The 72089-nt window shown below is 41.9% G+C and overlaps 2 protein-coding genes across 2 annotated transcripts; both read left to right on the forward strand.

Moving 5' to 3' along the window:
• Window positions 1–955: 955 nt before the first annotated feature.
• Window positions 956–29723, forward strand: LOC128843371 (carboxypeptidase B-like). Its single transcript, XM_054040174.1, has 11 exons — window positions 956–1101; window positions 1212–1287; window positions 6759–6883; window positions 10787–10886; window positions 10980–11081; window positions 11925–12026; window positions 15574–15684; window positions 15777–15867; window positions 16576–16778; window positions 27483–27567; window positions 29347–29723. Exons 1-11 carry the CDS (start codon window positions 965–967, stop codon window positions 29532–29534), a joined length of 1320 nt encoding a protein of 439 aa, XP_053896149.1. The 5' UTR covers window positions 956–964; the 3' UTR covers window positions 29535–29723.
• An 18622-nt stretch (window positions 29724–48345) lies between these two features.
• Window positions 48346–70289, forward strand: LOC128843335 (mast cell carboxypeptidase A-like). Its single transcript, XM_054040113.1, has 11 exons — window positions 48346–48448; window positions 48537–48612; window positions 50871–50995; window positions 55582–55684; window positions 56334–56435; window positions 58296–58397; window positions 59778–59888; window positions 64406–64496; window positions 64676–64881; window positions 67144–67228; window positions 69757–70289. Exons 1-11 carry the CDS (start codon window positions 48378–48380, stop codon window positions 69942–69944), a joined length of 1260 nt encoding a protein of 419 aa, XP_053896088.1. The 5' UTR covers window positions 48346–48377; the 3' UTR covers window positions 69945–70289.
• The last annotated feature ends 1800 nt before the right edge of the window (window positions 70290–72089 follow it).

Consider the following 72089-nt stretch of genomic DNA (forward strand, 5'->3'; position numbering starts at 1 on the left):
TCTCTGCTGGCCCACCTAATGGGTCGGGGGACAAGCCAGAGACCTTCCCCTCTGGTGGGACCCACAGTGCAGATCAACTCCTCTTATATCAAATAGGGAGTTGAGGGGATGCAGGGAACCCAGGCCCACCTTCTACTCCAGGTTCCAGCCCAGGGCCCCATGGATTGCAGCTGTCTTTAGTGTCTCCTGTAACAACTGCATGACAGCTACAACTCCCTGGGCTAAAATACAAAGTTTAAATTAGTACCAGTGAACACAATTAAAATGAATCTATTGCTTGGTGAATTGAGTGGTATGACATCTAACTATCAAAGTTATGTGTTGTTATGAGCAAAATAGGGGCAAGTACTATTTTTCCTTTACAACCACTTGTGTGCATTTTTGCAGGTGAAATGGAGGGAACAGCTGAAAATGTGGCCCTTTATTTATATGACTACATGTCATTAGATTTTCTTTATCCATATGCAGAGTAGAGTAGAGTATTATGTGAGCATTCAGAATGCTATGAAGGGTTAGAGGCAAATTCCTCCTAGACATTTAGATTAGAGATGCAATCATCACCTAGACAATCACAAGCAATGATCCCCACCTCGCTGAATGATGTACAGGATGTGTACAGGCCCCTGTGGACTAGAGATATACTGTAGGCCCAATTGGCATACAGCTTGTGCACCGAATTTGTTCTCAGGTACATCCATTGAATTACTTTGAATAAAAATTCATGAAAATTGTTCACCAATAATTCACAAGAGAAAAAAAAGAGCAAGATTCATCATATAAATTCTCCACTCTGAATAGGTCATCCAGTTTTAGCGGTGAGCACCCTGAGCCAGCTGTGAGACTCTCAGCTCTGTTTCCACAGGTGTGCAACAAAATACACAGATCATAAACAGTGTACAGATAAAACAAGGACAGGAGAATAATCAATCAGCTAATGAAGGGCTGCTTTGCTGTGTGATGAGTAATGAGCATGATAAACTGGATTATAAAAGCAGATGAGAATAATCACACGCCCTTTACTTCTAAAAAAATGTGGGCTTTATTGGTTCTTGTAGGTGCCGCAGCTGCTTCAGCTCCACTTCACAGTCACCATTTTGATGGGTAAGAATTCAAATTAAGGTTAAACCGGTACTTTTTTGCTAAACAAAACTCTCTTAGCTGATCTGCCTGTTTTAATCATGCCTTTTTCTCCCACCTCCCCCACTGCCAAGAGAGAAGGTGTTTCGTGTAACACCACACAATGAAGAGCAGGTAGAATTCCTCAACAACTTGGCCAGCAACATGCAGGTAAATAAGATGGAATTGGGTGGGGGAATAGACTGTAATTGAAAGCTCTTTTGTTTTACCAATACTGATCTAAGAAATACTGTATATCGTACCGCTGAATTAGAAGCCTGATCCTGAGTCCATTCAAGTCAATGTGAATTTTCCTGTTGAGGGAGCAGGACTAGGTCACAAGACAGAAGCTAAATAAACACATTTCTAGAAAATCTAGCTGAATAATCCAAGCTGCATGTTAAAGCACATAATGCAACATACTCTAAAAAACAAGAGGAAAAAATGTATGGTACGATACTTTTGAATACGTGTTATGCTAAACACCACATGAAAATTCCAGTTTCCAGTGGTTTTAACTTAATAGTTACAACAGAATTTGTTCACTTAGAAATAACCTAAAAAACTAGGCTCGCATCCAACTTCAACTTTCCTTTAGCCTCTCATGCAGTATATTTTCTTCCTTGGATTTTCTTTAAAGCTTCCTACCATGCCCAATCAAGCTGCCTGTTTTTTTACTGACCTTGATGTAGATATATGATGACATGACGATGACGTGAGAAAAAATAATAAAGACAGCAAATGTGTTTTCATTACTTCCCTTCAACTTTGATGTAGTAAAATAGCTGTGGAAAGAAAAAATGCCATTGTCGGTGAGATGAAAACATGACATTTTTAATGATATGCAGAAGTGGAGGCGCTATCACCAGCAATAGGGTGATACCATATGAGAAGGCAAGGCCATTGGTGTGCCACTGCCTCCTCATCCTCATTATATAAATGAACGTGCCGTACTTTCTTTCAAGTGTGCCTTATAAAGGAATTAAATTAGAGGGCTGGTTTTTCTTTTCCTAAAAAATGAAAATCAAAAATCTATGCAAAATTATGGCCAAAATAGTTGACAGTCAGGACTAGTAACCAATTTTGGGATGCTAGCTCACACACAAATACAGCATTCATTGATGGACACACCAGCCACAAACCTCCCTTATACTTAGGGAGGTGATGGCCAGAGAGGGGGCATAGCCAGGAAAGATGGTGGATTGGCTCCTTGCACAGCAACCTTTACTAATAGGACTTTAATGAAGCCACCAGTGAGATTGAAAACTGACTTCTCCAAACAGTAAACCCAAGGGAAGTTTGTGGACATACCACCACCAGTCCTCTCGGGGCTTAACTCCTCCGTCTGGGGAAAGAAAACAGGTACAATTTGCACCGTGTACCAGATTTAGTGAATCAGGCCCCAAATTATTTATACACACAGTGATCCCCATCTCACCAATTTATGTACAGTATGTGTACAGTGCTCCTGTGGACTAGAGATACTCTGTAGGCTCAGTTCTGCAGATACTTTGAACCCAAATTCACATTGATCTGCATAGGTGCGTAAGGAATGCAGAAGCTGGTCTTATCTGTTGTAAAAGGTAGTTATTAAATGTATTAATTATTTGCATGAATTATATTTATTCTGTATACAGTAATAATGGGGAAAACATGCTGGTGCCCATATAACAGCAGACTTGGTTATCAGGAAATGACAATATTGACTACACAAGGACCAAGAAAACTATAGTAATCTTTGCATCAAAAAATACTATTCCAAATGAAATATACTTGAAAATATTTGTTGTTATTGGAATCAGAGTTGCCTGTGCTTTAAAACATTTATGCTAGCCGAAACTTCCCCCCTGAAATCCTTCAAAAAGAGAAAAAAAACTTTGAACTATGCTTGAAATTACAAACTGTGAGGAAACTGCATAGTAAGCAACATTCACTTAAGGAATGGGTTGACACAAGTGCAAGTAAAATAAAAATAAATAAATAAATAAATAAATAAATAAATAGAGCAGCAACAGAAACAACAAAAGATGTGATTTTTTTTTTATTACTGTTAGGAAGAGAAAGTTATAAATCTTAAATAGTGAACACACATTTATCATTGTATATTTAGATGACAGCACTCCATTTACATTATTGTAATCCCCAAGGTAATAATATTTTGTTCATTGCTTAGATTCTAAGGAAAAAGATGCTTTAGAAATGTCTTTATTCACATCAGTAGCCTTTACTCATGCAAGTAGGCTTATTTAGTCCCAGGCAAAATGTATACACCTTAAGGTGTATAAATAAATAAATACAAATAAATAAATACAAATATAGCCCCTACGGCAGTGGTGCTCAAACTTTTTCACCACAAAGAACGAGGAGTCCTTGTGGCACCTTAGAGACTAACAAATTTATTTGGGCATAAGCTTTCATGTACATTGGCCAAACCAGTCAGTCTCTATGCAAAAGAATAAATGGACACAAATCTGATATCAGGAATCATAACATTCAAAACCCAGTAGGAGAACACTTCAATCTCTCTGGTCACTCAATAACAGATCTAAAAGTGGCAATTCTTCAACAAAAAAACTTCAAAAACAGACTCCAACGTGAAACTGCAGAACTGGAATAAATTTGCAAATTAGGCCTGAATAAAGACTGGGAGTGGTTGGGTCATTACAAAACCTAAATCTAATTTCCCCAATACTAATTTCCCCCTACTGTGGCTCACACCTTCTTGTCAACTGTCTGAAATGAGCCACTCTCATTACCACTTCAAAAGTTATTTTTCCTCCCTTGGTATCTTGCTGTTAATTGATTTGTCTTGTTAGACTGACCTCACACTTGGTAAGGCAACTCCCATTCTTTCATATATTTATACCTGCTCCTGTATTTTCCACTCCATGCATCTGATGAAGTAGGTTCTAGCCCATGAAAGCTTATGCCCAAATAAATTTGTTAGTCTCTAAGGTGCCACAAGGACTCCTCGTTGTTTTTGCTGATACAGACTAACACAGCTAGCCCTCTGAAACTTTTTCAGTCCCCTCCTCCCCCAGTAGTGAAACCTGTTCCTGCCCCCCCCTCCATTTCTGCACAGTCAAGGCTTCCTCAGCAGAGGAACTTGGGATAAAGGCAGAGCTGGGGGCAGAACTGGGGATGGGGGAGGAGCTGGGGCTACGCACAGACAGAGCCGGGCTGGGGGTTGAACAGGGGGCAGAGTGGAGCTGGGGGCAGAGAGGGAATGAGGGCAGAGGACAGTTGGGAGTGGACCAGGGGGCGAAGCGGAGCTGCGGCTGGGGCCAGAGCTGGTCTGGGGCCAGAGAGGGAGTGAAAGCAGAGCTGGGCCTGGAGGCAGAGCAGGACTGGGGGCTGAACAGGGTTGTGGGAGGAGCGAGGCTGGTAGCAAAGCTGGGCTCGGAGCAGAGTGGGGCTGGAAGCATGGCACTCCGTCCCCGCCCCCTGTGGGTGCTGGTTCCAGCTCCACCACATGCCCCCCGAACGTTCCTCCATGACCCCCTAGGGGGGCACAGCCCACAGTTTGGGGACCACTGGCCTATGGACCTAAGCCTAAAAGCAGCTATCCAAAGTCAGACCACTGAGCCCATGCAGAGCCCCACTGACATTCAGGGCCGGCTCCAGGCACCAGCATAGCAAGCAGGTGCCTGGGGCGGCCAATGAAGAGGGGGGCAGCACATCCGGCAGTTCAGTCCCGCCGAATTGCTGCCATAGAATGAAGCAGCGCTAGAGTTGCTGCTGAATTGCTGCCGATCGTGGCTTTTTTTTTTTTTTTCCTCCTTGCTTGGGGCGGCAAAAACGCTAGAGCCAGCCCTGCTGACATTAATAGGGTTCTATCCACATTGAGTTTATTGCAGGATCAGGGCCTAAGTGCCCAATCCTACAGGCCTCATATAGACAAAATTCTCACTGAAATCAAGAGTTTTGGCTGCAAGAGGATCACAGTTGGCATTAGTGAGACCATTACTGTAATACTGTGGATCGTTCCAGTGTTCACTCTTCAAAAAGAATGATGAAAAATTGTAAAGGGGTTGGAAAAGAGCTAAAAGAATGATCCAAGGTCTATAAAACTTGCCTTTATAGTGAGAGACATAAGCCCAATCTATTTAGTTTATCTAAGATAAGGTTAAGGAGTAACTTGATCATGGGAAAGAGATTTCAGTTAGTAGAGTGCTCTTTAAACTTGTAGAGGAAGGCTTAATAAGCTATAATGCTCAGAAGTTGAAAATAGATACATTCAGAGTATTAAAAAGGCAGAAAGTTTTAACAGTTAACATAGAATCATAGAATTGTAGGACTAGAAGGGACCTCGGGATGTCTTCTAGTCCAGACCTCTGTACTCAAGGCAAGACTAAGTATTATCTAGACCATCCCTGACAGGTGTTTGTCTAACCTGCTCTTTAAAATCTCCAATGACAGAGATTCAACAAGCTCCCTAGGCAATTTATTCTAGTGCTTAACTACCCCGACAGTAAGTTTTCCTAATGTCCAACCTAAACCATCCTTGCTGCAATTTAAGCGCATTGCTTCTTATCCTATCCTCAGAGGTTAAGGAGAACAAATTTTCTCCCTTCTCCTCCTTGTAACAACCTTTTATGTACTTGAAAACTGTTATCATGTCCACCGCTCAGTCTTCTCTTTGCCAGACAAAACAAACACAGTTTTTTTAATCTTCCCTCATAGGTCATGTTTTCTAGACCTTTGATCATTTTTGTTGCTCTTCTCTGGACTTTCTCCAATTTGTCCACATCTTTCCTGAAATGTGGCAACCAGAACTGAACACAAGACTCCAGTTGAGGCTTAATCAGCGCAGAGTAGAGTAGAAGAATTACTTCTTGTGTCTTGCTTACAACACTTCTGCTAATACATCCCAGAATGAAGTTTGCTTTTTTTGCAATAGTGTTACACTGTTGACACATATTTAGCTTGTGATCCACTATGACCACCAGGTCCCTTTCCACAGTACTCCTTCCTGGGCAGTCATTTTCCATTTTAATAATTATTAATTCATTATTGATTATAATTAATCATTGGAACAACTTACTTAGAGACATGGTGGATTTTCTACACTTGACGTCTTGAAATCAAGACTGGATATCTTTCTCAAAGATGTGCTATAGCTCAAACAGGACTTATGGTCTTGCTGGAGAACTTACTGGAAAAGAGTCTGTGGCCTGTGTTAGGCAGGAGGTCTCACTTGATGATCATAATCATCTCTTTTGTTTTTAAAAATATATGAAAGATGATATTTCTAATTTACTCACTCCTCAGACGGACATACACGTTTGTCCAGAAGTTGTCTTTGAACCTGCATGCTCATCTCCTGCCTTAGGCCCCAGTCCATTAAAAACTCTTAAACATATGCTTAAGTACTTTGCTGAACTGAAATCTTGGAAAGCTCACTGCCATCTGAGCAAAACTACATCTCACAATATGTGAACTACATGCCCGAATACAATCATTGTAGTTTATTTTCCAAGTGATTTTGTTTAATTTTGGAAAACTTAGGTAGATCAATGGAATATAGCCCTGGTGCTGTCTTGAGTTAATGAAGTTTACAATATTATCACTATCGAGCCATAGATACCAACCTAACAATCGTAATCACATATGTATATATTTTCATCTGTTCCACTTTTCAGATTGATTTCTGGAATCCAGACACCATCACACAAGTAAAACCAGAAATGAGAGTTGATTTCCGAGTTGAAGCGGACAAGTCCTCTGATGTTGAGAGTCTCCTGGAGCAGAGGGGAGTGGAATATGAGTATGTTTTTTTCTTATTTGATATTTTGAATGTGAGAAGGGTAAATACAGAGAAAATTTACCCAGCCAACCCTCCCATAACAGAAAGCCATTCCCATAACAGCCCTCCCACAACAGAAAGGCCATAATTGTTAGTTAAGATATTTATTAATTAATTATTAATTATTATTGTAGCCCCTAGAGGCTGCAGTTAGGATTAGGGACATGGGCATCGGGTATCAAAAGCTGGGGGAGGCTGAGCCTCCCCAAACACAGTCCTGCATGGCCCCGCTCACAATCTGCCCCCAGACTCCCTCCTGCTTCCCAGCGCTCTGCTATGGGCAGCTCTTCCCCTGTGGCCAGGGCTCTGGGCTTGGACTTATGGGGGTCAGCTTGCAGCCAGAGACTCTGCCTGGCGCTCCGGGGCCCACCCACCTGGCGCTCTGGGGATGGGGGGGCATGCTGCCCGTCTGGCACTTCGGATGGGGGGTCCTGCACCGCCTGCCCTCCCAGTGCTCTGCAGCTGGAGGCGCTTGGGTGGTCTGGGGCTGGAGCCGGGGGGTGGGCTGTCAGCCGCAGCGTGGGTGGAGGCTCTGGGCTCTGGTGGCAGTGGCAGAGCCCCGGGCAGAAGCGGCAGGCCGGCCTCCCCAAGCCAGGGGCTCACCCGCTGCCCACAATAGGTAGACTCTGTAAAACATATAGTAAGAGATTTGAAGAGTTTACAGTATAAAAAGTCAAAATAGACAAAAGGCAGGAAAAGACAGAGGCCCGGCAAATTGAAGTGAATTGCCCAAGGCCACACAGCGGTTCAGTGAGACTGGAAGAGGTTTCCTCACGCAAACAATGTTTTCATTTATTTTTAATTATCATCATAAAACTAGTATCCAGGAGTTAGAAAACCTAGATTTCACAGACCCATCTGTTTACAAAATAATCCCATGGCACTTTCTGAAACAATCTGTCCAATACAACACCTTGAGCAACGTGATTTACTTACAACAAAGAATATTGATTCAACTCATCTATTTATTATTGAATGGCTGCAGAGCTTTGTGTGGCTTGACAGCTTGTCTCTTTCACCAAAAGATGTTGTCCAATAAAAGATATTACCTCACCCACCTTGTCTCTGCATTACACAATGTCTTTGATGGTTAGAAATTCAGCAAATTAGGCATCCTATTCTTATTTAATCCAGGAAAAGATCTCTTGGGTGCAGTGCCTTCAGTTAATGCTTCCTCCTCCTGAAGTCACTTGGAATCTTTCAACTGACTTGAATACAAGTCAGATCAGGCCTTAGGTGGAACAGTTGCAATATTATATAAATTTTCAAGTCCCCTATTGATCTCAAGGAAGTTCCACACTTAAATAATGCTCTAAGGAGAAGAGTAAATAATCAGTCCCTCCAAATAGGTCCTGGATCCAGTTATCGTCATGAAGTTGTAAGGGGATCATACATATAACTTCTTACAAAGTCTTCCAATATATCTGATGCAGTACTATTCAGTCCCAGAAGCTCCTAAGAGATATCACAGCAGCACTCAAGCAGGATGGAAGAATTCTGATAGTCCTCATGCCCACACAGTGAAGGACTTGTGCTGCTAAGTCATTTAGGCGCCTTTGAAAATCCCACTTGTAATTTATATTTTCAAATCACTATGCAAATACTGTGCCAGGATCAGCAATATGTTCTGGCTCCTTTGTGCCACTCTGGGGCAGCTACCAATAAGATTTATGGAGTATAGTTGTAGCCATGTCGGTGCCAGGATATAAGAGACCCAAGGTGGGTGAAGTAATATCTTTTATTGGACCAACTTCTGTTGGTGAGAGACAAGTTTTCTGAAGGTTTCAGAGTAGCAGCCGTGTTAGTCTGTATCCGCAAAAAGAACAGGAGTACTTGTGGCACCTTAGAGACTAACAAATTTATTTGAGCATAAGCTTTCGTGAAGAAGAGCTCTGTGTAAGCTCGAAAGCTTGTTTCCCTTAACAACAAAAGTTGGTCCACTAAAAGATATTACCTCGCCCACCTTTTCTCCCTAATAAGGTTTATGGCTGACTTGTGTCACCATAGTAGTACAAAACAGCTGAAACATATGGATATATGTGGACCATTAATTGTATAGTGGGTAAGTGAGTATTATCTCATTTTACCAATATACAGAAACAAACACCAAGTCAAGTGGCAGAGCTGGATTAGGGTAGACAAGCTTTTGGCTCACAGCCCCATGCTCGGTTCACTAGATCAAACTCCTTCCTACTAGATCATGCAGCTCTCATTAAATTAGTCCGTTTAATCTGCTAAATCTGTGTTTTCAATCTGTTAAGAATCCATCCCTGGAGACATTTACTGGAGCCCCTTAACATATCATAGGACAAATGTATGCAAAATAACTAATGTTAATGGGACATTTACAAAAAAATTACCACTAATATTAAAGCAGAGACCTCAGTAGTTATCAGTGATAGTAACGTTATTTCATTAAAAGACATTAAAAGACCAAACAGTTTCTTTTTCAAGTCTTAAGGAAACCACAGCAAAGCTATTAATGCTGCACTTGCCGCTATAATTGTATTTCTGACATATTCAGGGTAGCCCTATGAAGGAAAGACCCATATATTTTGGCAATAAAAATATAATTATAGTTCTTAAGAAGATTATTTTCAGTGCTCTTACTGCCCCCTTATAGCATAAGAATCCATTGAAAGTAAGATTTTCTCTTTAGCAAGGGAGTTATACTGGTATGTGCTAGAATTTCCTACAATATACATGAATTTACACAAGTTCATGCACCTGTCTTCTGATTGTGAGGCCATCAGGGTCGCAGGGTGTCCCTGACAAACTTTAGCAGAATGTCCTTGTGACAGCCAAAGTAAATACAATTCTTTGATCTGCAGCTGCAGTGCCCTGAAATTATGTCAATGCAACTAGTTCAAGTGTTTGTTATGAAGGCTGGCGTTGCACAGCAAATTGACCTCTCGCTCTTCTATCCAGATCACTTTGATCAAGAACATATTGTTTTTGCAATTTTTGACCCTCTTGCTATTCAGGGTAAGACAAGCGCTGGGAAAACAAAAGTTAGAGTAGCTGGAATAAAAGCAAACTGTCCCAAGGTACTGTCTGATGATAAACCTTATTCATGAGTCTCAGTCCATGGGAAAGGTGAGTGGCAGAGATCCAGTCAGAGGCAGACAGGACTTCATTGCCTGTGTGATGTTTGTTTGTTGGATGACTGCATTCACCTTGCTGCAGCCAGCATACAACAAATATAGTAGAGCTAGGCTTATTGTTCAGTCCATTGGCACTATGAGGCTGCCAAACCACACCTGAACACTGGGAGTTTGGTTTGACAGAGCGAGGGTTACCATTTTACAGATGTTTGCTCGGTGGTACCTTTTCAATGCATTGGGATGTTACATCATCATGTTGTGACATTATGGGGCAAATGTCATTCTGTGTTATCAACTCAAGAAAGGCCCCGTTCTCTAGAAGCCCATGTCCACAAGCAAGAAAATGATGGCCGCATAAGCTCACACTGCGGTGAAGGGGAGTGGGCTGCTCACAGAGGAAGAGCACTTGCTCCATGAGCTTATCCTTAGCGCTTATCCCTGCAGCTGACCCAAAAGAGCTTGCACTGTGGAGGGTTGGGAGAAAAGAGCTGAACTGGTGGACAGCTGCTGGCCAAGAACAGCCCATCCTTGGAGCAGAACATAAGGCAAAATTAGGCTAGATGTGAATTCACCATACACTGTGGTCAGGAATGTAATCCCAACCCAAACACTTCATTTCAGAATCACTGTAGTTCCAAATGGTAGATCAATGACACCTGCCCAATGTTTTCTCCAGCAGGGAAAGTCAAATTTTCTGGACAATTTCACCCCACTGACAAGTCTTCTTTCTATATTTGATATCACTGTGGGTTTATTGCAGAATTCTGATCGACAACCTGAAGACGGTACTTGATGCTCAGTTTGACAGCAATGTTCGTGCTACTGGACACAATTATGAAAAATACAACAACTGGGAAACGGTAAAGTCTATAAATATGCTACACTCTTCATTCATTAATTGCTTTGGAACTGGGGTTAAAGATGCCGTTTAACTTAATGGTTGTATTAAACAGATAGCTGCTTGGACTGCTGACATTGCTGCTCAGAATGCAAACCTTGTCTCCCGCACTCAGATCGGGACTACATTTCAGGGACGGCCCATATACCTCCTGAAGGTGATTGTTTTTAATTTCTTTTTAACAGTCTGGTCGGTTCTCATAAAAATAATAAAATTACAATATTTATTAAGGCATCACTAACTCTGACATGTATTATAAATCCTCTAGGAAATCAAAACAGATTTTGAGAGCTACTTTTATTGTGAATTTTTATCCTTTTGATTTAAGGTAAAGGGTTTATAGAGTGAAACCCATAATAAATATTTTGGAAGTTCAGACCTATAAATTTAACCACATTCCTGTGAGCAATGTAAATGATAATTTACCTTTATGTAATTGTTCACTCCATCTGTTGTTTGTAAACCCACTTACTATAAAGAGATCTATAAATGTCAGTCTATCTGGCAACAGGAAACAAACCCAATTTCTCTATCTTCTTCAGATATCATTTTCTGTCACGTAACTCTTATGAATAAATAAGATACCAAGAAATAAATGGGGGGGGAATGGGGAAGATGGAGAAAGAGACAAAATTACTTACCCAAAACAGCACCAGCATTCACTAGAATGTATATAGCCAACTTGGTCTTTTCAGCTAATAATACTATCATAAGAAATCTACCAACACTGTGTAGGGGTAATGAAATATTCTGTGAAAATATGGTCATGTCTGTATTAATAAAAAATAAAGCAAATAGGATTGTACTGTTTTAACTTGAACAACTTAATTGTCCAGAAGGGCAAAAATATACTCTGTTAGTATTAGGTTTTCAATTTAATCAAGGAATATAGCTCATACTGCTGTCAAGTTTCACCTTTAGAGTCACTAGTCTGGAGACAGAATATTAATAATTTGTACACCAAATAGGTTGTTTTTTCATGACATTTTATTTACTATAGGTGGGGAAAAGTGGTTCAAACAAAAAGGCCATCTTTATGGATTGTGGTTTCCATGCAAGAGAGTGGATCTCCCCTGCATTCTGCCAGTGGTTTGTGAAAGAGGTTGGTAAGCTCAGTAACAAAAAAGAGTTTTCACAAAATAAATCAACTTTAGAGGAAACTGACACAGACTGTAACAAACATGAAACAAATACAATAATACGATCTCTTGCAGTTCAGTCCTTGGCAGTTTCTAATCCAGTGCTTTCTAATTTTATTCTCTGATTTTGGATTTGGGTTGGAAATATACAACTTGGGCTCCATTCTCCCCTTGATGTGAAGTGTATACACACTATAGGCCAGATCCTCAGGACTGGCCATTTCATACCTGAGCAGCTTGTGGAAACAAAGAGCATCAGGACGCTTCAGGGATGTGATGACCCCTGAGGGGGCCATTCCAACATCCAGGAATTGCTGCAATCTGGGCTGCCTCTTGTCACTGGCCACATCCACTACACCAGGGACAAGGCTGGGAGGCAGAGGCATAGTGCAGGCTATTCTGGCTGTCTGCCAGGGGAATCCCAAGGCAACCACTCAAGTTTGCTTTGCGGTTTTAAGTATTGCCCTTTAATTTCCATTAAAATTATTTAAAAGAAATGAGCTACTCATTCTCACTGTGGTAGGTATGACTAGAATCCCCTGTGCATAAATGTATATAGAGAGAGGTGATAGACGGACAAACCAGTGAATCTGCTTCATGTCTATATTATTATAACACTATTGTAACACTACAAATCCAGTCATGTTCCTGGCTCAGTTTGTGGTGTAGAAGTTTTGACACTGAATTCAATGGTTCAGAATTCAGCCCTGTGTGTGGTTTTAAAGAATGGGAGAAGTCAAGGTAAACTGTAGAAGGCATCTGAGTGTACATTATAGAAGTAGGATGGATGCCTGTCTTCCTAATAAAAGAACAGGAGTACTTGTGGCACCTTAGAGACTAACAAATTTATTAGAGCATAAGCTTTCGTGGACTACAGCCCACTTCTTCGGATGCATATAGCTATATGCATCCGAAGAAGTGGGCTGTAGTCCACGAAAGCTTATGCTCTAATAAATTTGTTAGTCTCTAAGGTGCCACAAGTACTCCTGTTCTTCTTTTTGCGGATACAGACTAACACGGCTGTTACTCTGAAACTTGTCTTCCTAATGCTTCATATTCCTGGGTTCCTTGGAATCATTCTATTTCTCCAAAAAAAGAAAGAGAAAGCGTGGAAGTTTTTCTTCACCTAAACAGAACAAGAAGATTATGGAAATGTAATCAAAGGCTGGGAAGACAGCTCCCTAATTGTTGTATTCAGGGGGAGGAAAATAATAATGTTGGTATTATTTGTCTTAAACAGTTACCACTTCTTACCGTTAAAGGTAATTTGTTACATATAATAAGAAATAACATTTTTATGTAACTAGAAAGCATTACCTACTAGTACATGAGACTCACACGTGAAGTGAGGTTCACTCCATGCTTGCTTTATGAATTCTTAAAAGAAATATAAGTTTCTATTCTCTCTCTCATCTCCTAACACTACATAGGTAGGGAATGCTGATGAACACTATACACACAGCCTCCTCTAAAGGGAAAAAGATACACTCCTCTTCAGTAGAATAATCTTTAAAAAGCAACTCCATGCTGCTTAATTCTCAAATTTTATAAAAATTCCTACATTTAAAGGTTTTAAAACAGAAGCAGCAGGAGATAGTTAAAATCCAAACAAAGGAAAACCAATGTATTTGATTGGCTTGTGCTAGCATAGACATAGTGGTGACGTGGCTAATCTTCCTGTCCTCCGAGAGACATCCATGTAGTTTTGCATAAGGAGCAATGGAAATTGAAAGTGACAAGCATATGGGAAAGTGATCTCTTTATCTCCCAGTAAAACTGAAGATAGTACCTGTTACCATTTTTCTTTTAGCAATTATTTTTACTACAATCATTGGGGGGCGGGGATTAGCTGAAATAGTCAATATATGAATGTACTTGACTGAAGGTGATGACTTTCTTCAGTGGTTTTGGGGAGGGAGGAAGTACTTTAACGTTATGATCCTCTTTTGTTTATTTAAAAGTGCTACTGGACACAAATGTCCAAAGGCAGAAAGAAAAGGCATGACAGAGCTGCCCAGAGGATTCAGGGGGCTTGGGGTCTTCAGCAGCAGGGGACCCCCGCTGCCGAAGACCTGGCACTTCGGCGGCGGGTCCTGGGGTGGAAGGACCCCCCACCACGGGTCTTCAGGGCACTTCAGCGGTGTGTCCCGGAGTGGAAGGACCCCCTGCCGCCAAAGACCCAAAGGGGAAGAAGCTCCCGGGGCCCGGGCCCCGCAAGAGTTTTCCGGGGCCCCTGGAGCAAGTGAAGGACCCCGCTCCAGGGGCCCCGAAAAACTCTCGTGGGGGCCCGGGGCAAATTGCCCCACTTGCCCCCACCCCCACCCCTCCGGGCGGCCCTGAGGCATTAGCTGAGTTAGAGAATATGCAAAAGGCAGGAAGAAGCAGCCGTTCTCCCAGTAACCGTAATCTGCTTTTGAACACTGTTTAGCAGTCAACAAACTACAGGCCTGATTCTCAACTGCTTTGCACCCTGTGTAGTCATGCACATTTGTGCAAAGTGAGGGAAACATGAGTGCAATACACTACCAGATCAGAATGGCAGCTTTTCTATGCCCCATTTACACTCACTTTATACAGGTGTAAATCTGTAAATGATCACACAAAGCACAAAGGAGTGGAGAATCAGGCTCTACAGCTTTAGTGAAGGAGTTTTGATGATGCCTCTGTGTGCTAAGGAAAGGAGTGGGGAAGATCATGTAATGTTCCATTATCTATGCTTTTGAGACTGTTTGTGATGAGAGCTTGCCAGAGTCAGAAGTGTATCTATTGTACTGAATGTCTCAGGAGGATCCTCTCTGTACAATTCTATGGGATATTTTCTTGCATATTTTCTTGCATACAAATAAAAAGTTTTAAGACAGTGGACTACAGGGATGCAAGAGCCCTTACAGAATATGTGGCCAGGACCACTGAATACCTCTAAATAGGAAGTCATTCTTTGGAGAGCTGAGTCTGCCCACTGGCATGCTGATTTAGTGCATTGCTCATGATCAGTGCTTGTTCATCTATGCAATGTTAAGTTAGATGAATAATGCTGCTTTAAAACAGTAGTGTGGTTCTAACTAATATAACTTGGGATTTATTCCTTGTTCTTTCCAGTACTTAAAAATATCTCAAAGCTTTAGCCTGTCTCACATGTCAGAATATGGAGAGTACAGAATCACTTTCCAGTGCTAAACTATTATCGTTAATTCTAGGGTGCTTGGGCCAGAGCCAAAACCCACTGAAGTCAGTGGAAAGACTCCCATTGATTTCAGTGGCTTTTGGATCAGGCCCTTAATGAAGCAGGCTACCTCAGAAGAACATACTTGCACTTTTGGATTTACATTGGTGGACTGGTTTGCACAAAGAGCCTTTTAAAAAAATTCCCATATTAAACATATCAGGTAAAAAGATTATGCATCAATTTCAAAAGACAACACACATTTGTGCTTTTAAAAATATATTTCAGAACCACCAGCAATTCCTGATTCCATGAAAACAACAGCTCTCTCTTTGATCTATATCTAGGCTGTTAGTACCTATGGAAGTGATACCCTTATGACACGTCTTCTCAACAACTTGGATTTCTACATCCTGCCTGTCCTTAATATTGATGGCTATGTCTACACCTGGACCAATGTATGTACACTCTTCTTTCTGAACAAGAATCTCACGGAATGGGTCAAATACTGTAACTGTCCATTAGTATTCACATGCACTTTCCATTTCAGTACCGCATGTGGAGGAAGACACGTTCCACAAACTCTGGCAGCAGCTGCATTGGTACCGACCCCAACAGGAATTTTAATGCTGGGTGGTGCAGTAAGTATTTCCTAATATTTGATGAAACTGAACATTGAAAGGTGCAGCATGTAACATATCAAAAGGATGCTTCCACAAAGATGCTTCCCTCACTCCTAAAATTGGTCCTTCAGGGCCTGGAGGAAGGATCATCATCAACATACTTTAGGGAAGCTTACACCGTTGTTGTGCATGCTACACCTGTTCCTTAGGATGAACAGAAGACTTCTGTCATCAGGGCTGTCAGTCTGGAAGTTTCTGTGGGCACTGAATTCATACTGGGGGAAAGCATTGTACTGAAGCAAGAAAAGTGACAGTCACTAGACTTCCACTCTAATTCCTGGGAGTGCCTGGTGTTATGCAGCAAACATTCAAGGAAAGGTCCCTAATAAAGCACTGCAGGTCAACAGAATTGTTCACTTCTCATACATTAATTCACTTACATAAAATGATCACTTACTTCAGTAACGTATGAAATGGTTTTATTCCTCCAAATATAGTAGCTGTGAAAGAAAAAAAAGTATTTGCAGAATGCTATGACACATTGCCTAAAAGTATGTGATCACATAATAAATATTCTGTCTCCATGTATAGTATATGCTCCAGGGGACTAACTTAAGGTTGCCTACAGAGTCTTAACTATAACTTTGGTGACACTAAATCACCACCTTTATGGTCCATTAACATAATTCTGTTTCATTAAATACAAACATTCGCCCTTTCCTGCAGGTGTTGGTGCCTCGAATAGACCATGTGATGACACTTATTGCGGCAGCGCCCCTGAGTCTGAAAAAGAGACCAAGGCTCTGGCTGACTTTATTCGTAAAAATCTCTCCACTATCAAGGCATACTTGACTATTCACTCCTATTCCCAGATGCTGCTGTTTCCTTATTCTTATACTTACTCCATTCCAGAGAACTATGCAGAGCTGGTAAGTAGAACACAAATGTTGTGTCTCTTTGTAATTTTGGTGTACTGGGGAGAATATGCAAATTTCATCACTTGCTATTTAGGTCTGGTTAATTTCAGAGGTTTTCTTACACATCTGGAGAAAATCTGGACAGTAAGCTTTTTAACGTACATTGGTCTTTTATAGCCAGAGTCCTTGAAGAGGGTTTAGGTATGAGATAAACTCAAGAATCCCTGATACATCTCCATCATACAAGGGTTGGATTTGTCTGCAAGGCAGTGTGTGTCTGCAAATAATGTCATATTTAGAGATGTAAATTATACAGCACTGCTTCCACTTTATTCAATGGGTTACAGTGTATCCGGCTGCAATACATTACACACAAACATCATGCTCTGTTGGCCAGATCCACAGCTTGTGTAAGTTGGCATAGCTCCATGGCTTCAATAGAGTTAGAGTGATTTAAACCAGCTGGGGATATGCCCTGAAACATCATTATTTAATGAAGTTTAGGGCCACACCCAAGCCCTACAGCTTTTTAAGTCTGATAAAGGCAATTTAGTAAGTGAATTATTTATCCTTTAAAAAAATATTAAAATAATTATAAATAATAAAATGACTTCAGTTCTCTGGAATATTAGCAATTACAAGTTGTTGGCATGAAAAGCAACATAACAAACAAAACAAAAAACCCATCTTGATCCTCTCTCTTCCCTTTAAGCTGCCAGAAGTCTAAGGCAATAGCATTAAGTTGGCCTTACTGCTGCAGAATTATGACAGATTTACGAGGGCTCCCACATGGATCTATCATAATTCTGAAGCAGAAAGGAAGAGTATGGCCAACTTAATAGTTTTGCCTTGGACTTCTGGCAGCTTAAATGGAAAGGAGAGTGTTAAGATGGGGGGTGGGGGTGGGGGGTGTTTTGTTTGTTATATTACTTTACATGCCAGGGAGTTTTAATTGTAAATATTCCAGTCATTTCTTACATCTTTTTTGTTTGTCTTTGATTTTTACAGAATATTTCAAATTTCACACGTTAGAGCTCAGTCTAAATAAATAATATAAACTCCTAAACTGCTTCTTTGTCAAGTTCACAATTTTTCCCATATGCTAGAAGTTTGCATGGTTTTCTTCCCAGTTTGCTGAGTCAAGCTCAAGTGTGATAAAACATATTGCTCCAAGTACAGCATGTTTCTAACATCATTACATTCAGATGGGAAAAGGTTCTATTGACACTCAGACACAAAAAATACAGTAAAACCTAACTTTAAAAAAAATAGACAAAACATTAACAAAAAAATCCTGGATGAACAATTTTCATATTAACTTGCCTGTTCTACAGCATTATAGACTAAAAGAATATATAAAATCTTGAAGATCGGTTACAATTATCCATGCCAAGATTTTGCAATTTTATGAATAATAAAAAGCCCAATCTTTTTTTTTCTTTTGGCTCAGAGATTGAGTCTTCCATTCTTCACTATAAAAAAAAGTAATTCAGGAATGCAAGATATATATGTCAATAGCCATCCATTTGATTTCACTTAATATAAGTTAGTCTTTCCATTGTAATTTTATCCCATATTTTAAATCAGCCACAATGATCCCAGGGGGAGTTCTATTATTTTCCGCTACAAAAGAGCACATCCTGTCACCACTAAAAGGCGGTGATCTGATCAACTGTCCTCATGTCCTAATTAAGGAATATATTTCCTCAATTGGAGCTCCCAACAAAAAAACAGCAGGGTCCCAGAGACACGCAACTTGTACTAATATTTGATTTTACAAAAGGAGGATACTTTTAGCCAAAAACCTTGGCTTTGGAGAATGAGATCATAGTATCAACCAATCAGCACTGTCTGTAGCTGGGATATCTAAACATAAAGGGCCTGATCCAAAGCCCATTAAAATCAATGGAAAGACTCCCACTGACTTCAATGGGCTTTGGGTCAGGTCCTAATGGTGTAGCTTTCCGGATTACTTCAAACAACTAAACATGTTCACATGAACTGTCACAAAGAAATTAGGTTTTCTCTTAGCAATTCCTCCTTGGTTAAAAAATGAGACAGGAAAAAAGGGAGGAAAAAATAAAAGGGCATTATATTATATACCATTTAATGTGTGTTATAGCAGCAAAGTTCTGCATAGATACAGACTTCAGAGAAAGGCTGAAGAACTGGCATCTAAAGCTTTATATAAATTGTTCTGGCAAATAAAGGGACCATAAATCATCCTCTAACTGAAGAAGTAAAATTTAGAACTATTATCTTATCTTAGATGTTTATTTTTCCGCTGACAGATCTAATAAATTAAAGGAAGTAGACTTGATATTTCTTATCTTTTTCAATGTGGGATTAGATATGTAGTTGAACAACAAAACTTCACATGCCTACTTATCATTATTAACATATTGCTCCACACTGTTTAATTCAGTTAGTTTAATACTGTGGAGCTAATGCTCCATTCCAAAGTGAGGCATGAAGGAAGGGAGCAAAATCAAGTAAAATTGGATTGAAATCACCCTAAGCCTGTGGATGAGGGGAATGGAGGAGCCAACATAGCCTTCCTTTGGGCACAGTCTGCAGTGGGACTCTGCAGGTATTCAGGAGGCACATCGGGGTAGGTAGGTGATGCTGGAAAGCAGCCACTCACCACAGCATTCTTCTCTTAGAACCAGATATATAGAAAATATCCACAAGGATGTTAATTAGCATTAATGCCACTCCACACCTTCACTGCCTCTGGAAGAGGCGTGTAGAGAATGGGTCCATGGAAGTTAGCAACTGACAGCAGCACTCTTCATTAAGTTGTGCTTCCAGATGGGATTGAGGCTACAGGAAGCAGAAACCAAGGTCAACAGTGGTGGAGATGGTTGCCACCACATCTTCTGGATGGGTTCCAGGCCATGCCTCCCGGCCCTAATGTAAAGCCTTTGAAAGGAAAATGTAGCTGTAACTCGATGGGCCAGATCCTTAGCCCTATTTTGTTCCCTTTGCACTGTCCTGGCAGCACGAGGAGGACAAACAGCTAACTTAAAGAGCAAGATAGAACCTCCTCTTGTGTAAGGCAGTCCCTAAGTATGTAAAATGGTGCCACAGTTCTTGATTTGCAAGGTATGACGGGGCATTCTAGAGACATTCTGGGAATTCCAGTGATCTCAGGCCTAGAGGGTCATTACAAGTTACAGCAGCCTTGATGCTACTCTAACTTAAATTGGGGATGAAAGTAGCCCTTCACTGCTTCCAGTATCAGGGTGGAGGAAAGTGGTTGAAGCCACGTATATCCTCCCTGGAGCACATGAGGTACACACAAAGGATTTTCCCGTTCATGGTTTTTTTTCCCATGGGAAGGGAAACATAGCCCTATATTAGACATAAGTCATTTCTAGGGTCAGCATTTTCAAGCAATGCTTGAACAACAGTGAAAATACTGACCCTAGAACTGACTTGTGTCTAATGCTTGAACCACCAAGATAATGCCACCCAAGGTAGGAAAAACTGGGTCAGCTCGGGAATTTCACACAAGTAACAATATTCCTGTGATGTTTTCTTGGGAAAAGTATAACTGTCCTCCAAAAAGAGTACATTCTGTGTATTGCACAACTCCCCTCAACTCACTCTCTACTATATCCCCAGGTGTTGCACAGCCCAAAAAGAATATGTGCTTGGATCAACCAGAAAAAAATGTATCTTCCATTTAAAGAACAAAAGCTTCCCCCAGCCATCCATAACTGAAAAAAATGGTTGGATACAGACCAATTGTCCATCCACTCTACAGCCAAGCTTCCCTTCACCATTCTTTTAATACACCTCTACCCCGATATAACGCTGTCCTCGGGAGCCAAAAGATCTTACCGCGTTATAGGTGAAACCGTGTTATATCGAACTTGCTTTGATCCGCCCCCCTGGAACGCTGCTTTACCGCGTTATATCCAAATTTGTGTCATATCGGGTCGCGTTATATTGGAGTAGAGGCAGGGGTGAAAGTAACTTACAGGACTTACTGGTACTGCCGGAGTCCTGAGGGGGGCGTGGCCTCATCTGGAAGAGGCGGGGCCTCAACTGGAAGAGGTGGGGCCTCTCAAGATTTGAAGGCCCTGGGGCACCGGCTGTGGCTGGGAGCCCCAGAGCCTTTAAATCAACCCGGGGCTCCCAGCTGCAGAGGTGGCTGGGAACCCCCGGGGCTCAGGGGCAAATTAAAGGGCCCAGGGCTCCGGCCGCTGCGGAGCTCCGGGCCCTTTAAATCCCCCCCGCAGCTCCGGCAGCCGCGGAGCCGCGGGAGCTCCAGGCCTTTTGAATCCCTGCCCGAGCCCGACTGCTGGGCTGGGTCCGGGATTTAAAGAGCCTGGAGCTCCCATCGCTGTGGGGAGCCCCGAGCCCTTTAAATCCCAGCCCCAGCCCAGTCGCCGGAGCTGCGGGCAGGATTCAAAGGGCTCTGGGCTCCCCGCAGTGACAGGGAGCTCTGAGCCCTTTAAATCCCAGCCCCAGCCCAGTCGCCGGAGCTGCGGGTGGGATTCAAAGGGCTCTGGGCTCCCCACAGTGGCGGGGAGCTCTGAGCCCTTTAAATCCCAGCCCCAGCCCGGCTGCCGGAGCTGCGGGTGGGATTTAAAGGGCTCTGAGCTCCCCGCAACTGTGGGAGCTCCGAGCCCTTTAAATCCCAGCCCCAGCCCGGGCGCCGAGTTGCGGGCGGGATTTAAAGGGCTCTGAGCTCCCGGGGAGCCCAGAGCCCTTTAAATCCCTGCCACGGAAGCCGGTGCGATCCGGCACAGCATACTGGCTCTTGCCGGTACGCCGGACCAGACCGTCTTACTTTCACCTCTGGATAGAGGTGTATTTACACTTAGCTTCTCTCTCAATAAAACTCTGTGTACATTTAATCACTTTTTTCAGAAACATTTCAGGCTGTAAATTGAATTTTCTCACATTTTGGCCCATGTTGGAGGGGATTAAAATACTTTTGCATTTGTACCTACATAAGGAACAAATATTTAATAATGGGCTCCTCAGTCTAGTGAAGAACGTATATCAGGATTCAATGGCTGGAAGTTGGAGCTAGACAAATCCAGACATATACAAGCAACAGAAATCCTATATCAACAGAGATCAGGCTTTGGTGGCATGTGTGGCAGGAGGCAGGTTACCTAAACATATATTGGCTACCTTACTATTCATATATTGGTTATATATTGTATAGGGGGAAATTCACCCTTCTGCACTAGCTTATGGACCACTTAAGCCCTACTTGAGGCCTTAAAATGTGCAAAGGAGTGAATTTCAGCTATATTACATCAGGTGGTGAATTTTGATGTGATGACTATTCACCTCTAGGTTGAAAACCAGGTCCAGCAAACTAGTTCTGGATTTTACTAGTGCTCGTTTTGAAGTTATTTGTGAACAAAGTCAGCATAAGGAACTCTTAATGATCCAGGACCCAAGATTAGTTGGACAGGTAAACCTCAGTGGGGCATAATCTATGTTTTGGCCACAGAGGCCTGAACCTACACTTTTTCTAGTGGCTTTCTGATTGTTTGCTTGACTTGTTTCAAGTAGAGGTAGGTGATCTTAATTGTGGAGAACAGTGAACAAAAGGAAATAATGAGAAAGGAAGATGGACAGGTGTAAATTATTTTTAGAAGTGGCTACTGATGTAAAGAAGAGGAAAGTGGGTTTACTGTATGTATTCCTGCCTCTGACATTACCTCATACAATGGTGTGTTCTGTTATCAAATTGAGCTATCTTTAGTAACAACTTCTTCATCTTGGCTCATGTAGCAATCTCGAATAGCCTCAAGGCAGATTTCCCTCAGCTTGATGCTACTAGATAAAAACACTAGCAGCATGCACGTATTTCTTGGAATGTCTGTGTAGCAGTCACAAAGAGGGTATAAGAAGGGCAGTGTTATATACTGTGATATTAAAGTTCTTGCATTGGATGGACTCACTTTGGACTTTTAGTGCTACCATTTCAAAGGGAAATCAAGGGATCCCTGGATAACGTGTCAGAGCATTACAATGAGGCCAGTGCAGTTTAGAGCTCCTTGCGGAAAGCTGACTTGAGAAGGGCAGAGCTTGGAGGCAATAAAGAACAGGATAGGGGTAGAATGACAAACAGGATTCATGGACCCCAGTGGTTAAAGGAAGCACTGCTATCCATCACAGATTTTTCAAGATCCTGGAGTCCTATTATGTCAATAATCCCATCAAATATCCCACTGATGTCAATGGGAGTTGCCTGTGTGCAGCAACTGCGTAATCAAGGCCCCTGGAGTGTTTTTAACCAGCAGAAATGTGCAGAGACAAATATGAGTTGAGAATATGAGAGCAAAAATGAGGAAGCTGCTCTCAAAAGATAATCTATTAACAGATAAAGGTGATTAGTCTGCTATATTATCCTATTAGTACAAACCCTTAGATGCAGTAAGGAGGGAGGCCAGCATTACATGTCTTTCTTTAAAAGCTAGTGGCTGAAATGCTAGTAACTGAACTTCAGTTAAATGAGATAACGAGATCAGGGAACACGATCCTTTTGTTACTCTGACTAGCTGACATGCTGCACAAGATTAAGCAAAACATCAAATCACTAGGAACTGCAATGGAAACAAAGCTGAGAGATCAGCACAGAGAATGTTAGATTCTCCTGTAACAGGCAGTTTCTGGAAGTTCAGCAACAAGTCAGAGAATGAACGATCATTTCTGCACGCAGTTACATGGTATAAATCTGGAGTAAGTTCTTTTACTTCAGTGACGTTACTTGGTTTTCACTAGTGTAACTAACACCAGAATTTGCTGCTATGAGTGAAGGATTCTTGACAGTACAGGAGCCGGTGATGGGTCTTACAAACCCCACACTCGAGAACAAGGGGTTAAGGAGTCACTCTGTACCCAGGCTGCCCTGCCCAGCTGCACCTGCAAAGCCTGCACAAGCTGCAGGCAGAGCAGCTCAGATGGGGGGCGGGAACTACTGCCCAGGAGTTCTTGTTGCCTGAGAACTGGAAAAACAGACCTACTAAAACCTACAGAGGAGAGAGACAGGTGACTGACTGTGAAGGTCAGAGACTTTGTTAGTGGTTCTGTAATTTACTCTGAGCGGAAAAGGGAGACTTGGAAAGGAAGTGATCCACGGGGCAGTTGCGTGGCACTGCAAGATGCAGAACATACCTGCCCATCATCAGGTCCTGGATTGGAGCGTGTGGACCCAGGCTCCTCTACCCACTCCCAAAAGATGGCACAAGAACAAAGCCTTTACCTCAGTGGAGAGACCCGCTGGGGAAGACCCTGACCCCAAAATCCCCATACTAAGGTGAAAACCCTGAAGTCCTTGGGAGAGCTGAAGGCCAGGACTATAACTGAAAAGGGGTGACCACCTGCTGCACCCCTGCCTGACCACTAGGCAGAACTGGTTGTGAGCGTTCCCTTTTACAGAGCCCAAACCAAGAAAGCAGGAAGAGAATCCTGTAACAAACCAGAAGTTCAAATTAATCTTGAGATCCAGTAGAGCAGGGGTCGGCAACGTTCGGCACGCGGCTCGCCAGGGTAAGCACCCTGGCGGGCCGGGCCAGTTTTATTTACCTGCTGACGCGGCAGGTTCAGCCGATCACGGCCCCCACTGGCCGCGGTTCGCCGTCCAGGGCCAATGGGGGCGGCGAGAAGCGGCACAGGCGAGCTATGTGCTGGCTGTGGCTTCCTGCCGCCCCCATTGGCCTAGGACGGCGAACCGCGGCCAATGGGGGCCGCGATCGGCCGAACCTGCCGCGTCAGCAGGTAAATAAACTGGCCCGGCCCGCCAGGGTGCTTACCCCGGCGAGCCACGTGCCAAACGTTGCCGACCTCGGCAGTAGAGTCTGTAGAGAGCTCAGAGGTTTTCAAAGTTAAGAGGGGAAAAACCACAGCACTGCCTCCTCTTTTATCAGCATCACAAAGAACATAGACTCTAGGCCTCGGTCTCATCTCACAAAAGTTAGATACTGTTTCCCCTTTTGAAAGTAATAGGCATACAGACAAGACGAGGCACATAGTGAAACCTCATTCCAGTTTCCCCGTTGTTTTAAGAAAGATAATTGTTTGCCATCATTATTCCTTTTTCCTTTCCTTTCTATTTTATTTTTTATTTTTTTGACTTAGACCTTCTCAATGTTCTTGCTTTGGTTGCTATAAAATGGCACTTTCATTTTGGTGCTGATGTTTTGGTTTTTTAGCCCTTTTCATACATTAAGCAAGCAATTGGGAAAGAGTGTTGCCTGATGATCACAGGAAGAGATCAGATATCAGGACTCCTCGGTTCTGTTCCTAGCTCTGCTACCGACTTATTTTGTGGTGAAATCACACAGGCACAGTCAGTTTACCGTATTATAAAATAGGCCATTTATTTCCAACACCATGCTCCAACCTGGAAAACCTGAGAGTGTCTTTCAATAGCTGAGAATTTCAGTTCTTCCTCTACAACAGTGGTGGGCAACCTGCCACATGCGGCCCTTCAGGGTAATCCGCTGGCGAGCCACCAGACCGTTTGTTTACATTTGCACGGCCGCCCACAGCTCCCAGAAGCTGCAGTTCACCGTTCCCGGCCAATGGGAGTTGCAGGAAGCGGCAGCCAGGCCCGCGCCACTGGGAGCTGCGGGCAGCCATGCAAATGGAAACCAATGGTCTGGCAGCCTGCCAGCGGATTACCTTGATGGGCCACGTGCAGCCTGCGAGCTGCAGGTTGCCCACCACTGCTCTACAAGCACCTTTCTTTACAGCTGCCTGGTCATTATGGTAATTCTGATCCACAGTAGGGTCATCCTTTTCATAGGAACCTTTCCCAGCATATTTTTCTGATAGCTAGTCTCCTAAATTTGGCAGATACAAGTATCTGATGTTTTAAATTTGCCATTTGGCAGCTGGCTGACACTTAATGCCTCCCCCTCCCTCCCTATCAGAAATATTCCTATTTTATTTTACTTAGTTTCTTGCCACTGAGGAAATGACACACTCCCACAGACACTATATTAGCACCATGTCCCATCCACAGTACAAGGCACTGCCATGTTGTATGTTTTCTCTTTATGTTCACTATAAAAGGAAGCAAATTATAAATTTGCAACAGAACTCTTTTGTGAGGTGAACAAGAAATCTTTTATCTGCAGATCTCAGCTGCATGCACACTGATTTAAAGTCGATATAAACAAAAGGTGACTGAACAAAATTTGATACATCACTAATAGCAGATACTAGTCCCATGGACATCCATAGCAAAATTGCCATGGATTTTAATAGGAGAAGCATCCTCATTAAGGCAATTTTCAGAAGTAGAAGATTTAACTACTCTGATTATTAGGATTCCAAGGGGTTTCTTTGTATGTCACAACAGCACTCTTCTTCAGCTGCATATATAGAGAGAAGAGAAAGGCCAGAACCAAAGCCCCGCATTTAAATCCCACCCAGTCTTTGGGGAGTGCTTGGAATCTGCTCTCAGATCTAAACCTGGCTTTTGTAAAAGGCCTCCATGTAATGCGACAAACCAAAGCCCTACATACAAACTCCCAGAATTCTGGGGTGTACAAAACTCAGTTTTCAATGTGAATTTTGCACTGTGAACCTGTTTTATCCCACTGGAAGCAGTTACAATCCCATGATATAAAAACCTGCCATACCATGAATATGGCTTGTTGTTACTTTCACAGAAACAAATAGTCACTTTACCAATCTATTTTTCAAACCATTTTCAAATGCAGCTTTTGGACAATTCATAAAAATGTTCAAGAACTAAATGGAAGTCAGAATGTTTTAAAATATCTCTTCTCCTTGGGAAAATAATTTATGGTGTAATCTAGAGTGAAACAAGAGAGTTGAAGAAAGTCTTTTGAATACCACATGTTCAACTCTGAACTACAGAGGCAGATATGGTAATCCATTGTTTGTTTGCATGCTGAACATCTGTTCTCAACTAATGATATACAGACAAATATTTACCATCCCTTAGGAATACTTTCCATAGTTTTATTACCAACATGCCATATTATGAAGAAATGGGAAAGCCACACATTCTAAAGGAAAGTCTGTAACTTTTCATAATGCAAACATTCAGAGCTGCATTTTAGTGTTGACAGACTTTATGCAACCCCCACTGAAGTCAGTGGGACTTGGATGGATCCCAATCTGCACAGGAAATGCAAACTGAAATCACTGAAGTGCTGTATAAGGCTCCAGGGTAATTCCTGCATTTCTGGGTATACTATTGTTGACATTTGCCATCTGCATTTTACAGGATCTAATTCTGATTTCACTTATACCACTTTTACTGTGTTGCTCTGGATTTATACTTGTGTAAGTGGGAAGAAAATGCTGTCTTCATCATTTCCCTATATACATCCACTGTTGCCTAAACCTCACCGTCATTTTATTTCATATTTTTAGTTTATTCTCACAGATCCAAGTACACATTTCTGATAAATACAGTAATCCTTGGATCCTGTTGTGCTCTTTGTTTCCAGACTCCAGATAAATTTCATAATTAGAGCTCTGAGTACAGACTACTTATTGAGATGCTACATGAACAAAGTGTAGACATTTGCAGATTGTTAGACGATGACAGCATAAACTCTGTTACTGAGTCTCAAAGAGGAACAACAGTTACAAATAATTTAAACCTTCTAAAATGAGGCCCTCATGAGTTAACTCAAATTTCTGAGTAAAGCTTTAAATGTCTGGAATAACTTATTCTTCTGCAATTGTCCTGCCTTATAGAATACCATTTCCAAAGCTGCAGTTCAAGAGCTGGCTTCATTGTATGGCACAAAATATACCTCTGGTTCAGGTGCTTCAACAATCTGTAAGTATTAACCTAAATATCATAAGCAACTGCAGTAAGAATTATTTCTCTAGACAGTGGGAGAAAATTATGTATTATGACTCAAGAAAAAAACATAAGACGAGCCCCGCCCATACACACTCTACTTACCTCCCTCCTAATGGTGTAGACCAGGGGTAGGCAACCTATGGCACACGTGCCGAAGGCTCCACGCAAGCTGATTTTCAGTGGCACTCACACTGCCCAGGTCCTGGCCACTGGTCTGGGGGGCTCTGCATTTTATTTTAATTTTAAATGAAGCTTCTTAAACATTTTAAAAACCTTATTTACTTTACATACAACAATAGTTTAGTTATATATTCTAGGCTTATAGAAAGAGACCTTCTAAAAACTTTAACGTGTATTACTGGCATGCGAATCCTTAAATAAGAGTGAATAAATGAAGACTCAGCACACCACTTCTGAAAGGTTGCCGACCCCTGGTGTAGACTGTGATATCTTTACTCTTGTTGAGTAGTTCTTTTCTTCGCAAGTAGTCCCATTTACTTCACTGTCCTGAAGGTGTGGATACAACATTTCCGGTTCTGCAAACGTGCAAACATGTGCCTGTAGGTTACCAATGAGATTCGCACAATAACTATGTAGCGCCCAAATACTAAGGTGATGAGCATACTAGGAATTCCTAAATCGAACAGATAAAATTAGATTAAAACATGAGAGAATTGGACTTGTTCAGCCTGTGAGTGTCTTGATTTCCGGGGCCTGCAAACCTATGCGACAATAGTATGTGAAACCTTTTTGATCAGAATTTGCCTTCATGGCTCTAGCCAGCAGATTGTTACTTTCTGTTACTGTGTGCTGATTTTAAAAATATATAAATTCCAGCCTCACTCTAATCCTCTCTTGAAACCCAGCTGGTGTGTTATGTCCTTTGCGATGTTATAAAGCTGATGATCTGGTGTTTCCAAATCCAGTTTTCCAGAGTTGTATAGCTCAGATGTTTTGGCTCCTAATTCCTCAGGCTACTGCCTGCTTGAAATTCAGCATTGTAGGACTTAACAATCTGGAAGCCAATTTTTTTTTGTCTTAAATATAATGGCTGCAATTGTTTGTCAATGTTTAAAAGATCTATTTAGATTTTTAAAAATGCCTTTGGGGATTCCTAGCAATTTTGAGGCCCACCTATAGGATAAAAAGTATTAAAACCCCATTCTCTCCTTACAAGGAACAACCAAGAGAGTATACTCTGAATTCTCCCATCAAGAGGGAAAGGAGCAGAGCTTATTTCCCAACGAAAAAGCAGAGTTCGTATCCCCAGCTTTGTGGATCTTCAAAGCTCTGTGTAGATCTCAGGGAGATCCTCCAGAGACAGGAGATTCAATGTGATAGATCCTTGTTCCTGTGGATATCATGCTTCCAGTCCTCTCCTCAGGCAAAATATACTCCTCCCACTGCTTCTCAGGAGGGATCTCTACAGTGAGGAGAGAGCAGCACTGCAAAATAACTCAAACTCTGTATTCTGATCAGGATTGTTTCTTCTATATTTTTAGAAGGGGGACATGGTTATATTCCTCTTTTTACAGCTACAGATTTCCATTTTCAAGGCTATTAAAGTGTTTGGCAAGCTCTGTTCCATATTCTGGATGCAAACAAATGGTTCATTGACTCTCACTGCTTTTTCCTCTGCCCTTCCTATATTTCTAGCTATATGGCATAATAGTTATCAGTTATAATAAATCCCACTGATTACCAGTGGCTTGTTGTCCTTTTCTAGTAAAGTTTTCTTCTCTCCCAATGCAGATCCTGCTGCTGGTGGCTCTGATGACTGGGCTTATGATCAGGGTATCAAGTACTCCTTCACCTTTGAGCTCCGTGATACAGGCAGATATGGATTTGCACTCCCTGAATCTCAGATAAAGCCAACCTCTGAAGAGACTCTGATAGCTGTTAAATATATTGCCAATTATGTCCTTGAGCATTTATATTAGCATGGTACTGCAAAATTATTCAAGAAAGCTTGTTTCAAATATACTATCCCCTCTGTTCTCTTTCCCTGATGGCTGATGATTTCTGCTTTACAGGGTGCTGTTAGTTCTCCCTTACACTTGAACTCTAGAGCCAATGGAAATATCTTGGGATTTTTCTATTAATCACAAATAAAAATGACAATGACTCACCTACTGTTTGAATATTGATAGAACATCTGTTACTCCAGCGACTGGATTGAATGGATGAAGAAGCCACCAGTGTCTATTTTGACTGTTTGGCCAGTTAACATGTTTTTTAAAAGCCCTTTAATGATCACTAAACCAAATTCAATCATGGGGCATTAACTGCAATGGAGCTGTATGATAGATCTAGGGGCAGAACCTGGACCTCTCTTACTAGGCTAATATTAATCAGAAGCTTTAATAGCAGCTAGCTCTTAGGCGAAACAAGAGTGAGGGCAAATGGGAGCCCCACAATAATGGAGTTGGGGGAAAACCTAATAATGACTATATCTAATCCATCCCTATATCAGAGGCAGGCTGAGATCAAAAATCAGATAATGTGAATGGAGGTAGGGGTCCTGTCCTGAAAACTAAATGTAACAGGTTAGCGTTTGAACTGAAAATTAAATATAATAAAGAAAATATGAAAAATAATAACATAGGAATGAACTGATAAACTTCATTGGTCATTACAAATTCTACACACGCACATATAGAAAATGGTTACATTGATTACTCAGGCTTTGTTCCAACAGGTTTAAATTAGTTAAAGCAATATGGGCAGTAGTTAAGAAGTCGGTCGGATAAGTAACAACTTTCATATGTTGTATATGATCCATCAGGTGGATATGCTCATGTCTTTATATTTCTGCCGGTGTAGAATGTAATCCTTGAATCAAATAATCAAAACCACGAACATAAATCCTGAGCTGCTAGCTTCATTTTGTGACTGAGAACCAAATGCACAGACACGCAGGAACACCTGCACTCCCAGCAAAACTTCAATAGCTAAACAGAAATGAACAAAACCAAACAAAATGCCAGTGGAGCAAATTCTGTATGGATTCTCTCTGCATGCAAGACAGCTGTCTGGTGGAACTTGAGGAACTACTTAAAATGTGGATGGATTGGTATACTGAGAAAGGCAATTAAACCCTCTTTCTGAGCCATGACCTTTAAGTCCCAGAAGCTGTCCATCTGACTAGATGTGCTCTTTTCCCAACTAGTATAGGCTAGAGTCATTAGTGTTATTAGCATTTCAGTCATCTGAAGAGTAGGAAGGTTCAGATAATAATAAAACAATCTCCAGTGAAGCTCTAAGAGCAAGTCAGTTGCTTGCTGAGCAATAAGAAGGGGAAATATAAAATGTGACAGACAGTATTTGCTATACAGAGAAAAAGCAGAAACATGAAGTTTATGTTGCTTTTAGGCTTGATTGCAGCAACTCATGTTGTTCCTCACATTCGTCGTTTGACAGATAGAAAGCTCTCTGAGGATCATTGGCAGAGATTGTATCAATGATCACATTAGTTCAATATTATGTACACATTGTAGCACAGAAGAGCTGTACCAGACAAATGAGAGGACCCCTACTTCAAATGGATAATGGGCAAAGAAAGGGGCTGGAACCGAACAGGACTGTACAATGTACTGTTATGGCTGTGACTGGTTACTGATCTCTTTTGAAGTGAGAAAATGTTTCATGTGAATCCTCAGAATGACAAACAAGTGAACTTCATGAAGGACTTGGCCAGCATCCTACAGCAGAGACATTTTTACACAGTGTGCCATATATTTAACTCTTCACTTTGTTTTAATTTTTTTCAGCTTCTTGCAATGGTCTCAAATCTCAGATATGCAGGTGTAACTCACCATATACTGTACATACATCATTATAATATGGGGCCAAATTCAGAAGTGGTACCTCAAGTGGCATTGCTAGATTCTCTCTTACACCTACACTGATGTACAAGGGAGTATAAGCAGCAGGTGGAAGAAGGCATAAGAAAGTGTGTGTTAAAGAATCCTCATCCAGAACTTAATATACACCTTCTCCCAGTTCCAGGGAATTTAAGTTACGTTAATTTAGACTCCTTTATGCATTGGTAGAGCAGGTGTAAGTAGGTCTAAGGGAATCTATGGGTTACGCTATCTTAGACATCATCTAACAGTTTTGCCCACAAAATCTGCTAATACTCATGTATACACCGAGTAGCTGATTACTTTTATAAGATATAGTGTAACACACACCTGTTATCTGGGATTACAATTGAGCCTTGTGTACTGTGGTGCAGTCTCTGTATAACAAAGGGTTTATAACAACTCCTAACAATAAAGGATATCACTGGCAGAGCAAGTATAAAATACATTGGGAAGGAAGGGATTGATCTTCTGTAATTTTAAGCAGTATAGTTGAATTTGTGCTCTGTTTTTTCTGGTTTCCTGAGCTGACAAGCTACATTGTGTACCTATGTATCATAAATGTTTAGTTTTTATTCCTATTTGGTGGTGTCAATATTATTTTGAGCCATTGTCATATTTGACATCTTAATGGTGTTTTAAGATGAACTCAAAACATTTTCCTGCTCATTCTCCAGATTAGCAATCTATGCGGAAAAGCCTGAAAAAGGCATATTAAATTCTAGCACTGTAAAATCTATCTTCAACATCTCATAAATAATTTGTACTATTACCATAATACTGCACTATAGTGAGAGAGGCTTCTCAGCAGTACATTGGACATTCTCCAAAATAGATTATTTCATGACTTCCCCAAAATGTAATGATCCTTGGTTCATGTTCTGATCCGTCTACATATTGAATGGAATGAAAGCCACAAACCATCTTCCTCTGAAATATTTAACACATCTTTAACTCAAGAGAAGCATTTCAAACAATTTATTAATAAAGGAATTGAATTCTATACAGCTATTAACACAATTTATGATAGCTTTGTGGTAAGAGAACTAAGAGAGGAGGGACAGTTCAGTGGTTAGGGTATTAGCCAGAGACTTGGGAGACCCAAGTTCAATTCTGTGCTCTACTTTCCTGTGTTACCTTCGGAAAGTCACCTAGCATCTTAGTTTCCATCGGTAAAATTGAGATAATAGCTACTCCATACTCCACAGGGGTGTTCTGAGGATAAATACATTAAAGATTGTCAGATATTCCAGGAACTGGGGTGATATAGATATCTTTGATAGATATGTAACCCCAGTTTACAGACAGAAAAAAGGATGTTTCTCACCCCAAAAAAAGAAAAACAAGACAGTTTTGTTGAATTATCAAAGAAGCTGATAAAGATTGTGTCAGCCTAGGGTAATGTGAAAAGTACCACAGTACAAATCGGGGAAAGTCCAAGACTTCTAAACAAATGATGGCACTTTTTTAAAACTAAAAAATAATTTGTGAGCACATTTAGTGTCTGTGAAAGTGGCCAGATCAACAGCCCTCGAGACAAGAGTCCTGCATTTATCCCTACAATAGGTACAGCAGTGAAAATGCCTTGCCAAAGTGCCTCAGTCCTGCTCTAGAAAAGTCTCCCAAAAGGCGAGAAAATATTTTCAATCCTCATTTTCTCTTCTTAGGCTGCCAACAAGGTGGCCAATTAATGCCTGGTTTCTGTGATGTGGGTACTTGTCCACCAGAAATTGAACTGAAATGATTAAATCTATTTCCCACAAGCAAGCAGAAAAACAACCAGATATAACAATTTTGGTCACTACTCACATGGACTTAACTTGAAAGACCAGATATGCCAAATTCACCTACAATCTACATGAAAGACTCTATGAGCCAGATTCACCCATGGTATAAGTGGGCAGAACTCCATAAACATCAAGGGAATTGCATCCACTCACATCAGAGATGCACTTGTCCCTACGGGCCAACTATAGACCCTAAAGGATACATAGCATTTTCAGATCTGAGTGTACTAACAATATTTTATTTAAATAAATGCTTTCCTAAGGATTTTGAAGATTGAGAAAATAGATGAGGTTTTCTGAAAGTAGGATTGTAAATATCTTTATAAATGTGTGTTCACAATTTAAAAAATAAAATCAGTCAATGTCTAGAGTTGTGGTAACACTGTCCCAACAGTTTTTCATTACAACTGTACATACTCACCAGGCCAATTGCACTATGTAAGCACTAAAACGAGACACTCCTCATTTCTCTGTGCAGCTCGATTTCTGTCATCTGGATTCAGCTCATGATGAAGTTGCTAACGTGGAACTGGATTTCCGGGTCAATCCAGATATGTCCAGACTCTCCTGGAGTAGAATGAAATACCAGTAGTTCATGTGTATTGAAGAGTAATGGGAGACCATGTGCTTTGTGGTCTCTTCCAACAGAAATCTCTTAGCTAGTAATCAATTAGATTAGTGTGTTGGTAACAGTCTACAGATTTTTAGTTGAGCAGTTTCTAGTACTGGCACCAGAAAATAGACGTATGACAGTAGGACAATGGATCACATGGATGAGATATTACAATACTATTAGGAGGCATCCTGTGGTGCTTGCATGATGTAGGTGGTCAGGTGTGGCTCCCTCACTAGAAGGAGTAAATAACAAAGCTCTGAAGAAAACGGAGCTTCATTTGCAAGGGGATGTGTGAATATTTGCTTAGGTTTTGCTCCAAGTGATCACTGAGTTCCAGGCTGGAACCCAACCCAAATCTTCAAACAAAACTTAGTAGAAACCACCAAATTTCACCTAGTTTTGTGTTCAAACTAGGATGACATTAATCAAGTGTTCCAGTAGGTGAATGAAGAGGGATGGTAGAGACCAGCAGAAGGTTTGGGAGGAGGGGAGGCAGGGATGCATAAAAATATCTAAACTTCAAATTGGTCATCACTTCTTCCTCCCTGCCCATCTCCTGTTCTCTGCTTCCTCTTATTTGCAGCTTCAAATCATTTCCTTTGGCCTTTTAACTGTCTCATTTTCTCCTTTTAGCATCTCAACTTCTCTCGTCCCCCTACCTCTTTCGCTCTCCTTCCTCTAAATATCTCTATTTCCTTCACTCTTTCCCCTGGTTCCCTTAATTCTCCTTTCACATCTCTCTCTTCTCAGAATTCTCAAAATCCCCAACTTCCCAATTTTCTTTCCTTTACTCTGTTCCCCGCTTGTCTCTCTTCCATCCTTATTTTTCACTTCCCACCCCTTCTCCTTTCACTTTATCCTTTGATATCTGCTCTCCCACCAATATACACCTGCCCATATTCCTCACATAATAAATGATTCCAGCATAGAGATTTCAAATTAAAAATGCTCTCACAGTCTAAGGAAATATATAAGGTGTTTCTGATGTGCCAAAGGACAGAAAGACATAGGATTTTTAGAGGAATATGCGCAGTAGCACATGAGGCACAGACAAGGTGTATTTTAAATCTCAGAGTTTAAAAGAAATGTGGGGGGGGGGGAAATGACCATTCTGCATAGCAGGTGCAAGCTCTGCTACCTTGTCTTCCAAGAGGATGGTTCATGTCACTCTTTTCTCTTAGTCTTCCCTTACTCCCCTCTCATCTCTCTCTCTCTCTCTCTCTCTCTCTCACTAGAGCTTGTCAGAAAATGATGGGGGTCTTCCATGAACAATCTCAATTTTGTTAAAACAAAGCTAGGGAAAGCAGATGCTTTTTGTGAAAAACTATATAGTTGAAAACCAAATTTTCCATTGAAAAACAATTTCAATGGAAATTCTTTGAGCAGCTCTACCTCTTATCAAAACTTCTCCATGATCTTTATACAAATTTGACACGCACCTGCAATTGACTTGGGTTTAAGGGCCCCATCACCTAACCAAATGTATAAACATTCCTATTCCCAATTACATCAGACACTTAATTTGCTCCTCTGATCCGTGCACATGCCATTATGGTTCACTGTTCACTTTGAATGCATTCTTGAAAAATTAGGCCTCTGTGACTGATAATGTGTGGTGCCTCTCTGCTTGGTTGGATTCTGCTCACTAAGGGCCATATATTAGGTTAGTCTATCCAAAGTGCCCCTATTGATATCAATGGGAATCCTGAAAACAGACAAGTCATTTCTTATAGGGGACAATTAGGTAAAATTTCATCTGGGCGGTGTATCAAAGAAACACAAATTTCTTCATCTTCTCCAGCCTTACATGAATTCCTGTAGCATGTATCCTGGTCATGCTAGTACTGTTCTACAGAACAGTTTTAGTATTCATCATGCCTTAGTTATACAAAATTAATAAAACTGAGTGCCAGAATGTACATAATGCCTATAAAGCCACTCGTCTACTTGGAGGATGAATGGAGACATTCATATGCTCACTGACTTTCTTCTCTGACACAATATCCCTCTGTTGCCATGTTTCTGTTTACAAGCGGTAGATATGACAATTTCCTTTAACCAAAACAAATATATTTTTTCTGTCAAAACAAATTTTGTTCCCTAATCTCCAAGAGTTACAGTGCTATTCCTTCAGAGTGCTATCCTGGACTGAGCAGGGATTCTCCCTTTTAAGGACCCACCCATCTCCAGGCTTGTCAGATCTCACAGGTGCATTGGACTGGGGCTGATGATTCCAGAGAAGCACTGCAACACCTTGACTGGGGTGGGGATTTGCCCCACTGTGCAGGGGTAATATTCAAACTCATCTCTGCTCTTTACCCTTATTTAAATACATTTCAGGGTCTGATAATTGTTCCCTCATTTAAGATTGCTGCACAGACCGCTAATATGGCTAAGCATCATCCCAAACTGGTCTCTCGCATCCATGTTGGAATAGCTTTTGAACCGCGCCCTATGAACCTTCTCAGGGTATGGAGGCTTTGTCTGATTTAAAATGCTTTTATAATAGCTTTTGTATTGAGCCACAGGTCACTGACTGAATGAAAAGGTAAATAAAAGCCAATTGTTTTCAACCAACCATCAAATGATGCCATGCTACTCCAAAGTATTTCTGAGCAGGAGGAATGATAGCTTGGACATATGACAGTGAAGGCAGAGAGTGAAAATTAAGAGAAAATGGTGGGGACAGGAACATGAACCATTTCCCTCTTTCCCCCTTTCAAAGTTAATGGACAAATCTGACCAGGTCCTGGAACCCAAAACCTCCTTTAAAGTATTTTACAGCTATACCTAGGATTGAGTGGTTATAGCCTTTCAATGGAGCTGAATACTTTACTACAGGTTCGAACGTTACTATCTATGGGAGGCTTCTTACAAAAATTAACATGTTTCAAATTAATTAATTGGAGTGTTTTTGTACGGTCTGTAAATATAAAAGAGCACAGAGTGTATGGAATTACTTTACTGCTCATAAAGAGTATTGTGTGTTGGCAGGGCCAGTGGCAGGAGAACAGGAAGATAGGCCACAGTGCAGATTTTTATTGTGGGCCCCTCTCTCAAATTTTAAGGAGTGTAACATTTACTTATACACATCAAGCACACCATTCAGGGAGGCTTGGAGCTGACTCTCTGGTCAGATGCGAATAACTGGAGAAACCCCCCACCTCCAACTGGCAACTGGGGGAGAGGGGCAGTGAGCTGAGACACAACTCAGAAAACACACAGACCCCACACGGGCCCATGGGAGGCAGAGGATAAAGTGGTGGCGGAGATGGAGTTTGGGGGCAGAAGCGGATGAAGACCAGGGTGGGGGTATGAGAGGATATGGATACCAGGATGTCGCCCAGCTGTGGGATGGGAGGTATATTGGGCTGCCAGTTGGTACTTACCCGAGAACATGACACCAACCCTTACCTCCTGGTTCCTGTCCCACGGGACTGGCTGGGCTCAACTACCCATTTGAGGTGTTGTGACCTTAGGGAGGGCCAACCAGGCCAAATTTGAGAGAGTGGCACTAAGACCCATGAGTAAGGCTATGTTGATGTCACGGAATCCCTGACTTCCAGAGACCTCCCCGACATTCTCTGCTTCAGCCCCCAGAGCTGGTGGACTCTGGAGCTGGCAGCCAGCGGGGCCCCGGCAGGGTTCCAGCGACAGCAGCGACAGGTGGCCCCCTGCAAGGGTCCAGTGACAGATGACAGATTTCTGAGGGGGCCCGCCTCAGAGTTCCAGCGACGAGAGACAGCCTCGCTGGAGGGCTGGGAGGGGCGGATGCCTTGGGCAAGCAGCTGGGGGTGTCCCGTTTTCTCTTTGGGAAATATGGTCACCCTGCAGCTCCCAGCAGGGGGGCCTGCAGCTTCCAGCTGCTGCAGGCAGAGAGAGAACAACAGCTCCCAGGCACCATGGTGGCGGGGGAAACCATGGAGCTGCAGCAGCAAAAGTCACAGACAGGTCACAGCTTCCATGAATTTTTGTTTATTGCCCATGACCTGTCCATGACGTTTACTAAAAATAGCCATGACAAAATCTTAGCCTTACATGCGCCATGTCTCAATGCCACTCACACAAATTCGACTCGGCCAGCTCCCCCAATCAGGGGCTAGCCAGGTCAAACCAAAGTGGTGCTTTGAGGAATGGAGGGGAGCCTAAAGGCAATACAGAGACCGGGCTGGCTAGCCTGCAATTACTGGGGGTGCTCAAGTGAGACTTCCTCCATCTAATGCCCTGACAATCCATGTTACAAGGGGTGTCTCCCATGGATCACCAGCCAATGCAATATAGACCATGATCCCTTCCTGCATCACATTTCTGGCAGCAGCATTCAGGGGAGATCTAGCTCTCCAAACCTTGCAGAGGTTTTGAAGTAAATGATCCTCTCTTTTGCCTTTGCCCCAGGGAGGGAAACATAGGGGCCATATGTGTAAAGTCAATACCTGAGCATTAATTTTTCTTTAACCTGAAACCACATTTTGTGCATTACAGTATCTAGTATATTGTGAAGTACGTAGATGGAAATAATGAAGGACCCAAAGGAGCAAGGCTCCAGCCATCTATTTGTGTCCCTGTAATCAGCTTCAAAATGAAATCTAATCTTCTCTGTCTGAGGCAAAAAGAACAGGAGTACTTGTGACGCCTTAGAGACTAACAAATTTATTTCAGCATAAGCTTTCGTGGGCTACAGCTCACTTCTTCAGATGCATAGAGTGGAAAACACAGACAGAAGATAGAAGATAGAAACCTGTCTGAGGAAAGACTCCTAAGACATTTGTTCAGCTTCCCAGCAGAGAACACACTGATGTTCTGAAGTACCCTGTACATCACACCCAGCTCCCCCCCAATGTAAAACAGAATGATACTTCTTTCTTAAAAAACAAAAACAAAAACCCCTCTTATGGTTTTCTCATACAAACCAATACCAAACTGCAGCATTTTCCAATAATTCTTTGAAGAGAAAACTGAACAGTAAAAGTGCATGGAGCCCTGAGTACAAAACTACTTTCTTATGTGGCCTTATGCTGCACAATGCCTTATGATATCACAATGATGAGCAAAACACAACAATTAAACATACTGTATACGTCTGGTTTAAGACACAGGGATGTAATTGGCCACATAATTCACGTTTAAAAGAGACAAACAGGTGTAATTCAAAACCACACTATAATTTGTATATAGAAAAGAAAAAGAAAGCCATTGGCCAACTCCCATTAGCCCAGTGGCAGACAAATTAGGATAGACCTAAAACACATGATTAATCCATTTGTTCTTTGTCATAGGGGTGAAACAGAGCCTGTACATGACAGAACCTCTCTGAGGCATTTACCACTGCCCTCCTCTTTTCAGCTAAACTAGGGCTTAGATGATTAATGAGATCAAGAAAACAAGAAGTTGTTCAAAAAGTTATGGAGGCACATTTTGCTGGCTTAATAAAGCTCAGATCTTTTCAGTGACTCAAAGTGAAAGCATTTAATTTTTCTAAAATGAATCTCTCCCTCTCTCTCTTTCTAAACTCAGAATGAAGTTGCAAAGGAAGCAGTGGATGCTTTATCACGTCTCTATTGCACAAAATATAAATATGGACAAATAGCCCAGATAATCTGTATGTTGTTTTCTATTTTTCTTTAATTGTACAGTACTAAGTTGAGATTTTACTACGAATAACAAACTTATACCCTAAATATCTACTTACAGTACAAATTTATCCGTCAGCAAATCTCACAATATAGTGAGATGAATCTTTACTGTATGTTCTTGTTATTCATTTGTATTAAGGCAACATCCTGAGGTCCCCCTCAAGCTAGTAAATGATAGTCCCTAGCCTTCCAAACCAATGCCCTGATTCTGCTGACACTTAAAGAACTCTGTGCAACCTAATTCTAGCATCTCCTAAATTCTGAATGCTTGACTTTGAAACCTCATTAATATTTTCAATATAGTTCATGTGTTATTTCCTAGGTTTTAAAAAAGGCAAACAAACAGAAATTCCATCATGTGCAATCCTATGGAGAACCACGAGGTCCTCAGTCAGGTTGAAATCTTTAGATCCATAGCATGTATCTCTGCCTCTTGAGCTAATAGAGTAACTGATAGCAGTCGTAGGTTGTCATGTTTTATGTGAACCAATCACTAGAAGTGAGTTTCACAGATATTTGCTAACAGCAGAGGAAAGGTGAGACTCAGAAATCTTGAGGTTCATTCCAGTCTCTGGAAGGGAGTGTGCTCTAGTGGGCATGAACCTTTCTGCCCATTCCTCTAAAGTTTGACCCCCATCTGCCTCATCTCCTCCAACTTGTCTTTGTCATAGACCTGTCTTTTCCCCACCCCTGTATCCTTGTCCCATTCTCCTCATCTAGCCAGTATGAATCACCAAACTTTAGGCTTCCCAGCCCAGTCCTAGTCTCAGCTCTCTAGGAACCTTGACTCAGTCCCAGTCTACCCTCCCAATCCTCAGTCAAAGTATCCTTGCACCAACTCCCAGCCTCCTTGCCCAGCCATTCATCCTCTAATTCATGGCTCTATCCACAAAGTCCCTTGTACATTATTATAGTTTCATTTTCTGCCAAACATTTTTTTCCTGGTATGTATACAAGACACTTATTACACCTGCACTTCTGATGATCTCAGTCTTTACAAACATTAATGAAAGAATCCTCTGAAAACCACTGTGAGGTAGGTGAGTGTTATTACCTCCATTTTAAAATGATGGAAATGAAACACAAAAAGATTCAGTGACTTCCCCAAGGTCACACAATGAATTTGTGGGACAGATGGAAAGAGAATCTAGATTGCCTGACTCCTAGTCCTGGGCTTAATCACCAGAACTTCCTCTCTAATCATTTGCTTTGTGATATTTCTCTTTCACATAATCTTTGCTATCTCTGTCTTATGGACCCTGCTGCTGGTTCATCTGTAGACTAGTCTTATGATCAGAGCATTAAATATGCCTATGACCTTTGAGTTCCATGACAAGGGGAACTATGATTTTCTCCTCCTTGAATCTCAAATAAAGTCAACCTGTAAAGAAACTATGCAGGCAGACAAGTATATTGCCAATTATATCCTCAGCTATGCTTTATGAAGGCTTTCTATTATTATTACATACTAAAGCTATTCCCTTTCCTTGCCATTACAAATGTCTTTCTTTCTGAAACTATTGCATATCAAATACGATAGCAGGTTAAAAGATAGTATCCTTTACTTGATTTTTATGGCTCCTTTTATATTTTATACAAGCAGAAAGAGATAACTAGAGAGTACATATCAAGTGCTGAAAATTTAGTGCTTCGTATATTCCAGTACATCTCAAATCAGAAATCTGAGGCATTTTTTTCCTTTAAAATATTCATGTACATAACACTCAAACCAGCTTTTTTTATACGTTCAGGGTCTGCTTCTCTTCTCTGATTGGTTTTTTGACAGCTTAATCCCACTGTAAAGTTACTCTTGATTTGTCCCGGTGTAACTGAGGTGGGAGGCAGACCCCACTCCAAACCTAAACTAGAAACAGAGGAAATTAAAATTAGAAATAAGTTATAACATTTAATTGTATTTTCTTTTCCCTTTTTGTTTTCATGCTGCTTCTGCCAATTCTTCAGTATTTTTTAAAATGTGTTCATTAAATGATTACGTAAATTGTCTGAATAGTAACTGTGCTATTTTATATAGATTTCAAACAGCTATTCTTATGTTTATTCTCCTAAAAATGGAAATACTGTTCATGGAGCTGAAAGTTGCCTTTAAAAGTCCTAAACAGAACATTTCCAATTCTAATAGAGCTCGACTTTCTAATGACAAAAATGTTTTATACTTTGCTCTGCTCTTCTGAATGTGCTTCTCTGAATCATGTTTGAAGAGTTACAATATAATCCTTATAAATGAAATGTAGCTTTATGTAGTTTAAAAGGAAGACTGGATAGAAAAATGTTTTATGTTTAGCTTTGGTCACCATTATTCCTTTCGCACTTTCCAGTTGTAAGTTGTGCTGTCATGGACAATAGCGGTGGGGACAATATACTCTGCAATAAAAAACTACTTTTAAAATAATCAGCATGTTCAGTTTTTCTTACCAATTTTTTGTAAGTCCACACAAGGTGAACTTATATCACATTTCTTTCAAATAAGTCAGACATTAAAGAAAATTCACTCTGAGACAGTTAAAGAGCTAGATTCTGACCTCCCTCACACTGACATTAATCTGGAGTAAATCAGTGGAGCTCTATCAATATACCTGTGCAACATATCAAATTCTTTGGGGCAGATACTTTCTTAATGGTTTTCCAGTCACTTGTACTAAACAGATTCAAAGTAGTAATCATAGCCTTTTTAAAAATTATTATGGGCCAAGTGACGTCTGACTCAGTATGGGTATGCAGTGAGCAAAGGACTCAGGAGCCAAACCTTCCCCTAGCACTTGTGCATAGGAGTCAGCCACAACAGAGCTACCTGAATTCTCTGAATGTAAGGATGAGGTCTCTATTATTGCTAGCACTGCTGAGTGCCCTAGAGGGTGCAACACAGGTGACTGTTGTCCCCTCCCACTGCAGAAAGGGATGGCTTGTGGCTGGAAATGCACAAGTTACACTTTTTGTAAAAATAGAGCAAAGTCCACTAGTTATACTGGGTTAACTACTATGATATCTGATGCCCTGATATGCTCCTGGCATCCCCATGCATAAAGCCTCCAACTATCACCACTCATGTGGTGCACCTTCACTCCCTTCCGAGTGGCTCTGGCTACTGGAAATGATTTATTTTCTTTTAAATCCTGGAGCCCTGGAAGACTCTCTTCTAGGAAACGATGATTAAAACTAACAGTCAAGTTATTTGTATCCATTGCCATGTCTCTGACACAAGATACCAGTCAATCTCAGTGTGTTTTAGCCCTGGTTTACATTATGAATTTAGGTCGAATTTAGCAGCGTTAGATCGATTTAACCCTGCACCCGTCCACACGACGAAGCCATTTCTGTCAACTTAAAGGGCTCTTAAAATCAATTTCTGTAGTCCTCCCCGATGAGGGGATTAGCACTGAAATCGACGCTGCTGGGTCGAATTTGGGGTAGTGTGAACGCAATTCGACGGTATTGGCCTCCAGGAGCTATCCCAGAGTACTCCATTGTGACCACTCTGGACAGCACTCTCAACTCAGATGCACTGGGCAGGTAGACAGGAAAAGCCCCGCGAACTTTTGAATTTCATTTCCTGTTTGGCCAGCATAGCGAGCTGATCAGCACAGGTGACCATGGAGTCCCAGAATCGCAAAAGAGCTCCAGCATGGACCGAACTGGAGGTACTGCATGCTGTATGGGGAGACAAATCCGTGCTATCAGAATTCCATTCCAAAGGATGAAATGCTGGAATATTTGAAAAAATCTCCAAGGGCATCAAGGACAAAGGTTATAACAGAGTCCCGCAGGAGTGCCACGTAAAGCCTACCAAAGAACCAGAGAGGCAAACAGACGCTCCAGGTCAGAGCCCCAGACATGCCGCTTCTATGATGAGCTGCATGCCATTCTAGGGGGTGCCCCTACAACTACCCCACCCCATGCTTCCCTCCTCCTCCACCCCTCCCGGGCTACCTTGGCAGTTATCCACCCATTTGTGTGACGAATTAATAAAGAATGCATGAATTTGAAACAACAATGACTTTATTGCCTCTGCAAGCGGAGATCAAAGCGGGGAGGGGAGAGTGGTTGGCTTACAGGGAAGTAGAGTGAACCAAGGGGGCAGGTTTTCATCAAGGAGAAACAAACAGAACTTTCACACCGTTCTGTTTGGCCAGTCATGAAACTGGTTTTCAAAGTTTCTCTAATGCACGGCACGCCCTGCTGTGCGCTTGTAACCGCCCTGGTGTCTGGCTGCACATAATCAGCGGCCAAGCAATTTGCCTCAACCTCCCACCCCACCATAAACATCTTCCCCTTACTCTCACAGATATTGTGGAGCACACAGCAAGCAGTAATAACGATGCGAATATTGGTTTCGCTGAGGTCTAACCGAGTCAGTAAACTGCGCCAGCGAGCTTTTAAACGTCCAAAGGCACATTCTACCACCATTATGCACTTGCTCAGCCTATTGTTGAACTGCTCCTTACTACTGTCTAGGCTTCATGAGCCATGGGAGCAAGGGGTAGGCTGGAGCAGGTGCGACTGTGCGGTGCTGCTGACTGGGAGAGCAGCCTGAGGCAGAAGCCTCCAGCTGGCATGATATTCCAGGCAGGACTGAATCTCCATTAGACGAAACTTAAAGAAGAGAATGACCTGGAATCATTCCCATTTTTGTCCTGGCATCACCGACCGACCTCACCGAGGTCAGCCAGGAGCACCCACGGGACGACGACGACGGCTAGCAGTTGTATTGTACTGTATGCCGTCCGCAAGGCAAGGCAAGGCAAGGCAAGGGGATTCTGCTGTGTAGCACTGCAGTACTGCGTCTGCCAGCAGCACCCAGGAGACATACGGTGACAGTGAGTTGAGCGGGCTCCATGCTTGCCTTGGTATGTCGTCTGCACGGGTAACCCAGGAAAATAGTCGAGAAACGATTTTTTGCCGTTGCTTTCACAGGAAGAGGCCTGACTACATGTACCCAGAACCACCTGTGACAATGTTTTTGCCCCATCAGACATTGGGAGCTCAACCCAGAATTCCAATGGGCGGCGGAGACTGCAGGAACTGTGGGATAGCTACCACAGTGCAACGCTCCGAAAGTCGACGCTAGCCTCGGTACTGTGGACTTAATGCGCTTAGTGGGGACAAACACAATCAACTGTATCAAATCGATTTCTAAAAAATCAACTTCTATTAAATCGACCTAATTTCGTAGTGTAGACATACCCTTAGTGTCAAATGTGTACTTCTCACACAGAACGTTCCAAAGTGTAAGTTGCTTCGAGTACAGCTGGGAAAAGGATATGTCACTATTCACACAGATGATGAAAAATAGAATGACTAACTCATACGTATCCATGTTCATAAGGAAGAAACACAATGTCGCTGATTCTGATCTTATACCAGATTTATCCCTTTCATTTCAGTGGAGATGTGAGAGCAGATTCAGACCCACTATTACCAGGAATTGTTAAGACCCCTCCAGTAATGTTTCATAAAAGTCCTCATTGATGACCATTTTCATCCAGAGTCTGGATTAGTGGTAGGCAGACAGATTCCTCCATTCTGCCTGCTCTCTCCTAAGGTAAAACCTCTTTTTGTCTTTCCCCTTCACTGAGCAACATTCAGCCCTAGTGACCTTTTGTTATGACTTATACTGTTCCTAACAGCTTATCTTTGACATTTCCCCCAGAGGGATATTGATTCCCTCCCAATAAAACCCCCCAATCACTTTTTGGTAAATTTATTCTACTCAGCCTCCCTGCCTCACCTCTATGGGACACAATTCAGGAGCAAGGGATGCTGTGTCACACGCGCCCAAGAATTTCCCCAGCGTGTCAGCTGCAGCCATCTCCTCAGAATACTGTCAGAACCTGGATTCATTATTACAAGATCTGTTTCACTTTCTCATCTCCAGCATTCCTAAGAAATCTTGGAGTCTTGAAGACTTATTTCCAGAACTGCTACTAAACACTAGCAAATCTTGTGTAATTCACAGTAGGTCTTCTGCTGGTTATGTCAGATGAGAGAATTCCTCAGGCAATTGAATGTAAGGAATGTAAGAGTGTGCATCATATGCATGGAATGCTACTGCATGATGCTCATCAGAAATATTCTTTGGTTGCTATGGAGCCTCCATCTGTTTATAAATTTAAAGAAAAATGGGGATTCAGTATTCCTTTGTATGAGAAAGACTTAAAAGAGCTTAACAAGGTTTTTTTTGGGGGGGGATAAGAGAGAACATAGCATAAGGTTTCTCTACAGTCAGTACTGTACCTCTCACGCTGTTCTTTCTTCCTGAGAGAGAAGAGAGACTGTTTCATCTACAGTTCATGTGAGGAACTGTTAGGTAGAAATAGGTCAGAGTAGATAAATCAGCAGCTGTTTATATCCATAAGTGACAAAATATTACCCATTTTCATACGCTGTATAACTACGTTTGAATGACTAGGACTTGGAACTTAACTCTAATGCCTGAAAAATACCAACAGAAGCTGAGAAATAAAAAGAGACAGATATGTTGAAGGCAAGGCAATTAACACAGTTCCCCATCTATTTATGCACCTCCTAGAATGTCCACAGTTTCTACAGGATGATAATCAGAGCAATAATAAGAGCTAATACACCTCTACCTCGATATAACGCTGTCCTCGGGAGACAAAAAAATATTACCGCATTATATCGAACTTGCTTTGATCCTCCGGAGTGTGCCCCCCCTGGAGCACTGCTTTACCACTTTATATCAGAATTTGTGTTATATTTGGGTAGAGGTGTACCACTATCAGACATAGCTATAATTACATTGTATTTGTGGCCAAAGGCTCAGTGTTGCTCTGAACTTAATTCTTTCAGCCATCAGCAGAGAGAATTATGTACACAATAATGCAAAGCCCAGGATTCTTTTGAATTGAAAAGCAACATTTTTCAGAGAAATGGACTTCATCCCTACTAAAACAAGTCTGACTACTAGTTATATGGAAAGTAATCTGGCTAGCCTTTTAGATCAATGAAAGAGGGACAAGAAGAAGAATATAAGGGAGGGTCATGGATCCCTAATTAAGACCCCAAATACTTACACGTGTGCTTAAGTTTACTATCATGAGTCACCCAACTGAAGTGAGTGGGACTGTTCACAGTTAAGCACAATAAGTATTTGTAGGATCAGGGCCTAATGATAGAGAAAGGGTGAATAAAGGGGAGGTAAGAAGAGAAAGTGCTACAGAAATGTTAAATCTTTTATACCAAATCTAGAAATACTGTATGCATATGACTGCTGAATACTTTTTCATTGGTAAACATTAAAATAGCAGAGATACAATTGAACAAGGAAAAATGGAATTTACATGGTATAAAACTCTTGAATAGATAAGTAAATACTTTTAAATAACAAATCTAGTAGAGAGGAAGATTCTGAAACCTATAAAAATAAGTGTTAAAACAGATCATTAAAACAACATCAAACTGGTCAAACTGGACAGAATATTCAAACAATACATTTAGCAAACATATCTGTAGTACATGACCGGTAAAAATGAGAAAGTGGGTCAAACTCAGCCCTGGTGTAAACAGGCAAAACTCCACTGAAATCAGTTAAGCTGTACCTGCTTATATAAGGGCTGGATTTGAAAAAATGGGGAAAAGATTTCTCTCAACTACACCTGTGCAAATGTGAGCTATTGATTTTATTATCTGTGCTGCAGTAGTGCTTAGAGTCCCCCACAAGAGACAGGGACTCACTATACTAGACACTGCACACATATAATAACGAAAATACAATCCCTGCTCCAAAGATTTTACAAGCTTTCTCTAAAGTTACAGTGGTATAACTGAGAGCAGAATTTTGCTCAGAGTTGATAGCAGAGAATGTGAGGAAGTAATAGCATTGGTAAGCAGTTTTGTAGACGGAAGAGTTAGATAGTACACAAGTAACACGGGAAATGGATATGAAAGACTACCATTGACAAAGTACTAGGTCCAGATAAGATACAGTATGTGTATGTGTGATAAAGGACATGGAGATAAAAATCAAGCAGATCTTAATCATCATTTTTGACATTGTCTGATGGCAGTTTAGATTTCTGAGGGGTGGCTGACACATACATAACACTTATCTGAAGAAAAAGTGTCAGACATCTAAAGATGTAGTGCCAGATCCTGTTCCCATTGAACTCAATGGCAAAATTCAATATTGACTCAATTAGCCAGGATTTGACTCAAGTCTAGAAAAGGCCACAAGCAGAAATAAACGAATTATTTAAATGAGCACGTTAAACTAGACACAGGTTGGGATAACTCTGACACTCCATGCCCGTATGTGTCTGCACTGTGAAAAAGGAGAGGAAACCACAGACATCCACTGAAAAAAAATCTAAATAAGTGTGTCTTATTTAACTTGCCCATTTCCCACAGTCCTTTTAAACATAAGCTCCCATTGACTTCAATGAGAGATTTGTAGATGGAAGGGCATGGATAGCCTGTTGTTGGCTGGGTGCTAATTTATACAAATCACATCTTCATTCAGGTAACTGTTTCTTACTGTACCTTTTAACCAGACTGACCTTACTCACAATGAAAAGTACATTACACAACTAACTGAAACAAATTAGACTTCCTGTGGAGTAAGTTACTAATCACTGAGACTTTTAGTCACAAACCAACCTTCAGTTGTGGGAGGTTTTTTTAGATGTTAAATGCAGATGATCACACAAAGTAGGCATAGTGTTCTTCTTCAATCTAGCCTGGAATAATTAATATGAATCTTAATTACATTAAATATGCATGTAGGTTAAGTCACAAAACCACCTCATGCCATCCAATAAAACCCCAAGAGGAAGTGAGTTGCTCACAGAGCAATAAGAAGCAGAGTAGAACTGAGCTGACAGACAGTATTTGCTCTAGAGAAACAAGAAACATGAAGTCTATGGTGCCTTTAGGCTTGATTGTAGCTACTTTTGCTCTTACTTCTTCTCGCTGTTTTGACAGGTAGAGCATTCTCGCTTTAACTGAACCTGGATAGCAACATTTTTGATGCTCAGATCTGTTACTCATTTCTTTCCTTTATGTTTTGAAGTGCAAAGGTATTTCGTGTGAAGCCTCAGAATGAAAAACAAGTGAACTTCTTGAAGTACTTGGCCAGCATTAAACAGGTGAGAAATTTTACAGGGATTTTACAGGGGATTTGGGTTCTGGTTATTCAATAGCTGGTATGTTGTGGTGTGGAAATTTTTAAATGACACTATATTACAAGACAATGTCATATTTTTATTGAGTTCTTACAACATGCTCGGGTCTGTACAGACATTAAACAAGACACAGCCCTTATCCCCAGGGGCTTCCAATCTAGTTTAGAGACAGATAAAGCAGTTAAGACATCACAGACAAATTCTGCACTATCATATATATGCACAGCTGCCATTGAACTCAATGGAGGTTGCAGTCAAGTTTCTGAAGACAGAGGACTCTAAACGCTATCCTCTGCTCCACAGGGTAAACTAATGCACCCCAAAAAGCCCCTACTCCCACAGAGGTGGTCAGAGCAGCAGCTCTGCTGAATTCTTCCCCATAGTCCTAGACTATTCAAAAGCTCTTTCTCTTTGCAGACTAGACAGATTACCAACTGGAAGTTTCTGCTAATTGGACAAAGATACAGAGATCTTGAGGGATCCATGAATTTAATGGGGAAAAAATCCCATGCCAATTCTGAGGAAAACCCATTTCTCTTCCCAGATGGAATGAATCAGAGGAAAATATTTTCTAGCTGCTTTATAATAATAGTAATAATAATAATTAATGGAGATATCCCATCTCCTAGAACTGGAAGGGACCTTGAAAGGTCATCGAGTCCAGCCCCCTGCCTTCACTAGCAGGACCAAGTACTGATTTTGCCCCAGATCCCCAAGTGGCCCCCTCAAGGATTGAACTCACAACCCTGGGTTTAGCAGGCCAATGCTCAAACCTTGTAGCCTTTATGTTAACATAAGGGTTTTCTACATACAGAGCCTTTTAGAAAGTCCTGTACCTGGCATTTCAGTCTTATAGCAACTCCAGAGCTATTTTACTTAGGGGTCTATGAGAAGTTTATAAATCAGTCATAAAGTTGAGTCATGTTGCTCTCGTGTGAACCTTAGCATAAAAAGGTTTCTGTTCAGAAAAGAGGGCACTAAAATAGATACACGGCAGATTCAGCTGCTTTCAGCACACTTAATCTTTCCATATCAACCCTTGGGTTTATGTCTGATCAAGACGTTTATAAAGCAAAAATGTAAAACAGTTTTTGAAAACCATGCAGGGGTTCCATTGACATTTTAATGGAACTGTTATGACTTCAGTGGCAGCATGACAAGCTGACTTTTCCACACTGTGTAGCCTAAGGACTTTTCAAAAACTATGTTGCTGTAATTAATCCAAATAAATAAAAGCAACAAGAAGCATAAGTTTATAATCAAAATAACCCCAAAGTGCTAGGAAATTTTTTCAAATTAAACATATATTTCCTCCCCACATCAAGAGAAAACATCTAAAGTCACTTAAAAATACTGAACAAAATTGGACCGTATTTTAGGAGACTACAAAAATATATTGTTTGAAAGTTTCCATAATTTTCAGCATGATGCAATGTAAATTGTATGCAATCTACATCTCCAAAAAGAGGTGTTGATCTTGGAATGCCTAACACATTATTAACTATGCAGATAAAAATGAAATGCTGTGCATTTACATAATAACTTCTGGTGAACCTGGTCTTTCTCCCATTGAAGTCAATGTCAACATTCTCCTCTTGGAATGGGAATTTTGCCATTGGCTACAATAACAAAAGGATTGTGACTTCTACTATAATATTAAAGGAAGTTCTACTAACATCTAAACAGCAGCAGAACTGGAGCATCACCCTTTCATAAAAGCAGGGGATGAATCTTAGATTCACACTTGCGTGTTTTAAATGAAGGACCCTCCTAATCCAGCTCTAATTGAAACCAATGGGAGTTAGAGCAGACATGTAATGCCTTTTCATTGGGGCCCCAGTTTTACTTTCTTCGGGTTTGTAGGTATCCTGAAACATGTTTTGTGCAACTGGAGCAATGATACAATTGCAGTTCTCTTCTCCTGTTTGCCTTCAAGGGAGTATTTTAGGAAAAAATATTATTTTTAAATCATAATCTAAAATTACACCAATTATGAATGGTCAATTCAAGAGCAGTTGAAAAATGGTCCTTCATAGCAGACTCGAGCTTCTGAGATGGTTCTATTCTCAGAAATATATAGAAATAGGGCTTTATTTCAAAGAGAAAACAAAACACTGACCTATAATGGTTCTCCTGAGCATTAAACTACTCACCATTCACAAGTGCACGCTTGACTTTGACTACATACTAAAATGAGACACTTTGAATTTCTCCCGGTGCAGCTTGACTTCTGGCACCCAGATTCAGCCCCTCATATAGTCACTCAGATGCAGGTGGATTTCCATGTCAGTGCACATCAGTCTAGATCTGTCCAGACCCTCATGGAGCAGAATGAAATACAATATGAGTAAGTTTTACTTAATTATTCTAGCCCAATGGAGAATAAAAGGAAGTTGTCTGGAGACCAATGGGGAGGTTTTCAGAAACACCTAACTGTCTAAGGAGCTCACATTCCTCTGACTTTCAATTAATCCCATATCTGTTGCACTCCACTCAAACAAGAAAACCTTTAGACAGGAATACCATTGTATAGGGTTGTGAAATGTCCAAGGATTTAGATTTTACTTTGGTTCCGAGTGCTAAGAATTTTGCATCAACCTTAGTTTACCCAAACCACTTCTCTGATTTGTTTTAATGCTATAGAATCCCAACAACACAACAAAGCTCCCTAATCTTGTAAAGGATGCAAGGGGCAGACCCTTACACATACATGGAGTCCCACTGACTTTGATGAGCATTGTGGGTGCTCTGTACTGCTGAAAATCAAGCCCAATGTGTCCTCAGCTGGATACCCACAAAAAAAGGAAATTTGGGTGTTAATCGGCTTGTCACCATCTGTAAAATGAGGATAATAATTACATCACAGTGAGACTTAATTCGTAAGTGTGTGCAAATGCTTTGACGTCCTCAGATAAAAGACCCTAGAAAAATAGCACACGCTATTAATATAGTGGGCTCAGCGGAGAGAGAATGATTGAGTACCTAGAGACCTACAACTTTCTTCAACACTTTAAGCCATTGTCTGAAGTAAACTCAACTATACTAAAAATAATGTCCAGGAAGAGTATTATCTTTCTGAACCAAGTACAAGGACTTTACTGCAGTTAGTCTGTATGGCGTTTTTCCTATGGCTTGATAATACTATGTTATTAAATATATCTGATGGGAGAGGAAGGATGGTCCAGTAGTTAGAGTGCTAGCCTAAGACTCAGAAAATCCACAAGCTCAATTCCTTGCTCTGCCACAGAATTTGTGTGTGACCTTGGGCTCTTAGGGCTTCTCTACACTTAAAACGCTACAGTATGCTTAGTGCCCTTAGATCTAGTATGGGTGCTCCACTGTAGGCGCATCTATGCCTCTGTGCCTCTAATTGGAGAATTTTGGTAGCAGTCCATTTGGCCCACAGATGCGCCCTCCCTCCCTCATGCTCTGCCATAAGGCTATCTAGCGCTGCACAGGCCAACTGCCCTTGCTTCCTTCTCAGCCGCCCTTGGCCTGAGACAGAACAAGTAGCAGTCCAGTTCACTCACTTATGTTATATTTAATAGTGTTAGTTTATAGTTCTTCTTAGAGTTTCCATTCTTTTTTGTAGTACTTTAAAGTTTCCGTTCTTCAATTCTAAAAAAAATAAAAATTATTTTGATTGGTTTTCCCACCTTTGTTGTGAGATTGCCCCCGTAGGAGCATGCTTGGTTCCCCTGGCTTTAAAAGGTCCCTCTCCTGCAGGAAAGCAATTCCCATAACTGACAGACACTCTTGCTGCGTCCGGTGCCTTGTAGAGGACACATCCAGCAGAAGTGCACCTTTTGCCACCAGCTGGAAGCTAGGTCCCGAAAGAACTGGGAGCTAAAGCTGAAATTCCTCCTCATGGACGGCACTCTTAAACCAGCTCTGATCCAGTCCTAAGTCTTCTCCAGGATGCAGCTCATCCCCAGAGCTATCTGGCACTCTATTGGCAATATATGTAAAACATGCACGCTTTAATGTCTAGTATCAGGGAGTAGCCGAGCTTGTCTGTATCCACAAAAACAATGACACATGAAGAGAAGGGACTTACCTTACAAGTGGAGAACCAGTGTTGACAGGGCCAATTCGATCAGGGTGGATGTAGTCCACTCCCAATAATAGATGAGGAGGTGTCATTTTCAGGAGAGGCAAAGCTGCTTTTGTAATGAGCCAGCCACTCCCAGTCCCTATTCAAGCCCAAATTAATGGTGTTAAATTTGCAAATGAATTTTAGTTCTGCAGTTTCTCTTTAAAGTCTGTTTCTGAAGTTTTATTGTTCAAGTATAGCTACTTCTAAATCTGTTATAGAATGTCCAGGGAGATTGAAGTGTTCTCCTACTGGCTTTTGTATGTTACCATTCCTGATATCCGATTTGTGTCCATTTATTCTTTTACGTAGGGACAGTCCGGTTTGGCCAATGTACATGGAAGAGGGGCATTGCTGGCACATGACGGCATATATAACATTAGTAGGTGTGCAGGTGAATGAGCCCTTGATGGTGTGGCTGATGTGGCTGGGTCCTCTAATGGTGTCGCTACAGTAGATATGGGGACAGAGTAGGCAATGAGGTTTGTTACAAGGATTGGTTCCTGGGTTAGTGTTTCTGTGGTGTGGTGTGTAGTTGCCGGGGAGTATTTACTTCAGGTTGGGGGGCTGTCTATAAGTGAGGACTGGCCTGTCTCCCAAGGTCTGTGAGAGTGAGGGATCGTTTTCCAGGATGGGTTGTAGATAGTTGATAATGTGCTGGAGAGGTTTTAGCTGGGGGCTGTATGTGATGGCCAGTGGTGTTCTGTTATTTTCCTTGTTGGGCCTGTCCTGTAGTAGGTGATTTCTCGGTACCCATCTCGCTCTGTCAATCTGTTTCCTCACTACCCCAGGTGGGTATTGTAGTTTTAAGAATGATTGATAGAGATCTTGTAGGTATTTCTCTCTATCTGAGGGATTGGAGCAAATTCGGTTGTATCTTAGGGCTTGGCTGTAGACAATGGATCATGTGATGTGTCCTGGATGGAAGCTGGAGGCATGTAGGTAAGTATAGCAGTCAGTAGGTTTCCGGTATTCTGGTGTTTATGTGACCATCACTTATTTGCACTATAGTGTCCAGGAAGGGGATCTCTTGTGTGGACTGGTCCAGGCTGAGGTTAATGGTGGGGTGGAAACTGTTGAATATTGGTGTAAAGAGTTTCTACAGGCCACTATCCTCAGACAGAGACAAAAACCTACAAGATCTTTATCAAGCATTCTTAAAATTACAATACCCACCTGGGGAATTGAGGAAACAGATTGACAGAGCGAGACGGGCACCCAGAAATCACCATCTGCTCAAGAAACTCCCTGCTACAGCACAGGAACAAATCTACATGGACATACCCCCAGAGCGCTGACCAGGGGTATTCTATCTGCTACCCAAGATCCATAAACCTGGAAACCCTGGACGCCCCATCATCTCAGGCATTGGCACTCTTACAGCAGGATTATCTGGCTATTTGGACTCTCTCCTCAGACCCTACACTACCAGCACTCCCAGCTATCTTCGAGACACCACCGACTTCCTGAGGAAACTACAATGCATTGGTGATCTTCCATGGATGTAGAAGCTCTTTACACCAATATTCCACATGAGGATGGACTACAAACTGTTCAAGAACAGTATCCTGATGAGGCCATGGCACACCTGGTGGCTGAGCTTTCTGACTTTGTCCTCACCCACAACCATTTCAGATTTGGGGACAATTTATACCTTCAAGTCAGTGGCACTGCTATGGGTACCCACATGGCCCCAGAGTATGCCAACATTTTTACGGCTGACTTAGAACAACGCTTTCTCAGCTCTCGACCCCTAGCACCCCTCCTCTACTTGCCATTAATTTGGGCTTGAATAGGGACTAGGAGTGGCTGGTTCATTACAAAAGCAGCCCTGCCTCTCCTGGAATTGACACCTCCTCATCTATTATTGGGAGTGGACTACATCCACCCTGATCGAATTGGCCCTGTCAACACTGGTTCTCCACTTGTGAGGTAAGTCCCTTCTCTTCATGTGTCATTATACAATGCCTGCGTCTGAATTTTCACTCCATGCATCTGAAGAAGTGAGTTTTTTCTCCACAAAAGCTTATGCCCAAATAAATCTGTTAGTCTTTAAGGTGCCACCGGATTCCCTGCTATATTGTCTGTCACAACTTTTGTTTGAGTCTCTCTGATGAGAGGGAGTAAGTGTGCGCAGGCATTTCTGACAGCTCTTAGTTCCAAAAGATTGTTATGGAGGACCAATTCCATGAGAGACCACTTGCTCTGGATTTTGCGGTCATTTAGGTGGGCTTCCCATCCTATTAGAGAGGCATCTGTTGTTAGACTCAGTGTTGGTGGGGGTTGCATGAAAGGGATGACTGCATAGATGTTGGATGGTTCTTGGATGTTGTTTGGTACAGAGGCGGTAGCTAGGTTGACAGAAGAATTCTTCTAATGCTATCTACACAGGGACTTTGGTCGGCTTAGCAACACTGGTTGGGGGCGTGGATTTTTCATACCCCTCATCAATGTAGTTAAACTAACCTAATTTTCTAGTATAGACTAGGCCAAAGTATCTCTGTGCCTTAGATCCCCATCTATAAAATAGGGATAGTTCTTCCCTATCTCACAGAGGTGTTGTAAGAATAAACTCATTAAAGTCTGTGAGGTGCTCACAGGCTATGCCAATGGGCCTTATAAGTACCTTAGATCATTGGTTTTCAATCTGTTGTCCACAGACCCCTGGGGGCCTGCAGTCTATGTCTAAGATTTCCAAAGGGGTCTGCTCCTCCACTTGAAATTTTGTAGGGGTCCGCAAATGAAAAAAGGTTGAAAACGACTGCCTTAGACAGACTTATTGAATGTGATTAATATTTTCTTTACCAGCCAGCATATATATGTATTATTTTGTATTGTAGAATTTTATTGCATAACCTGCAAGAAGAGATTGAAAAACAATTTGATGGCAAGAGGAATTTTACTGGCAGACACAGTTACACAAAATACAATGACTGGGACAAGGTATGGTACAAAGCTTATGGATTTATGGGCAAATCCTGGCCTCCCCTTCACAGCTGCAGAGGTCCCTTTGGCAAGATTTGTAGAGGCCTCTCCAGCAGGATTTGAAAAGGCCACAGAGAAAGTGTACACCTTTTGCACAGAATGGGTCCCCATCCCTGTGGATTAATCATGTGCAATGGGGTTTGGGAACGGAACATTGTGGGGGAGAAGTGGGATCAGAGAATCTGCCACCATACAAATCCCTCTGCACAAAGGGAATGGGAGGACAGAGAGAAATTATTGAGAGGTCATTCCTGCTTCCAAGTAGCCACCAAGGAGCATCTCTGCAGCTCCCCTGAAGCCTTGAAGAGGGAAGGGGGAAATGAGATTGCTTCGATTTTCCCCTGTATATAACCCAAGCAGCCAGCCAAATTACTCAGGTTGGGGAAAGGACATTTAACCCTTTGAGACAAATGGAGCCCTGAATCAAGAAAATAAGAAAGCATGTGCTTACGTCCTACTGGCTTAAAGGTAAGCATGTGATTACATGCTGCCCTGAATGAGGATGCTTTCCTGTATCAGTACTGTAAGCAAAGACAGTCTCCCTTTAATTGTGAATCATATTTAATCCAAAACTTGATCAGTAACTGCACATAATTTATTAATCTAGATTGCTGCCTGGACTGCTAGAATTGCTAAAATTTATCCAAAACTGGTCTCCCGCATCCAGATTGGAAATACTTTTGAAAAGCGACCTATGTACCTCCTTAAGGTATGCATTTCTTTCTGGTGAGATTACACACATGAAGAGTGGTTCAGATATTCAAATATCTTACCAATTAATTAAGTAGAGGTGAAAACAGCATCATACATAAATAATACTGCTCCAGTCTATTAAATTTCCAACGCTAATATGAAGAAACACATTTAGATGACATATTGCCTTAGAGAGTGACCAGATTTAACACTGACACTGCAGTTGGGAAATAGCAATGGAGATACAGGGTTTGCAGAGGCAGATTGGATACTGCAGTGATGTCTGTGGTAAAAGGACCTGGACAGACAGATATAAGCCAATACTGAGTACATTAGCTATGGTCCCTTAAATATGGTCTAGATCAGGGGTCGGCAACGTTTGGCCCGGGATGGCAAACCGCGGCCAGTGGGGGCTGCGATCTGCCGAACCTGCTGCATCTGCAGGTAAATAAACTGGCCTGGCCCGCCAGGGTGCTTACTCTGGCGAGCCGCGTGCCAAACGTTGCCAACCCCTGGTCGAGATGCTGAATACCTAACAAAAGATCTACCAAAATACACAGATCAGTGGGTCTTCATTTAGAGCCAAATCCTGTAAGCCAAGGGTTGGCAACGTTCAGCACGCGGCTCGCCAGGGTAAGCACCCTGGCGGGCCGGCCAGTTTTATTTACCTGCTGACGCGGCAGGTTCGGCCGATGGCGGCCCCCACTGGCCGCGGTTCGCCGTCATGGGCCAATGGGGGCGGTGAGAAGCCGCGGTCAGAACATTGCTCGCTTGCGCCGCTTCTCGCCGCCCCCATTGGCCCGGGACGGCGAACCGTGGCCAGTGGGGGCCGTGATCGGCCGAACCTGCTGCGTCAGAAGGTAAATAAAACTGGCCGGCCCGCCAGGGTGCTTACCCTGGCGAGCCACGTGTCGAACGTTGCTGACCCCTGCTGTAAGCCTTACTTAGGCAAGACTTCTGTGAGAAGGGCTCAAATCTCATGGATCACACCCATGGGGTGAGGATGGAGTGCTGCTCTCATAGCATTTCCATCCTCTTTTGGGACCATGGAGAAACTCCTCTCCTGCGCAGGGATTCTGTTGCTGAGAGAAAGAGAAGTGGAAGAGAGGCCCAGCCACTTTCTGTGTCTCATACTGAGGCAATGGATATCCAATAAGGAGTTAATCCTGCTTGAAATAACATTTCCCATCAAGACTTTTCAATTCTGTGTCAGAGGAGAAAGACATACAAAAATGCTGCAACCAATATAAAAGTGAACTGGGTTCTAGCCATACACAAAATACCCATGGTTTAAAAGCCCAGTAGTCTTGAATCTCAGTTACCCCATTTAGACTAGGGGCAAAATAAATGAGTTTGCAGATCATATTTTTAACACGTGATAAGTTTTCTGCACACAAAAACTATATGCTTTCAGTGTGAATGACTTACTGTAGGTTAAGAGAAAACAATCAAAACAAAAAATAGTAAAGTCTTCATGAGACAGCAGCATGTTTCATGTCTCACAAAATGGCAGTTGCTTCTTCAGACAATAGTCTATGTGATATTTAAAGCAACCATAAAAGAAAACAAGATCATAGTAGTTATATAGCTGCAAGCTCCATAGTAGGTAACTAAACTGACATTTTCCTTCTACCATACAGAAGAGAGGAACAGGTTTCATGGCATCACTATTCATATCGGATCTGAATGTTCTAAATATAAAGTGCAGCATTCACTACTTTGGATACTTTTTTTTTCAGTAAAGTTCTCTCAAAGGGCCACAGGCTAAGAGGCGCATGTTTTATCTTGTAGAAGTGTCACTGTGGGTTCTACTGGGCCCAGTTAACAGAGGAATAGCTCCACAACGAAGAAGAGTAACATTTTTGTCTTTGAGCAGGTTGGGAAGGAGAGCGGCAGGAAGAAGGCCATCTTCATGGACTGTGGGATCCATGCACGAGAATGGATCTCACCTGCATTCTGCCAGTGGTTTGTGAAGCAGGTGAGCAAACATGATCTTATTCAGACAGTCCATATCCAGAATTTTGCTAGGGGTTATATCCTGGCCTACTTCCTTTGCTGTATGGAGTTATGTAGCCTAGCCATGCTCACTTATCAAAGAGTACTACTTGTCACAGAGTACTACTTGTATCCTATGGTGGGTGCTCCACCAAGAGTAGCTAAATATCCTTTCCCCAGCAATTAAATGGAATGTGAAAGATACCTCATAGACTGTAATAACTGTTCTGTAGGAGAGGAGAAGAAAGCCAAATTGGAGACTTGCCCCTTTTCTCAGATGTGGCTGTTGTTGGGGTGGAGTAAGAGAAGCAGGATCTGAAAAAGATCCCGCTGGCTGGGGTTTTGGCCTACATTAAAAGGCAAATTTATAATGAAAAAGATCTTTTTGATCTCTTGGCATATTCTGTGTTAAAGTACTTGTTTGCTGAAGCTCATCTGTATTTTGTGTAGTCATTTTTTATTACATAAGTGGAGTCTTCAGCAATGTAATGCTGGGACAGAGCTGCACTAAACCAGTGGTTTTCAAACTTTTTTTCTGGCGACCCAGTTGAAGAAAATTGTTGATGCCTGTGACGCAACAGAGCTGCGGATGAGGGGTTTGGGAGGGGCTCAGGGCTGGGGCAGAGAGTGGGGGTGAGGGGGTTATGGCTGCAGGGTGGGGCCAGGAATGAGGGGTTCAGGTTGTGGGAGGGGGCTCTGAGCTGGGGCAAGGGGTTGGGGTGTGAGAGGGGGTCAAGGATCTGGGCTGGGGGTGCAGGCTCTGGGGTGGGGCCGGGGATGAGGGGGTTTGGGGTGCAAGAGGGAGCTCCGGGTTTTGGGGGACTCACGGCTGGGAGCAGGGGGTTGGGATGCGGACTTACCTCGGGCGGCTCCCAGTCAGAGGCGCAGAGGGGGTGCTAAGGCAGGCTTCCTGCCTATCCTGGCACCGTGGTCCGCACTGTACCCCGGAAGCGGCCAGCAGCAGGTCCGGCTCCTAGGCTGAGGCGCGCAAGCGGCTCCATGTGGCTCTCGCCCACAGGCACCGCTCCACCCCCAGCTCTCATTGGCTGGTTCCCAGCCAATGGGAGTGCAGAGCAGTGCTCGAGGTTGGGGCAGCGCGCAGTGTCCCATGGCCCCCCACCTAGGAGCCGGACCTGTTGCTGGCTGCTTCTGGGGTGCAGCGCAGTGTCAGAATAGGGAGGAACTAGCCTGCCTTAGCCGAGCAGCACTGCTGACGGGACTTTTAACGGCCCAGTCAGCAGTGCTGACCAGAGCCGCAGCAACCCAGTACCTTACATTCCGTGACCCAGTACTGGGTCGCAACCTGCAGTTTGAAAACCCACTGCACTAACCATACTTCTATGTACGTGTCTCTCTCTTACAGGCAGCCAGGACCTATGGGAAGGACAGGATCATGACACATCTATTGGACAGTCTGAACTTCTATGTTCTCCCAGTGTTCAACATTGATGGCTATGTCTGGAGCTGGACTCAAGTACTACCCACATTTAGTTATTTTCTATCGCTCACCTATTTTAGTGTCTGAAAGTCATTAAGATTTTACATCCCCACTTAAAATAAAAACATCTCTCTAGGACCTTGAAATTATTATTCCGCTTGGAAATAGTGACCATAATATAATAACATTTAACATTCCTGTGGTGGAAAGAACACCTCAACCGCCCAACCCTGTGACATTTAATTTCAGAAAGGGGAACTATGCAAAAATGAGGAGGTTAGTTAAACAGAAATTAAAAGGTACCATGACTAAAGTGAAATCCCTGCAAGCTGCACGGACACTTCTCAAAGACACCATAATAGAGGCCCAACTTAAATGTATACCCCAAATTAAAAAACACAGTAAAGAACTAAAAAAGAGCCACAGTGGCTTAACAACCATGTAAAAGCAGTGAGAGATAAAAAGGCATCTTTTAAAAAGCAGAAGTCAAATCCTAGTGAGGTAAATAGAAAGGAGCATAAACACTGCCAAATTAAGTGTAAAAATGTAATAAGAAAAGCCAAAAAGGAGTTTGAACAACAGCTAGCCAAAAACTCAAAAGATAATAACAAAATGTTTTTTAAGTGCATCAGAAGCAGGAAGCCTGCTAAACAACCAGTGGGGCCCCTGGACAATCGAGATACAAAAGGAGCGCTTAAAGACAGTAAAGTTATTGCGGAGAAACTAAATGAATTCTTTGCTTCAGTCTTCACGGCTGAGGATGTTAGGGAGATTCCCAAACCTGAGCCGTCCTTTATAGGTCACAAATCTGAGCAATTGTCACAGATTGAAGTGTCACTAGAGGAGGTTTGTTAAATTAATTGATAAACTTAACAGGAACAAGTCACCAGGACCAGATGGCGTTCACCCAGGAGTTCTGAAAGAACTCGAAGGTGAAATTGCAGAATTATTAACTATGGTTTGTAACCTGTCCTTTAAATTGGCTTCTGTACCAAATGACTGGAAGATAGCTAATGTAACGCCAATATTTAAAAAGGGCTCTAGAGGTGATCCTGGCAATTACAGACCGGTAAGTCTAACGTGAGTACCGGGCAAATTAGTTGAAACAATAGTAACGAATAAAATTGTTAGACACATAGAAGAACATAACTTGTTGGGCAAAAGTCAACATGGTTTCTGTAAAGGGAAATCATGCCTTACTAGTCTATTAGAGTTCTTTAAAGGGGTCAACAAACATGTGGACAAGGGGGAACCAGTGGACATAGTGTACTTAGATTTCCAGAAAGCCTTTGACAAGGTCCCTCACCAAAGGCTCTTACGTAAATTAAGTTGTCATGGGATAAGAGCGAAGATCCTTTCATGGACTGAGAACTGGTTAAAAGACAGGGAACAAAGGGTAGGAATAAATGGTAAATGTTCAGAATGGAGAGGGTTAACTAGTGGTGTTCCCCAAGGGTCAGTCCTAGGACCAATCCTATTCAACTTATTCATAAATGATCTGGAGAAAGGGGTAAACAGTGAGGTGGCAAAGTTTGCAGACAATATTAAACTGCTCAAGATATTTAAGACCAAAGCATACTGTGAAGAACTTCAAAAAGATCTCACAAAACTAAGTGATTGGGCAACAAAATGGCAAATGAAATTTAATGTGTATAAATGTAAAGTAATGCACATTGGAAAAAATAACCCCAACTATACATACAATACGATGGGGGCTAATTTAGCTACAACTAATCAGGAAAGAGATCTTGGCGTCATTGTGGATAGTTCTCTGTCCACGCAGAGTGCAACGGCAGTCAAAAAAGCAAACAGGATGTTAGGAATCATTAAAAAGGGATAGAGAATAAATTGGAGAATATCTTGTTGCCTTTATATAAATCCATGGTACGCCCACATCTTGAATACTGCGTACAGATGTGGTCTCCTCATCTCAAAAAAGATATACTGGCATTAGAAAAGGTTCAGAGAAGGGCAACTAAAATGATTAGGGGTTTGGAACGGGTCCCATATGAGGCGAGATTAAAGAGGCTAGGACTTTTCAGTTTGGAAACGAGGAGACTAAGGGGGGATATGATAGAGGTATATCAAATCATGAGTGGTGTGGAGAAAGTGAATAAGGAAAAGTTATTTACTTGTTCCCATAATATAAGAACTAGGGGGCCACCAAATGAAATTAATAGGCAGCAGGTTTAAAACAAATAAAAGGAAGTTCTTTATCACACAGCGCCCAGTCAACCTGTGGAACTCCTTGCCTGAGGAGGTTGTGAAGGCTAGGGACTAGGATTTAAAAGAGAACTAGATAAATTCATGGAGGTTAAGTCCATTAATGGCTATTAGCCAGGATGGGTAAGGAATGGTGTCCCTAGCTCTGTTTGTCAGAGGTTGGAGATGGATGGCAGGAGATCACTTGATCATTACCTGTTAGGTTCACTCCCTCTGGGGCACCTGGCATTGGTCACTGTCGGTAGACAGGATATTGGGCTGGATGGACCTTTGGTCTGACCCAGTATGGCCATTCTTATGTTCTTATGTTATGTTCTTAGAGTACAATACTGTAACAAACTGTTTAATAGACCCAGGATTCCCTTAGATTGCCAAAGCTTCTCTCTAGTGTAAAGTAATGCACGTTGGAAAAAATTATCACAACTATACATAGAAAATGATGGGGTCTAAGTTAACTGTTATCACCCAAGGAAGATCTAGTTGTTATTAGGATATTAGGAACCATTAGGAAAGGGATAGATAATAAGACTGAAAATATAATAATGCCATTATATAAATCCATGGTACACACACACCTTAAATATTGTGTGCAGTTCTGGTCTGTATTCGAATTGGGAAAAGTACACAGAAGGGCAACAAAAATGAGTAGGGGAATGGAACAGCTTACATATGGGGAGCAATTAAAAAGAATGGGGCTGTTCAGCTTAGAAAAGAGACCAACTAGGGGGGTATATGGTAGAGGTCTATAAAATCATGAATGCTGTGGAGAAATTAAATAAGGAAGTGTTGTTTACCTATTTGCATAACACAGGAACTTTGAGTCACCTGAATAAATTAACAGGCAGCAGCTTTAAAAACAAGCAAAAGGAAGTACTTCTGCACACAATGCACAGTCAATCTGTGGAACTCATTGCCAGGGGACATTCATAGATGCAGAGGTTTTCATAGATTCTAGGACTGGAAGGGACCTCGAGAGGTCATCGAGTCCAGTCCCCTGCCCGCATGGCAGGACCAAATACTGCCTAGACCATCCCTAGTAGACATTTATCTAACCTAACATTGTGAAGGCCAAAAGTATAACTGGGTTCAAAAAATGAATTAGATAAGTTCATGGTGGATAGGTCCATCAATGGCTACTAGCCAAGATGGTCAGGGATGCAACCCCATGCTCTGGAGGTCCCTAAACCTCCAACTGCCAGAAGCTTGGCCTGGACGACAGGAACTGAATCACTCAAAATAGTCCTGTTCCGTTCATTCCCTTTGAAGCATCTGGCACCGGCCACTATCAGAAGACAGGCTACAGGGCTACACGGATCATTGCTCTGAGCCAATATGGCTTTTTTATGTTCTTGTTCAAGACTGAGAATCACATCATTTTCCATATAGAGGATCATAGGTTTTTTTATTTTTAGTTCATGTCACTACCAAAACCTTAGGATAAAATTAACCCAGGTAAAGTAGGAGGGCTTAATCAAAGTCCTTGATACCATATAAGTCCCTCATTGACCTTTTGTGGAGATGGGGAAATGGATGAAGAGGTAACACAGCCAGTCCTTTGCATCTTCTGCTAATCATAGTGGGGCTCTACGCTGGCCCTGAATAGGTTGGTGCAGAGAATACTATTTAAGTTGGAATGGGATGGCGATACCTGATCCACACTTACACCAATCCAATTGCCCCAACCCTATGCATAGGGGACACCAAAAGCTGTGCCCCTTCTTCAGACAACAGTGGGGGCCGTGCTGTGTTGCAGTCCATGGACTGGCTGTGCGGGGTAGATTCTATTCCCTGCCCCTATACAAGCTTGATTACATGGCTTTACATGGAGCAGGGAGTATATATGAATTTCACCCATTAATAATTACTTCATTGCTTCTCAAATATGATAGATTGTTCTAAGATCAGAACAGGATGCTTTCTCTTTGTATTCTCTGCAGCTCTCAGTACTTTATCTGCAGTCACATCAGGCCCTGTGTTTATAGTTACTTGAAACCATCATATACAGCCAGCTGGGAACTGAAATCCAAGCAAATGGAAAGAAAAATGCCTGTTTTAATTGTTCAGTTCTTTGCTAACACATTGTAGACTTGAGGTACAGTTCATGCTTTGGAGACTCAGACTGACACAGGAAAAATTAATTAGCTGTGCATTCCCAGTGGACTGTTTTTCCTTTGACTGGTATTATCTTTTATTTTAAAGATAAAATAAATAAGATGTTAACCATGTAGATTTTAGACAAGTTCTCAATCCATTTTTACCTTTCACAATGTGCCCAATCTGAGAAAATAAGGAAGATGAGGTTTAAATATTTCAATCATTTTGTCTTGCAGGATCGCATGTGGAGAAAGAACCGTTCCAAAAACTCCAGCACCAACTGCATTGGCACCGACCTGAACAGGAACTTTGCTGCTGCGTGGGGCAGTAAGTAATTTAACTAAAATAAAGAAGTTATTAAAACTAATCAGCAGGAGTTGGTTGATGATGTGGGTAAATTGGTCAGTCAATGAAAATGAAGAAGTTTAATATTCCAATTAACACTTAACTAAATTTAGGCTGTAATTCAAATAATGATAAACTGTGAATACAAATCTTATTTGCAGCTACTGGTTTCATCTCAGATGACCCATGTGATGAAACCTACTATGGACCTGCACCAGAGTCAGAGGATGAGACTAAAGCTGTTGCCACCTTCATTCGTAACCACCTATCTTCCATCAAGGCGTACCTGACCATCCATGCTTATTCTCAGATGCTGTTGTTCCCTTATGGCTATACTTTCCATAAAGCACCTAATCACAGTGAACTGGTATGTAGAGAAAAATAGACCCATGATGAGTTTGTAAGGGCTGAATTTGATCTCACACATCACTGACTTCAGCAGAGCTACTCATGATTTATACCAGGATAAATGAAATCAGAATCAGCTTGGGTAGCTTACTCATGTAAACTTTTGGAAACTATGAATCCAGTCCTCTGAGGCCTGGTCTACACTGGCGGGGGGGGGAGATCGATCTAAGTTATGCAACTTCAGATACGTGAATAATGTAGCTAAAGTCAACGTACACCTCTACCCCGATATAACGCTGTCCTCGGGAACCAAAAAATCTTACCGCGTTATAGGTGAAACCGCATTATATCGAACTTGCTTTGATCCACCAGAGTGCACAGCCCCGCCCTCCCGGAGCGCTGCTTTACCACGTTCTATCCAAATTCGTGTTATATCAGGGTAGAGGTGTACTTAGATCTACTTACCACCGTGTCTTCACTGTGGTAAGTCGACGGCTGACACTCCCGCGTCTACTCCGCCTGTGCTTCTCGCTCCGGTGGAGTGCCGGAGTCGACGGGAGAGCGCTCAGCAGTTGATTTATTGCGTCTAGACTAGAGGTGATAAATCGACCCCTGCTGGATCAGTCGCTGCCCATCAATCCAGCACGTAATGTAGACATGCCCTTAGATATTGAGACCTTCACGTGGGTTCTTGTGTGCCTTCAACTCCCATTTAAAGCTGGTGAAAATTTTTCAACTGAAACTTTTAAAAAAAAATCAATGACTTTTATTAAAATGTAAAAATTTCACATCTTTATTTGCTTATATTTTTTATGGAATTGGAAAATGAAACATTTAGTCAGTTTTTCTTTTTCTTGTTTTCTTTTCAATTTAGTATTTTTTCTTTTTTAGAGGCAAAATAGGAGAAGGAAATAAAGGTGGAAAGAGGAAAGAGGGAGAAATAGGGAAAATAAGATAACTTAGTTTTTTCCATATTCTGTTTTCAACAAATATTGTGAAATATTTCAAATAATCAAAAACATTTCTTTTCAAAACATGTGGAATAAACACAACTTCAAGTTACTTGTGGTTTCCTCCCTCCCCATTATCCAACCAGCTCTGCTCCTGTTATCTACACAGACATCCATCAGCACCTCAGAGGAGGAGATCAGACCCCTCTCTACATTTGCAGCCAAACTCAACTTTTTCTTACAGGATCGCTGTCAAATTTAACAAGCTCCAAACTACACCCTCTCTAAATGCCCACCCAATAAAGAAAAAAAAATATATATATATATATATACCCAACCCTCCAATGTAAGTGTCTCCTTCAGCTGCTTGCTTAGCTAGGCAATCCAACAACAAAGCCATGATTATTAGATTGGCTGGACCTTTTAATTAGCTGCTTTTGCCCCATTTCTCTATTTGCCAGATGCAGGTGATCATCTCCTGTTAAATATCAGATTTTATAGTAATTGTTCCTTAAGTGAATTTAGAAAGGTGATGGGCTGATCTAGAGCAAGCTCCTCGATAGGGATAGAGGCCTGCTTTCTGAGTCCTTAACCTCTCAAGTAAGACTGCCACAATGGCATTTGTGGTTTGGACATGATAGGAAATATCCTAAATCCACCAAATGAAAAATAAAACTCGCCACTAAACAACAACAAATGTCTAATCTTTCACTACTCTACCAATTTGTGCCACATTCAAACCAGTGATTTAGGCCTGAGGCACTACTGCAGTTTTATTCCAAGTTAACTCCAAAGGAGTAACACCAATGCAGAACTGGAGTAATACAAAGGGATCCTCATCCAATTACCGAGCCCCTCAATCTTTGTAATCCTTCTTCCAAAAGCTACTGAATGATGCCACAGAATAAGTGATTCCTTGATGAACATTTCCTTGGCCACTTTTGCTTTGAACTTAATTTGTAATTTAAGAATAACGTAATCTACCCCCATTCTTACAGTATCACCTGCCAGATGCCATGTGTGGAGATGAAACTCAATCCCGCTCTGCTGAAATCAATAGCAAAACTCTTGTTGATTTCACTAGGTGCAGGACTGAGCCCCTAGTTACCAATAACAACTTTTACACATAAGAGCCAATGTATCTTTCCATAGTTATGATGTAATGTTCTCTGAGAGTACAGGCAGAAAGAGGCAGGAACGTTCTAATTGTTAAGAAGACAGACTTTGTTCACCAAACAAATATGCTTTCATGGCATTTGCTCAAAGTATTTAAATCTCCAAACAACTAGCTCTCCTTTTCATTCTCTCTCATTCTTCCTTTTGAAAACCAGACTGAAGTTGCAAAGGCAGCCGTGGAAGCTTTATCCAGCCTGTATGGTACAAAATATGAATATGGTGCATCGGCCACTCTAATCTGTAGGTATCTGAATCCATTTTCTTTTACATGTATTCAATTGCATCTCGTTATGAACACAAACCACTCATACCAAAGTTGTTTAGTAATACAGGGACTTGCTGCCCCTTCCACCTCCAAAGAGAGAGGGAATAAAACCTGGCAGACTCCCAACTGGGGGCTGGCAAGGTCAAGGCAGTGAGGAGTGTTGCCTCTGCATACCATACCTCACTCCCTTCCCTGACCGCAGGGGAGATGCTAAATCTGTAGCTGGGGAGGGGATGGTCAGGAAGTGTGGGGTGGCTACTCTCTGTCCAATCGAACCTGTAGGACATTAGTATTAACCCCATCAGCTTTAACTTTAATTAAATGAACTTTCCTGCTTTCATAGTTATCCCTCCAGAGGAAAATTTTCTGGAGCAAGGTAAACTCTCTGGCCTTGTCTTCACTTACCGGAGGGTCCGGCAGCACGCAATCGATGTTCTGGGATCGATTTATCGCGTCTGGTTAAGACGCGATAAATCGATCCCGGATCGATCCCGGAAGTGCTCACAGTCGGCGCCGGTACTCCAGCTTGCCGAGAGGAGTACGCGGCATCGACTGGGGGAGACTTCCTGCCGCGTCTGGACCGCGGTAAGTTCGGACTAAGGTACTTCGAATTCAGCTACGTTATTAACGTAGCTGAATTTGCGTACCTTAGTCCGAAGTGGGGACTTAGTGGGGACCAGGCCTCTGATAGCCAAGAAGGCAGAAGGGATCAAAGGGAGCCAACACACGCACGCACACACACACACTTAATGTGCTTTATCTTGCTGCTCCATCTAACACACACACACACACACCACTTAATGTGCCTTACCCACTGGAAGATAAGGATTTTCTTCTCTCCTACATGGGAAAGACCCATGTAAAGGACAGTATGTTCCTCTGGTCCAGCTCTCTCAGACACCATTGTGCACAGTGTTTGTGAGATCTATAGTTGGATCTGATGGAAGAAATACAGCATGAAGGCCAGGTTTTGCCATGTTTGTCTCTACCTGAGAAGAAGAGTGGAAAATTACATTAAAAATTATAATAAAGAATGCAAATTCACCAATATTTTGATCACCTAAAAAGGAGCCGGTTTAGTGCACAATTGTCATGCAAAGATGTGAGGTAGCCAAATATAATTTTACAGCAAGATTCAGGATCCAAAATTTATTTTGGCCAGGAAAGACATTTCACTATATGCTGCTAGCATTTAAGTTTGCAAATTAAAGCATAGTAAATGAGAGAATCCAAACACCCTTGGCAAATAAATTCACTGAGCAAAAGCTTTTTTTAAAAAAATACAAAGGAGTTCTAGGCTGTAACAGCAAAGGCCAACAGTTCAAGTGGGCTGTTTACTTGTTTTATTATTTACATTTACTATGGTAATGATTGGAATTAAAATGTCAATTCTGCAAGCCTGTCCACCATAAGGAACATGGATCATATTAGTGGGACACTGTCAAGTATTCAAATAGGTTTTCTTTTTTATGTAACTTTCCACTGTTTGTAAAAAAGTCTAGAAGCTTGAAATCAACATTAGTTTTATCCTTTTTATTTGGCAAATGCTGATTTTGTTTTCTTACAGCATGTAAGCCAACCTACCATCGTTTGCTAAGTGTGTATTCTTGTCATCAGCATTAGCAAACTTGTTATGAAGATGTCAGCATGGTTTTGAGAATAGGGCTCCTTATTAATAGGCTCCTCATTCAGTCTGGTGAATCAAAACATTACATGGTCTTGCATGAAAACAGAGAGGGTGGTACATTGGACTATGTGACTTACGATTTTGCTCTGGAGATTATATCTTTCAAATAGAAAGCTTGTTTTGGCACATGATGCTTTTTAAGCATCTATCTGTTAAGTCCTTGCCCAGTTCCAGTGGAAAACAACACAGTAAACACTGCAACTGTCACTCATTCCACCAGTGTTAGAAAAATCAGACCTTTTCCTGCCACTATCTTCAACAGTATTTCCATAAAAATTGTGACCCAAATTTTTCCTCTTGTCATTATTGGAAGAGTAGCCTCCCACTTTCCCATAAGTAGACACTATACCTTTTCATTTGGTTTTGTTTTAAATTCTTTTTAGACAGAAGGACTTCTTCACTATCTCTGAATGAATTTGTCTTTGTTTAGATATCATCCTATTGTTACACTTCCCATATTCAATGAATGGCCATATGCTTTTGGTCAAAAGTACTGTTATTTTAGATTAAAAAAACAACACAGGAAATGAAGTAAAATCTCTGAGACAGATCCTCCCCTCGTATAGTTCAGTCCTTTTACTTACTAGTCTAATACATACTCCTGCAAGCTCTTCTGGGCAGGGACCTTGTCCTCATGCTTGACTACTAAGTGCCTAGCACATTAAGGTGTTATATACACAATAATAATAATCTCAATGACCTCCCCATCCCTCTGACACACACACCCTCCTATTTAAAATGGTTTTTTGACCCTTTTCTCCTGTCACTATGTTTCTGTAATACCAACTAATTATGCCAATATTGTATGTTTTACAGACCCTACTTCTGGTAGCTCTGTGGACTGGGCTTATGATGAGGGCATCAAATACTCCTTCGTCTTTGAGCTCCGTGACAAGGGCAGATATGGTTTTCTCCTCCCTGAATCTAAGATAAAGTCAACTTGTAAGGAGACTATGCTGGCAGTCAAGTCTATTGCCAATTATATCCTCAATTATGCTTCATGACTCTTGCCATATGTACAGAGCATATTTTGCTTTCAAATAGTTAGAAATGTATTCCCTTCAGAGCCACTTTCAACCCACAGGAGAAAAAACAGTACCTATTAGTAGCATTTGCTGACCTACCGCTGATATTTACAAACCAATAAACAAGTTTTTTTTAAAATAAAAGCCAACAGAAATTGAGTTCAAGAATAACACTAATATTGAGCAGAAGAGCACTTCTCATTCTTAAGCCCAGATTCAATAAGGTTCTTAAGCATGTGCCTAAATTTAAGCACATGAATATCCCATTGAAATCCATTAATTAGTAGAACTGGTTGAAAAAACAAAACATTTTTAAAAAGACATTTTCCCCCATTTTTTCTGGAAATTTTAAAATGTCCAACTCCCCTTTACAGGTGAGGAAATTGGGATACAGAACATTTGGGGCACCTGTTTTACATTAATTTACAAAAAAAGTCAACTAATCTTTCACTTCCAATTCCAGATTTCCTGTATTTTATTTTGCGCCTTGGGCTATAGGAACCCACCCATATGATTTTTAGCCTACTATGAACATAAAACAGTTAGATTAATGGGCCCAGCTGATTCCCTCCACTTAGGTGAATGGAGAAAATCCAACGTGGGTGGAGTTAGGATGACCAGATAGCAAGTGTGAAAAATCGGGTCAGGAGGTGGGTGGGTAATAGGTGCCTATATAAGAAAAAGCCCCAAAAATCGGGACTGTCCCTATAAAATCAGGACATCTGGGCACCCTAGGTGGAGTGGAGCCCCTTCACTGTTGGAGTGAGGGAGAATCATCTCCCCAGCATGGGACACAGTGGAAACTGTTACACTGGTGTACCAGGAGTACCGAGCTCCCTGGGTTTTGAGAGGGAACAGCTGGGACAAAGATGCTTTCACCAACACCATCCCCTGTTGGTCCTGTGAATAACCACATGAATATCCCATTGAGAGTTAATGCTGCCTCAGGCAATGTAAGATTTCGGGGCTATTTTGGTTTGCATTTGGTTGGTCGATGGAAGGGCAGCACTTCAAAAACAATGAGTAAACTGTATCAGCTTTGAGACACTCCCCCGCCTCCCTGCAGCTGTCCACCCAGCATGGTGTCTGTGCTGGGGAGACATAACAGTCATCCACATACAGGAAGCCAACACAAACACAAGAGTAAATGTAGAAGAAATCAGACCAAATGAGTACTGAGCATACAGCTCACTGCAGTGCTCTATACCCTGGCACCCCAGGATCTCAACTAGTGGAGCAGGAATGTGATATGCTAGGAACAAATCACTGAGGACATGCAGCCAAGTGCAGTAACAGCAGGGGGAGTTGCTCCCTCAGTATGTCCATGTTGTCCATGTTTTCAGTCGCTTTGTTACTGAAGTATTAGCTATAAGAGAGAGACAAGGTGGGTGAGGTAATATCTTTTCTTGGAACAACTTCTGTTGGTGAGAGAGACAAGCTTTTGAGCTTACGCAGAGCTCTTCTTCAGTCTGGGAAACTAACTCAAGTGAGGGAGGGCAGGCGGCTGCAGCCCCCCGAGCCCTGGAGGGTGGGCGGCACGTGGCCCCACTCTCCCCAGCCCCAGCCAGAGCACTGGGGGCTGGAGGACTAGAGACAAAGGGAGCGGTGGTAAGCAGGGGGTGGGGCTGCGCCTGGCTGTTTGGGAAAGCACAGACTCCCCCGGCCTATGTGACCCACCGCCCATGGTTGGGGGTTGTTTGAATGTTCACCAGACACTGTCAGAACAACAGATGCAAAACCTGCAGACATAGCTCCACTGTTCAATGATCAACACACACTCACCCAACACACCTTTCAAGATCCGTGGCTCCTACACGCACCTAGAACAATATGTGGGGCACCTCCTCCAGTGCACTAAATGCCCCAATAGCAACTATGTGGGTGAAACCAGACAATCACTACGCTCTTGTCCACCTTGTCTCTCTAATATCCTGGGACCAACAAAGCTACAACAACTCTCCATATTAGCTATAATGGCAGAATCGTCGCAACTGTATGATGGACAAGTTTACTTGCATGTGTCATACAAGCACTTGATGGGCCTTATTCTGCAGCCACTGACCTCAGTGGGAGTTGTGCTCTCAAGTGCACATACAGCATCAAGCTTAATGAGATATGGCAAAC

Source organism: Malaclemys terrapin, chromosome 9 (assembly GCF_027887155.1).
Source record: "Malaclemys terrapin pileata isolate rMalTer1 chromosome 9, rMalTer1.hap1, whole genome shotgun sequence".
NCBI lineage: Eukaryota > Metazoa > Chordata > Testudines > Emydidae > Malaclemys > Malaclemys terrapin.

Excerpts from the sequence above, each read along its gene's own strand:
- LOC128843335 (XM_054040113.1), top strand. The coding sequence starts at position 48,378 with ATGAAGTCTATGGTGCCTTTAGGCTTGATTGTAGCTACTTTTGCTCTT. Across the intron at positions 55,685-56,333 it reads AATACAATGACTGGGACAAG|ATTGCTGCCTGGACTGCTAG; the intron begins GTATGGTACAAA and ends TTATTAATCTAG. Across the intron at positions 56,436-58,295 it reads GACCTATGTACCTCCTTAAG|GTTGGGAAGGAGAGCGGCAG; the intron begins GTATGCATTTCT and ends GTCTTTGAGCAG.
- LOC128843371 (XM_054040174.1), top strand. The coding sequence starts at position 965 with ATGAGCATGATAAACTGGATTATAAAAGCAGATGAGAATAATCACACG. Across the intron at positions 10,887-10,979 it reads AATACAACAACTGGGAAACG|ATAGCTGCTTGGACTGCTGA; the intron begins GTAAAGTCTATA and ends TGTATTAAACAG. Across the intron at positions 27,568-29,346 it reads TTCAGGTGCTTCAACAATCT|ATCCTGCTGCTGGTGGCTCT; the intron begins GTAAGTATTAAC and ends CTCCCAATGCAG.